This window comes from Leopardus geoffroyi, chromosome C2, assembly GCF_018350155.1.
Source record: "Leopardus geoffroyi isolate Oge1 chromosome C2, O.geoffroyi_Oge1_pat1.0, whole genome shotgun sequence".
NCBI lineage: Eukaryota > Metazoa > Chordata > Mammalia > Carnivora > Felidae > Leopardus > Leopardus geoffroyi.
The window spans coordinates 140,306,965-140,379,053 of NC_059333.1; the positions used below are offsets into that span (position 1 = coordinate 140,306,965).

Here is a 72,089-nt window from a genome sequence, read left to right on the forward strand (position 1 = left end):
AGGAGAGGGAGACACAGAATCCAAAGCAGGCTCCAGGCTCTGAGCTGTCTGTCAGCCCAGAGCCTGACGTGGGCATCAGACTCCCAAACCACAAGATCCTGACCTGAGGTGAAGTCAGATGCTTACCCAACTGAGCCACCCAGGAGCCCCACTACATACCAATTTAAAAAAGCTCTTAAATCAGGACGCCTGGATGGCTCAGCTGGCAAAGTGTTGGAATCTTGGTTTTGGCTCAGGCGATGATCTCACCGTTCATGGGTTCGAGCCCCTCATTGGGCTCTGTACTGTTGGAGCCTGCTTGGGTTTCTCTGTTTCCCGCTCTGCCCCTTGCCTGCTTGTGTTCTCATTTTCTCTCTCTCTCTCTCTTTCTCTCTCTGAAAATAAACTGAAAAAAAAAATTTTTTAAAAAAAGCTCTTAAAGCTGCGATGCTTAGGTGGGTAGGTGGTGACAGCCTGGTACCATGAACACCTCTGGGTGCACGGCCCGGTTTTTTGTTTTTTTTTTTTTAATTCTGATTTTTATTTTTTTGAGACAGAGAGAGACAGAGCATGAATGGGGGAGGGTCAGAGAGAGGGAGACACAGAATCCGAAACAGGCTCCAGGCTCTGAGCTGTCAGCACAGAGCCCGACGCGGGGCTCGAACTCACGGAGTGCGAGATCGTGACCTGAGCCGAAGTCGGCCACTCAACCGACTGAGCCACCCAGGCGCCCCCCGGTTTTAATTAATGTATAAAACCAATTGGGCTACAGCTGAGGACAGACGCTGTTGTGCTATGCTCTTCCAGGTGAAACACTGAGCAGCGAGGGGTCAGAGAAGGGCTCTAGAGCCGGGCATACCTTACTTTGAGCAAAAAGAGGTGTCCAATAATGATCATGTCAACCTGTAAACAGAGAATGGAGTTTCCTGGGACTGGGGACACTTTGCCCAGTGAGCATGAAGGCACCACGAAGGAAGTGAGAAGTTCTGAAGGGCCACGGAGGAAATGTGTGGGATCATTAGGTGTGTGAGGAAACGCCCTGAGGTAGGCCATGAGATGGGGTGTACCATGGACAGTTGAGGACCACCCCTTGTTTAAGTCAACATGGTAACTTTCTTGGCTTCCCTGGAGTTTGTGTGTGTGTTTTCCCCTCCATTTCCCCTCTTTCACCCTAACTTTAGAAATGATTTCAAATTTTCAGAGAGGCTGCAAGAATAGTACCCAGGTTCACCAGTTGTTAGGGTTTTGCCACATTTGCATTACCGATCTAAGTACCTATGTTTTCTTTCTACATTATGTGAGAGCAAGTTGCAGGCCTCCTGTCTGCTTTACCCTTACGTATTTCCACATATTCATCCAGAGATAAAAAATTGTTTTACATAACTATATTATACGGATCAAAATTAGGAAATTTAATATGGACACATGTTACCAAGTACATACCTTGTATTCAAATTTTGACGATTGTCCCAATATGTCCTATATATTTAGCACTGTCTGATGGAACCTTCTGCCATGATGGAACCTTCCGCCATGATGGAAAAGGCTGCTGGGTGCTTAAAATGGGCTTAGTGTGACTGAGGAAGTCAAATTTTAATTATATTAATAATTAATTATATACAATTTAAATTCGTTTTCATTAAAATAGCCACACGTCCCAGTGGCTAGTGGTTAACATGCAGGTTCCATCGTCCTGGCTTTTAAATGTATAATTCTGAAACCTGAGCACTATCAAGAGAGTTCCCCTTTCTCGGAGGTCACAGACTGGGGGTCCACCAGCTGAGTAAGGCCGTCAGATGTGTTTTGTTTAGCCAGCACAGTGCTTTCTTAAAAAAGAAGTTGAATGAGTTGCCTACATTTAAAAGCTCTGCAGTTGCAAAAAAAAAAAAAAAAAAAAGGTTCTGTAATTGCATACGACATTTGGAATGCCTGGCTTCGCATGAAAAATCAGAAGGTCTAGCGACACGGCACCTCCTTCCTACAGGCCTGCTCCTTTCCGTGGGCCTGTGGGCCTCAAGGTGCTTCCCAGGCCCACCCCAGCAGAGTATCTAGATCCACCTCCCTGGGGTGTGATCCACAGGTGCCTTCGCTGGGACCTCATTGCTCTCCCCAGGGTCCCACCTCAGGGATGAAGGTGGGGGAAGGCTCTGCCAGCCGGACAGAAAACGCTTCTCCGTGGGTGGTACCATTTTCCCCCAGATCTGTTGCATGATAGGGACAACGTCGGGTTCCAAAATTCTTTTCTCTGAGGAGTTTCTTCTCCCTAGGGTGAAATTCCAAGGATTCCCTGCTGCATGGGTTTGCCCATTGGAAATGGATGAGAAGTCATGGCTTGACACCTTGAACAGATGAGAGTAGAACTTCTTTTCTGAACCACTGTGAGGTGGTCTGAATTCCACCCCCACAGACTCTGCTCAGATCCTCAGCTACTCCAGGTGTTGGCCTGGTGGGCCTGCAAGTTTCCCCTCTGAAACACAAGCCCATGCTCTGGAGAGGTGTGTGTGTGTGTGTGTCATTGTAATGAACTTTTAATTTTTTTAAATGTTTAATTTTGAGAGAGCGTGAGCAGGGGAAGGGCAGAGAGACAGATGGGGACAGAGGATCCAAAGCAGAGGCTCCTCGCTGACAGCAGTTGGGTCGATATGGGGCTCGAATTCACGAACAGTGAGATTACGACCTGAGCTGAAGTCAGAAGCTTAACCGACCGAGATGCCCAGGCGCCCCTGAACTTTTAATTTTAAATCATCTAGAACTATTGTGACAGTAGTACAGAGAATTTCCACATACCTGGCACCAATATCCCCCTCAACGTTTTACCTCAGCAGGGTGCAGTGATCACAATTAATATTGATACGTTATTATTATCAAAAGTTCACACTTGACTCAGATTTCCTTTATTTTTATCTACTTACCTTCTTCCGTCCCAGGATTCCATTCCGGATACCATGTTACTTTCAGTTGTCTGTTTAGGCTTCTCTTGGAAGCGATGATTTCTTAGACTTCGTTTTTTGATAGATTTGAGGAGGGCTGGTCAGGGATCCTGCAGAATATCCCTCGATTGGGATTTGCCTGACGTTTTTCCCACGATTGTACTGGGGTTCTGTGTTGAGGGGATGAAGACCTCAGAGGTGAAGGGCCGTTTTCTCACATCCTATCAAGGTTGTACTGTCAACATGACCTTATTTTGTCATCGTGGCGCCCGGCTTGAGGCAGTGTTTGTCGGGTTCCCCCAACAGTAACGGTAGAGTTACCTTTTCCCCTCCTTTCCATACTATACTTTTTGGAAAGCGGCCACTCTGTGCAGCCCATACTTAAGGAATGGGAGGCTATGCTCCAGACCTTCAGGGTAGAGTATTGACATAAAATGGTTGAAATTCCTCCTCATGAAAGATTCTCTATTCTCCCCCATTTATTTATTTATTCAGTCATTTATTTGTACCAGTATAGACTCATGGGTATGTAACTTATGTTTTGGGCAATAAGCCAATAATACTATCGTATTTTCTTAAATTGTTTCAGCTTTGGCCAGTGGGAGCTCTTTCAGTTGGCTCCTGTGTTCATTTGACATATCCTTCTCCTCACGGGATTGTTTTGTTTTGGGTTAGCACTTCCTTACTTTCTGGCCTTCTAGATGTTCCAAGATCATCTTGTATATTTTCGGCCCCAGTCCTAGAAGAACCAAAGGGCTCTAGTTCCTTTTATTGGAGAATAATACTAGAAACCATGATTTGGTGGGGGTGGGGGGGGGCACCTGGGTGTCTGGAGGTTCATAAGTTCAAGCACCGTCTGCTATCAGGACAGAACCCACTTCGGATCCTCTGTCCCCCTCTCTCTCCCTCTCTGCCCCTCCCCAGCTCACTCTCTCAAAAATACTCAAATAAATCAACTTTAAAAAATGGGAGTGATAAACCATGTAGTCTGTTGAAACTGGCTTTTTTCATTTAACAACATGTACTTAAAAGTCATGCATGCATTCTTGTGGCTTGGTAGCTCGTTATTTATCACTGAGCAATATACGTATACCACAGTTTGTCCATCCGTTCTCGTATTGAAGGACATCCTGCTTGTTTCCAATTCCTGGGAATTAAGAGTAAAGCATCTGTAAACATTCACAGGCAGGTGATTATGCAGACTGGAGTTTTCAGATCCCTTTGGGTAAATTGCTAGAAGCATGATTGCTGGATTACACGGTAAGCCTGTGTGTAGCCTTGTAAGAAACTATCGCTGTCTTCCAAAGTGGCTGTGACATTGTGCAATCCCACCAGTAACAAATGAGAGTTCCATTGCTTCACATCCTTGCCCGCAATTGGTACTGTCCATTTTTTTTTTTTTTATTTTGGTCACTTGTAGGTTACTTTTTTCATCATTATAAGTGTACTTTTTAATCCCCATCCCCTATTTCACCATCCCCTCACCCACCTCCCTGCTGGTAACTATCCATGTGTTCACTATATTTAACAGTCTGTTTATGGGGCGACTGGGTGGCACAGTCGGTTAAGCGTCCGACTTCAGCCAGGTCACGATCTCGCGGTCCGTGAGTTCGAGCCCCGCGTCAGGCTCTGGGCTGATGGCTCAGAGCCTGGAGCCTGTTTCCGATTCTGTGTCTCCCTCTCTCTCTGCCCCTCCCCCGTTCATGCTCTGTCTCTCTCTGTCCCAAAATAAATAAACGTTGAAAAAAAAAAATTAAAAAAAAAAACAAAACAGTCTGTTTCTTGGTTTGTCTCTCTCGCTCTTTTTTTCCTTTGCTCATTGGTTGCTTAGATTCCATATATGAGTGAAATCCAATGTATTTGTGTTTCTCTGACTGACTTATTTCACTTAGCACTGTTCTCTCCAGCTCCATCCATGTCCTTGCAAATGGCAAGACCTCATTCTTTTTTTATGGCCTAATATTCCATTGTGTATATATGCCACACCTTTATCCATTCATTTACCGATGGACACTTGGACTGCTTCCATAGTTTGGCTATTGTGAATAATGCTGCTATAAACATAGGGATGCATGCGTCCCTTTGAGTTAGTGGTTTTGCATTTCTGGGGTACATAGTAGTATGATTGCTGTATCGCAGGGCAGTTCTATTTTTAACTTTTTGAGGAACCTCCATACTGTTGTCCACAGTGGCTGCACCAGTTTGCATTTCCACCAGCAGTTCAAGAGGCTTCCTTTTCCTCCTTCTTGCCAACACTTGTTTCTTGTGTTTTTTATTTTAGGCCCTGTGACAGGCACGAGGTGATATTTCATTATACTTTTGATTTGTATTTCCCTGATGATAAGTGATGTTGAGGGGCACCTGGGTGGCTCAGTCAGTTAAGCATCTGACATCAGCTCAGGTCATAATCTCACAGTTTTTGTGAGTTTAAACCCTGCACTGGGCTCTGTGCTGACAGCTCACAGCTTGGAGCCTGCTTCTGATTCTGTGTCTCCCTCTTTCTATGCTCCTCCCCGGCTCACTCACTCTCTGTCTCTGTTTCTCTCTAATATAAATAAACATTAGAAAAGTGATGTTGGTCATTTTTTCTTGTAGACACAAGATGTTGGCCATCTGTAGGCCTTCTTTGGAGATAAGTCTGTTCATGTCTTCTGCCCTTTCTTAAATTGGATTATTTGTTTTGTGGGTGTTGTATCAGTTCTTTACATATTTTGGATACTAACCCCTTTATTGGATATGTCATTTGCAAATACCTTTTCCTATTCAGCAAGTTGCCATTTGGTTCTGTTGATTGTTTCCTTCACCGTGCAGAAACTTATAATTTTGAAGTAATACCAATAGCTAATGTTTGCATCTCTTTCTCTTGCCTCCAGAGACCTATCTAGAAAAATCTTGGTACAACCAATGTCAGAGACTTCAGTGCCTGTGCTCTCTTCAAGGATTTTTATGATTTCGGGTCTTACATTTAGGTCTTTAATCCATTTTGAGTTTGTTTTTGTGTATGGTCAGTTTCACTCTTTTGTATGCAGCTGTCCAGTTTTCCCAACACTATTTGTTGAAAAGCCTGTCTTTTTCCCATTGCATATTCTTACCTCCTTTGTGGAAGATTAATTAACCATATAATCATGGGTTTATTTCTGGGTTTTCTATTCTGTTCTATTCATCTATGTATCTGTTTTTGTGCCAGTATTATATTATTTTGATAACTAAAACTTGTGTATCTTAAAATCTGGGATTCTGATACTTTGTTTTGTTCTTCCTTTTTCAAGGTTGCTTTGGCTATTTGGGGTTGCTTGCGGCTCCTTAGAACTTTTAGGATTACTCTAGTTTTGTGAAACATGCTGTTGGTATTTTGATAGGGATTGCATTAAATGTGCAGATTGCTTTGGGCAATATGGTCATTTTAATAATATTCTTCAGTCCATGAGCATGGAATGTCTTTCCATTTCTTTGTGTCACCTTCAGTTTCTTTCATCAGTGTTTTATAGTTATCAGACTATTGGTCTTTTACCTCTTTGGTTAAGTTTATTCCTAGATATTTTATTGGTTTTGGCCAATTGTAAATGGGATTGTTTTCTTAATCTCTCTTTCTGCTGCTTCATTATTATTGTATTGGAATATACAAATTTCTGTACCCTAATTTTGTATCGGTGACTTTGTATCCTGATAAACTGATTTATTTATTAATACTAGTAGTTTTTTTGGTGGGGTCTTTAGGATTTTCTATATATAGTATCGTGTCATCTGCAACTAGAGTTTTACTTCCTCCTTACCAATTTGGATGCCTTTTATTTCTTTTTGTTGTCTGACTGCTGCACTAGGGCTTCCAATACTGTGTTGAATAAAAGTAGTCAGGGCCACCTAGGTGGCTCAGTTGGTTAAGCATCTGACTTCGGCTCAGGTCATGATCTTGCGGTTCGTGAGTTCAAGCACCACATTGGGCTTTCGCTGTCAGCACAAAGCCTGCTTCGGATCCTCTGTCGCCTCTCTCTCCACCCCTCCCCTGCTTGCATGCTCTGTCTCTCTCAAAATAAACTTACACAAAAATTGTTTTTTAAACTAGTGAGAGTGGACAATCTTGTCTTGTTCCTGACCTTATGGGAAGAGCTTTCAGTTTTTCCCCATTGAATATGTTAGCTGTCAGGTTTTCCATATAAAGCCTTTATTATGTTGAGATATGTTCTGTTAAGACCTACTTAGCAGAGGGTTTTTATCGTGAATGATGTATGTTGTACCTTGTTGAATGCTTTTTCTTGCATCTATTAAAATGGTTGTATGGTTTTTATCATTTCTCCTATTGATGTGATGTATCACGTGGGTTGATTTATGAATATAGAACCACCCTTGCATCCTGGGAAGAAAGTCCACTTGATTTTGCTGTATGATTTTTTACTGTATCGTTGGATTCAGTTTGCTAATATTGTGGTGAGAATTTTTGCATCTCTATTCATGAGAGATATTGGCCTATAGTCCTCTTTTTGTGGTGTCTTATCTGGTTTGGTATCAGCATGATACTGGCCTCATGGAATGAATTTAGACGTTTTCCTTTCTCTTCTATTTTTAGAATAGTTCGAGAAGAGTAGATATTAAATCTTGCTTAAATGTTTGGCAGAAAACAAATAAATGATTGGTAGAATTTGCCTGTGAAGCTATCTGGTCCTGGACTTCTGTTTTTTGGGAGTTTTTTGATTACTGATTCAATGTCATTGCTGGTAATCGGTCTGTTCAAATTTTCTATTTCTTCCTGCTTCAGTTTTGGTGGAGCTATATGTTTCTAGGACTTTTTCCATTTATCCTAAGTTGTCTAATCTGTTGACATATAATTTTTCATAATATTCTAAGTGTATGTCTGGGGTATTGGTTGTTAGTTTTCCTCTTTCATTAGTGATTTTATTGATCTCTCTCTCTCTCTCTCTCTCTCTCTCTCTCTCTCTCTCTCTTTTGATGAGTCTGGCTAAAGGTGTATCAATTTTGTTGATCTTTTCAAAGAACCAGCTCCTGGTTTCACTGATCTGTTCTACTGGTGTTTTTAGTTTCTATATCATTTATTTCTGCTCTAATCATGATCCTTTCCCTCCTTTGATAGATTTGGGTTTTGTTCTTCTGACTTGTTTAGTGTAAGGTTAGGTTGTTTGAGATTTTTCTTGCTTCTTGAGGTAGATCTGTATAGCTATAAATTTCCCTTTTGGGACCACTTTTGCTGCATCCCAAAGATTTGGACCATTGTGTATTCATTCTCATTTGTTTGCATGTAATTTGTAATTTATTCTTTGATTTCTTGGTTGACCTATACATTGTGTAGTAGTATGTTATTTAACCTCCATATATTTGTGCTCTTTCCAGATTCTTTCTTGTGGTTGATTTCTACTTTCATAACATTGTGGTCAGAAAAGATGCAAATTTTAGTCTCCTAATAGGTGTATAGTGGTAACTTGTTTTAATTGGAGTAATTTTTAAAATGTAGTCCTGTATGCCAAAAAAGGGAGGGAGAGATGGCTCATGATATTAAATCCTATGAAAATAGGTTATAAAAATAATAAGAAAGCAAGTTAAAATGAACAAAAAAACAGGCATTGCCAAGTAGCTGGAGTAGTTTATTTTCTTAAAAAAATTTTTAATGTTTATTTTTGGGAGACAAAGAGAGAGTGCAAGTGGGGAAGGGACAGAGAAAGAGGGAGACACAGAATCCAAAGCAGGCTCTGAGCTGTCAGCACAGAGCCCAATGCAGGGCTCAAACTCATGAACTGTGAGATCATGACCTGAGCTGAAGTCAGACACGAGCCACCCAGGCACCCCTGGAGTAGTTTATTATTGTGCTTCTATAGTAAATTTAGCTTTATATTGCAAACAGTTTCTTTTATACATGAAAAGCAAGCATACACGACTGCTTAGAAAGACAAAATTTTTCCTGCCTCCAAATTTAAGTAGAAATTTGTCTTGTGAGTTTTGCATAGGCATTGGATACCATAAAAGACAGTGTTGGCAACGAGTTTTACAACTGTAGCAACTTGCTCCCAGCAGAATTGCCTTATATCTTCCTCCGGGGGAAGCTGAATTCCATCACCCACCTCTTCCAAGAATTACAGTTTGCTGAAATGCATGACCGAGAGCATCATCTGCCGTTCTCTAAAGAATTTTACAACAACAGACGTGGTGATACAGGCATATTAAAGCCTGCTAAAAACTTGTGAATTAAATGGAATGAAGACAGTGTAGACACCATCCTATCTGGTGATAGGGGGTTGGTCTGTTGGGTTTCTCCTAGTGGTTCCCAAACCTGGGATGATTCTCCTCTAGTGGCCAATATGAGAATTTAAAAAAACAACAACAACGACCGTACCCTAACCCTGGAAGGTTTCTCTCCATTCCAGCCCTGACTTGGAATTTCTTATTGTTCATTTTGCTATTTTTTAGATAAGAGTCTTTCAGTACCTTTTCTTAAAGTGTAGTCGTGTTCTTCCACTGGATGGACACACCTAGATTGGAAGGAATCTCTGAAATCGTGATCTCCTCACAGTGGTTTTATTTTGCAAGGGCTGTGTGTGCAAGAGTTATTGCTAAGCAATTACTATTCATCTGACAACTGTGGAATGGAGTCAGGTATTTTAAATGGATCAGTACATTGAGGCATAACTCCTTGACCCGGAATTAAAAGGAGCAAAAAAGGTTCTTGATAATATTTCAAGTTAATTTTCCACAGTATCCCTTGAAGGCAAAGCAGCGGAAGGAAATGCAGCGGTCTGTCAGCCCATTTGTTTATCTCAGCTTCGAGATGCAGAGAAGCAGGTGAACTAATACCGCCCCTCACTCTGTTTTTATAAAGCCACTGTGCAGAGTATACTGTCCAAAAAGAAAAAAAAATGGGAAGAACAAAGAGTGTCAGTAGCTGTTTAGACAGAAAGACAATAATGCTCTTTCTAGAGTGTCCATTAATGCCAATTTGCTGTGAAACTTTCCAAAGCTAATGAGATATTAAATGTGTTTTGTCAAGGGAAGAAGCTGATTAGTCTTTGGTTTGATTTTTTAAATGTAATTGGCAAGGAAAAGTACATGGCTTAAATTTTGGAAGTAACTTTCATTCAGAGCCCTGTCGAAATATGACTGGACTTGTGAAGGAAATGAAGACCCCTTAGCTGAGAACTTGACAGCAGTTATGAAGCTGGATGGGGTTCTCCTCTGGATGGGGTTGATCATAGGACTTTTCTTGGTATTTGTAGGGATCCCTGAGCCCCTTGTGTAGATGCCTGAACATCATATCTTCCACACATCACTGTCATGGCTTTCAAAGACCGTTTCATTCTGAGAAGGGTTTTTAGAACTTAGGGCTTTCCAGATAACCCTTCACACATGGATGAACCCGGTAATCAATAGTCAACCTGTTACAAAACCTACAGATAGCTAATATGGAACACCATGTTGTATAACACACAGATAATGCTCTACTTGGTGTAAGGCATTTGGTATTATGGAAGCAGGAAATCTTGGAACTGATGAATTGTTCATTTTTTAAATGTTTATTTATTTTGAGAGCAAGCGTGGAGAAGGGGCAGAGAGAGAGGGCGAGAGAGAATCCCAAGCAGGTTCTGGGCTGTCAGCATAGAGCCAGATGCAGGGCTCGATATCATGAGATCATGACCTACCCTGAAATCAAGAGTCCGACAGTCAACTGACTGAGCCACCCGGGTGCCCCCTGAGTTGTTTATCTTTAAACTGCATCAAACCGAACTCTTATTCTCCTTGGGTGAACTCTTGCTCTCCCTTGGGTGGGGAGACAGTTTGAAGAGTCCAAGCTTGGTTCCACCTGGGTGGGCTTGAAAAGACAACTCCACAAGCTTAAAGAGTACTTTCACACCAGTTTCCCAATATCCAGCCGTATTTAAGATTGTTGTATAAGGTATGATAACCTTAAAAATAAAACTCAGTTCTTTCACTGGCAAAAACAGGTTTGTTTGGGAATAGCAGAGAGCTGCAATTTGAGACATGCAAGCTATGACAAAACCATAGGCAAATCTGGAAAGGAAAGGAATATTCTTTTATAGAAAAAAAGGAGGTATTGGGAGAGCCTCTTAAGTCCACTGGAATAAACTGGGAGTACTAAGTTTCATGGCTTTTCATTGGCTGAGCTGTGACGGTCTCTCTCATTGGCTGGGCTGTTGCCAGGCAAGGAGAAAATCTTTGTTTCTCCTGGTGGGGTAGTGAAGTGTAGATGTGCTTCTTCCTGTGGGGAATGCAAGGTCCTTCTCTTCCTGTTTCAGCACGTGAGGACTTGTGGTGGGGTGTGAGGGCTCCCCCTTCTGGCCTGCTGACTCCACTTTAAATGAGGTTTCCTTTTATTCATTTTCACAGGCTAAGTATCTTTGTATGTAAAAGTCCCACTTGTGTGGGACAGTAGCTACTTAATCCACACATAGGCTAGGGGCGCCTGGGTGGCTCAGTTGGTTGAGCCTCTACCTCTTGATTTGGACTCAGGTCCTGATCTCACATTCGTGAGATGGCGCCCCGTGTCAGGCTCTGCAACTGACAGTGCGGGGCCAGCTTGGGATTCTCTCTCTGCCCTTCCCTTCCTTGTGTGTGCGCTCGCTTGCTCTCTCTCTCCTCTCTCTCTCAAAATAAACTTAAAAAAAACCGGCTAGATATTCCCCAAGTTCCTGTCTTGTCCTTTAAAATGTAGCTGGAGAGGTAGATTGTTATATAACAGATTAATCAGGTAAAAATAGCCACTGCATCTGTGAGAAAATTAAAATACTTTCTAACCAGTGAACATATCTACAAATCCGGAGTGGTTGTAGCTATAGTGATAATTACAAATTATCGAATTCAGGTGGAAATACGTAGTGCTTCACATTCAACAAGATCTTGAAGTGGTTAAAGCGGAGAAAAACAGGAAAAGATGTTAAACTCTGGCATTCGAATGCAGGAGAGACCGAGGCAAACATCAGATGCACTCTGGAGTGAAACATAAATGTATAAAGTAACAGCGTGAGGAAATAGGAATTAGAATGGGCTAGAAGGGGCTGGCTCAGTGGGTAGAAGGTGAGACTCTTGATCTCAGAATTGTAAGTTCGAGTCCCACGTTGGGTGTGGAGATCACCTAAAAGATAAAATGTAAAAACCTTGGCAAAAATTAAAAAAAAAAAAAAAAAAAATCACTTCCCAAGACTCCTCTACGGGGTGGGTGAGGTCCATGAGCCGCCAGCTGAGACTTTGGGAATAGAGGTATAGGCAGTGAAGTCAAATGATCGGGTGAGGAGTAAAGCCCTGTAGGCCTGTGTTCAAATACTAGTTGTGCCACTCCCTGGCCAAGCCACCAAGAGCAAATTACAGGTCTAACAGCGACCCGTCTATAATTGTGGCTAATACTGATAGCCAAATGATAGTCATTGTGAGGATTCCTTGAGAGAACACAGACGAAGCATTTAGGTTCATATCCACAAAAACCAAACTTAGTTGGTGATGTGGAAAAATAAAACTTTATTTTACTCTCTGGTAAAATTCTTCAAGCAGACCGAAGGTGAGGTTTTAAAAAGAGGCTGAAAATCTCCGCACATCGATGACCTGAAGGCTGTGAGGGAGAGCTGGAAGCAGAGGATAGCACGTGCTACCCAGGAGTAAACAGACGAAACTTTCCTTCCCTGTCGAAACGGAAGGAAACTCTGAGGCATCCTGAGGCATCTTCCTACTGTTTAGTTTTCAACCAAGGCCTAAGGGTTTACAGCAAACATGTCTCCGGGCTAATTAGCACACCCAGACCTGGCTGGTGCCTCATCGAACCACTTAAAATGTTGCTGATTCAGAAACAAGAGGACCGTTTGTTTGTTTAGTGACAGACGAAAGTTGCAAAGGCTTTGTTTTAATATTCATTAAAGTGAAGTTCAGCTAAAACAGGCATCAGAGTTTTTATCAAAAGTCCACCTTTTCGATATTGTTGAGGCAGGTAAGTTCTATGAGGTTTTGAGCCCCTAAATGATTGTACTTTTATGGTTTTTAAACGATGATTTCTGGAGAATGGTAAAGGGGTCCTTAAATAGGGGGTACCATTTTACCTAAAAAAGTTGATACGCTGCGTTGTAGGTTAAACTGTGGTGCCCCAAAAAGATACGTTCGAGTCCTAACCACTGGGGCTTGTGAATGTGATCTTGTTTGGAAGTTGGGTCTTTGCAGATGTAATCAAATTGAGATGATGAAGTAGGGTGAACCCTAATCTAGTATGACTGGTGTCCGTCTAAGTACAGAAAAGATACAGATACACAGGGAGAATACCATCTAAGAACAATGGTAGAGATTGGAGTGACATGTACACCAGCTAAGGAATACAAAGGATTGCCAGCAATTCCAGAAACTAAAAAAAATGGATTAGATTCTTCTCTGGAGCATGGCCCTGCCAATAGGATTTCTATGTTCCAGTCTTCAGACAGAGTTTGCTCTGGAGAAGGAAACCTCAGTTTTTGCTTGTAAGGCCTTCAACTGATTGAACGAGGCCCACCTGTTTTATGGAGGGTAATTTGCTTTACCCTGATTTTAAATGTTAGTCACGCCTAAAATTCTGTCACAGCATCTAGACTGAGGGTCTAGCATCACACAACCGGCCACCCTAGCCTAACCAAGTTGACATATAAAATTAACCAATATGCTTCCACACTTCATGCATTCTCCCCGCTCAGCCTTTCTCTCTGTCTCTGGCACCTTAAAGCCTACGCTTACTCTATTCCCTTTGCCTGCGAGGCTTTCCACCTCTCTCTTCACATGGTGTCCCAGCATATGCAGAAAAGCCCTCTCTGATTCTTCCAACTTAGGACTCTTTAACTGGTATGATCCCACCCAACTTCCTATATTTTCTTTCCCATTTTTTGGTGTGTGTGTGTGTGTGTGTGTGTGTGTGTGTGTGTGTGTGTTGCATCTATGTAATTAATCGCTACATGTCTTCCCTCTTGGCATTCCTTGTGGGATACTTACTGTTCCCACAGTGCTAGGTATAGAGTAGATATTGATGAAAACCTTGTAGACTCTCTGATCGATGTAGAGAACTGGAGGGTACTCAGAGAGCTTGGTGTACAGGTGAGGCATCTGATGCCCAGAAAGGTTAAGACTCTTACTAGGGTAAACAGGATTTAGACCCAGGTCGTCTTCTGATGCTGAGTCAAATCTTCTTTGCACTTGAACCCGCGGCTTCCCATTTCAAGGCAGAACACCAAGTGTCTCATTCTGAGCTGGCTGACTTCTTCGGTGTTTACTAAGAAAGTCTGCCTCTCTGACTGTGGTTTGCAAATTCGTAAATGAAATCCATGGGAAGAGGATGCTTCTTCTCACGAGTTAATATGGAGAGACCAGTGGGTTGAAGATGGATCCCAAGAGCAGCAATCTCATGCCCCATTAGCCCCGACTCCTCCCTGTCTGCTTCTTGGTTTTATGGGAAACTTGGAAGTGTAGATAATAACGAAGGCAACTATGTATGAAATGCTTACTGTAGACCCTGTTCTGTGTGCTTCACGTCCATGTTCTCAGTCAAGTTTTCCCCACCTTTATGCTAGTATTAGTCCCATCCTAGACATGTGGAAAACAAAACACGGGTAGTCTCTGTGACTTAACCAGGTCTTGCAGCCAGATAAGGGCAGATCAGGGATTTCAGCCTAAGCAGTCAGGGTCCAGAGCCCATGTTCTCAATCACTCTGCCTTAGGAGAGATGAGACTTGAATGTGTCTAAAGTAGTGCTTCCAAGGAAACGAAACGTGAACCACAGACAAGAGTCACATGTGTACTTGGAGTCACCTTTCTAGTAGTCACATTACAGGTCTGAAGCATCTCACTGTTGTCCTGAGTCACTGAGCTACCTGGCCATGCTCTTATTTCCTGTGCATTAAAGTCCCCCTGCCCCAATCAGGAACAGCCAAGTTACACCCACTTGAGAATGCCAGTTGGTTATTGGAATGCATGGGCCTCCCTCTCAACTCAGCCTTCAGGAATAGGAAGGTTACCACCAGCCTCATAAACTGCACGCATCTTTTGCCCTGTAGACAAAAATTCCGATTCCGCAGTCCTTGTCCAGATTGGGTTTGCCTCTGGCTGGGCGGGCCATTCTGTGGGCTCACCCTGAGCCTCTCACTCTGTCTCTACCTGGAGAGGGTCCAGGTTGGTGAGTCAGGGCATGAGTTATGAGTAACCCAGAAGGCCTTGGAACAATTGTCTTCCTGACTAGCTTTTGAATCACCCGATCCTCTCTGGGATCAGATCAAGTTGGGAAAATTGGTTCTGCCCAACCAACCAGGGCTCCCTGCCAAGATTTCTCACATCTGGTCCCTCCTTTCCTTCTTGGCTCCCAGACAGTCCAGGCATTTGGCAGAGAAAGCTTGAATTTTCTGGAATTGCTTTTGCAGGGAATTTGGCATAAGCTAATCAGCCCCTTCACGGGGCTTCCAGTCTCTCAACGTTTACTTTATTGGGTCCCCACCCCCTGTCCCCGCCCCCTTTCATTAAAAAAAACAAAACAAAACAAAAAACCCTTAGCCATTAAAAACATAAGCTAACTCAGGAAGCTGAAGGAGTGGTTTCAACAGGATGAAAAATCGAAAGAAGATTCTGGTTATGGTGTATTAGCAACTTCTCACTTGACTGAAACCAGTCTCCATCCAAATCTTGCCCAGAAAATCCTGCTGCAGGTTCTACTTCCAGGCCCCTCGGCCCGGAGATGCTGGCAGAGACTTTTGGACACAGGAGCAAGATTTAAAATTTTCCAATCCTAGAGGGACTCTAATGTTGAAAACAAAATATAACAATGCAGCTAATTAGCATTGCATGGCTCACAAACCCCCCTCCAGGGGCTGCTCCTCGGATTTAAATCAGGGCTGTGCGAGATGGAACAGCTCCCACAGAGAGACCCCTTCTACCAACAGTCCTGCCCGCTGTTTTTCATCCTTCTCCTTTGGCTCTGGGAGGAGTAACAGCTGAGCCTGGATCAGTGGGCAGCATTTACCAGCTGCATGCTAATAGTGCCCGGCCCCAGCTCCTGCCTTGCCTTCCCCTCCACCCTTTGCTTCTGAATTCAGACCTTAACCCTTTACGTTCACAGTTAGCCCAGGCCCCAAGAGGCTTCAGGCATTTCCCTGGCAGCCTGTAGGAGAGCTGGGACCAAAAAAAGTCCCAGCTCTCCTCTCTCCTAGCCAAAGGAAGGGCATTTCCTGACTGACCCTGGCATTCTTTCGCTCTGATGATGAACTAGATGCTTCATAGATTCCCTGCATGCTCACAACAACCCCACTGGTAGGTATTACAATCCCCATGTTTGCAAAGGAGGAAGCAGACTCCAAGAGATTGCTGTTAATAGGGCTGAACCAGTATATAGGGTAGACCGGAGATTCCAACCCAGGTGTGTCTTGCTCCAAAGCCCTATGCCGGGAATACTGTTCCTCGTCTCTCCCCGGGACCCCAGTGGTGGGGATGTCATGCTAATGATGACAGTAATGGTAAAAGAGGAGTACAAATACTTGGTGACTGACTGCATCTTGCAAAGATGGACAACAATAAAAATATAATACAGAAGGTGGTGGTGGAAGGAGCTGCTCTGTGGGAGCTGTTTTGTCTCACACCCAGACCCTGATTGCGATCTGAAGAGTTCTTCAGGGGGTTCAGAGCCACACAGTGATATGTTCATGTGTATGTATGTACACATGTTGATACATAAATATACATATACATATACACACATGTGCGTATCTCATCCCGAATATTCTTACAATGAGACTGACATTCCTTCCACTGAGACGGTGGACTCTGTTTTCCCTCCCCTTGACCCGGGTGGCTTCCCACTGCTCCAAACAGAGGAACCCCAGTGGAAGTGATGCGGTGTGGCTCTTGAGTTTTGGTCACACAAAGGACTCCGGCTCTCACACAAGGCTACAGACACCTGCAGGCTTGACTGGAGAAGGGCCCTGGCCCAGCGCACCTATATACCTCAGGACCTTGCTGTTGGCCAGAGACCTCAGTTCCTTGCCCCATGGGCCTCCCACGGGACCACTCACAACTGGAAAGTTGCTTTCCTCACAGGGGCTCTGAGGCAGAGAGAGATGGAAGTCACAGTGGTCTTGTAACCTTATCTCAGAAGTGACATCCCGTTGCTTTGTCACTTTCTATTCGCTAGAAGCTGGTCACCAGCTCCCGCCCACGCCCACGTACAAAGGGAGCAAACAGGGCCTGAACACCAACAGGGAGATCCCCCTGGGGCCGTTTTAGAGGCTGGCTGCCACATCCTCCTTTGTTGATCTTTTGCTGTCGTGGGCACTGCAGGCACGCACACACTTAGGCACACGAGGCTGAGTGCCTTGAATGGGGTTGCACAGGGCTAGCATATTTCCAACTGAATATTCTGGCTGCTCTTGCTTGTCAGGAATTTCAGTTCCAGGACTGACAGGCTGAAAAGAACACAGAATCCCATTCAAGTATTTTAAACTCTGAATAACTTTTCCAAATTAACTTTGCATTTAGTTATAAGGGTCTGTGTTTATAGAGTCCTGAGCCCCACCGTCCTCTCCTCGTTTTGAGGCCATGAAGAACGCTGATAGAATTTCTGAACTTGGTACCGCTCCTCCTCCCCGTCTGCACTTGAGAATGCTCTGCGGAGGTTTAAAAAGTCCAGTTGCCCAGCCCACACTCCAAGCCTATCACATCAGAATTGCTAGCGGTGGGCCCCAGGTGCTGAGACGGTCTCTTGAAAGCTCCCCAGATGATTCCGGTACGCAGTCACCCAGGGATCTTGGGAGAATATGGATTCTGATTCAGCAGGTCCGAAGTGGGACCACGTTTTTAACCAGCCCCCAGGTGACGATTCTGGTCCACGGGCCACACTTTGACCATCACCGGGTTAGGGCAGTGGTTCTCAAGCCTGGCTGCACGTCGGCCTAGTGGAAGCCTGAAAAAGGCCGATGGCTGGCTCTGTCCCAGAAATGTTTGGTCGGGCTGGGCCGAGGTGCGAGCATCCCGCACCCCCCGAGTGAGACCAGTGTGCAGCAGGTTGCCTGCTGCCCTGACACTCCCGGGGTCTTCTTCCGAGCTTCTCTGTCCCCAGCCCCCCCACCCCCCACTCCTAACCGATGTCCTCCCCACCCCCTTTCCTCACTGATGTTCTTCCTCGTGGAGAGGCTGCCTCCAGTGTGGTTTCAGCCACAGGGAAGGCATCCAGGCTGCCAGACCTGTCTCTGGGTGCACCGGGTTCCGCCATCAGGGACTCCTCCCTGTGTGTGGAGCACCACTCTCGCCTTGGAGGTCTTTTAAAAATACAGCATTCATGGGAGTGGTAGCACATTAAATCTCTAATAAATCTCTACTAAATCTCTCCTGGACTTCCTTTTTTTTTTTTTTTTTTTTATTTATTTAGAAAGGGAGGACAGGAGTGGGGGAGGGGCAGAGAGATGAGGCCAGAGAGAGAATCCCAAGCAGGCTCTGCACTGTCAGCACAGAGCCGGATGTGGGACTCAAACTCATAAACTGTGAGATCATGACCTGAGCTGAAACCAAGAGTCAAATGCTTAACTGTCTGAGCCACCCAGGCACCCCTGGACTTCCTCCTCCTAAATGGCTTCTCTCCTTTGCAGTCTCCCAAAACACCCGCAAGCAGAAGGCTCTTTCTTTCTTTCTTTTTTTTTTTTTTTTTAAGTTCATTTATTTTGAGAGAGCAGGCACAGGAGGGGCAGAGAGAAGGGGGGAGAGAGAATCCCAAGCAGGCTCTGCAGTGTCAGCACAGAGCCCGTTGCAGGGCTCACACTCCCGAACCACGAGATCATGACCTGAGCTAAAGTCAAGAGTGGGACACTCAACCAACTGAGCCACCCAGGTGCCCCCAGAAGGCTCTTTCTAAAATGCAAAATCACATTCTACCCTTGGGTACGCTCTCCCATCCTTCCCACTGCTTCCTCTAGGATCCCGTGCCTTTACCAGCTACGTTTCTGCTACTGGATTCTCTGCAGTTCCCGAACCTTCCCAGCTCCCCCGGCCTGTGCCCCTGCTCCTCCCTCTGCAGTGCTCAGCTAGTCGGCTCCTCCTGACCCAGCAGTCAAGTGAGAGCACCCCAGGTGACAGTTCTGTGTTCCCCATGAATCTGACCCAGCACCTAGCTGTGCCCACAGCACCTGTGACATAACTACTCACAAAATAGGAAGGAAATAACCTGGGCTCTTGAATGGGTTGGGGGTGGAAGGGCAAGAAATGCCTAAAGGAAGAGAAGAAAAGGGGATGGGGCCCTCTGCCCTATATATACCTTAGGGTGTAGGGTCACAAGTTTATAGGGTCATTTTATTCTGGGTCTTCAAGGTGACAGTAGCCAGTAGCTGTGGCCGGGGCTCCAGGTGTCATTGAAGGATCACTAGAAAGTGGACACGTGATTGAACAGGCTTTCTTGACCAAACACATCCTTTCCGTTTGGTAACTCTCAAAAGACCCTAGTGCTAATTCAAAAACAATGACTGAGTTTCATAAAGATTGGAAAGGGGTGCCTGGCTGGCTCAGTCGATGGAGCACACGACTTTTGATCTTAGGGATTGTGAGTTCCAGCTCCATGTTGGGCAGGTAGCCTACTTGAAAAAAGGCGGCGGGGAGGGGGGTTGGTGGGGGGGGGGGGGAGTGCGCCTGGGCGGCTCAACTGGTTAAGCTTCCAACTCATGATTTCAGCTCAGGTCATGATCTCACGGTTCCTGAGTTCAAGCCCCCACACTGGGCTCTGTGCTGACAGGGCGGAGCCTGCTTGGGATTTTCTCTCTCTCCCTCTCACTCTGCCACGCCCCTGCTCCCTTAGCTGCTCTCAAAAATAAACTGGAAAAAAACAAAAGCTTGGAAACCCTTTTCACTGGACACAAACATGCATGTATCCCACTGGGATGGGGAGACCATTGAACCCCGACTTAGGAAGGCTATGTCTCTAAAAGGTGGTCTTCCTGTCAATCGGGAGTTAAATCCCAAAGGAAGATGAAGCCAACACGATTTCTACTGTGACCTTTCTCTCTCCCCTCCTCCTCTCCACTCCCCTTTTCCTCTCCATTCTGCTGGCTGCTTTTCAAAGTGTCTTGGTGTAACTTGACTAAATTGGAGCCCTAGCCCTGTTTTTACACACGACCACAGGTCCAGCTTTGGGAGCCCCCGCCTGGAACACACCCTCGTCCTTTCTAGGTCAGCTTGGTTTTGGCCTGTTTTTCTGCCCAAACCACCGAGATGGAGGAGAGTCTTTATCTTGCCCCCCCACCAGCACGCTCAAGGCTGTGGGCTGATCCTTGTGAGCCTGCTGTCATGCAAGTGAGTGAGAGCAACATTAAAGACCCTCAAATACACACAAAACAAGCCAGGCTTTTGACAACCACGATGTTTTGATTCTCATTAATAATAAACAACTTGTTGCAATAAAAAAAAATGAATCAAAATGCATCCATGTCGGGGCCCCTGGATGCAATTAAGTCTGACTTCGGCACAGGTCATGATCTCCCGAGTTCCTGAGTTCGAGCCCTGCATCGGGCTCTCTGCTGTCAACGAGGAGCTGGCTTCGGCTTCTCCGTCCACCCCCCTCTGTCCCCCCCCCTTGCATGTGGCACGCGTCTGTGTGCGTGTGTCTCTCTCAAAAATGTTTATTTTTTTTTTTAAGGAAACGTTTTTAAAAAATTCATTCACATATTCTAAACCAGAGGCCTCTTAAACTTTAACATGCATACGAAACACCTTTGAAAATGTACTTTAAAAAATTTTTTTTTCAACGTTTATTTATTTTTGGGACAGAGAGAGACAGAGCATGAACGGGGGAGGGGCAGAGAGAGAGGGAGACACAGAATCGGAAACAGGCTCCAGGCTCTGAGCCATCAGCCCAGAGCCCGACGCGGGGCTTGAACTCATGGACCGCGAGATCGTGACCCGGCTGAAGTCGGACGCTTAACCGACTGCGCCACCCAGGCGCCCCTGAAAACGTACTTTAATTCTGAACTTCCTTTGGTGAAGAGGATGTTCAGGGACTTAGTGGGGAGAGACATGGCTTTAAAATACAAACATTTTCAAGGTTTTAGTACAAGGTAGGTGGGGGATGTGCTTCCTTATTGCAGAGAATAGTAAGGATTTATAGTAAGGAGAATAGTAAGGATTTATTTAATAGAACACCTGATGAAGTGAAAGCAGCAGGGGGCATTTTCCCCAGCTGTCACACATCATTGTCGTCTGTTGGGTTCTTGTCTTACCTGTGAGCTCCTTAGAAGGCGGTATAGTGCCTGACACACAGTAGGGGCTCAATAAATGTTTATTGAACTGAATTCCTTGTCTGATGGCTGCGTCAGTGAAGCAGATGTAAAAAGAAATTGCCCAGCTCTGAAAACTCCCTTTGGATTTTAGCCAAAACTCTATTTCAGCAAATACTATTAGGATTAAAGATACACTTATTCACAGGAAAAAATAAAATGGGAAGTCACTCTCTTTTTTTCTCATCATGTTAAAAAAAGATCTTTTGAAATCATCCTCTGCCATTTCTTATCCATCAGAATTACATTAACATGATATGTTGCTGTGAAAACGCTTCCCTTAAACACATCAAATGGATTAATGCTGGCACTTTATCAGGTACAATTTCTGTTTCCATAAAACATCTTTAGACACATAAAAACTACTTGAATGAGAAGGAGAAAATCCTTGCCTTCTCACATCATCCAGTCGGCTCTGTGGAAAAAGCTGACATTTCTAGAGGCCCGGCTTTGTTCCCTCCTGCGGGAGCTGTTGCTTTGTGAAGGGGCCAGCCTCTCCCTGGGAACCTGCCTTCTCCTTAAGCCTGTAACAGCCTGGGGAGCCCAGCTGGCTGACTACGGGCTGCAGCCAGCACAGACCAGGTGGAGGAGGGGACCTAGACGGCGAAGAAGGGCACAGGCGCTGAACGAGGTTGACTTCTTGCAAAGCGCAGGGAAAATCTTCATCCTGTCCCTTGGGGAACAGTGGAGACATAGGACATAGACTTGGGGTCATCATGCTGGACATCTCAGAATGCAGCCCAGGACGTCTATGAAAGCCATTGTTGCCCGGAGCCTTCCCTCCCGCCCCTACCCCTCCCTTTCTTAATTTTTATCTTCTGAGGCACTAGGCTTGTGGTTCTCAACCTGTGGCCCCCTCATCCTCGACCAGCAGCATCACCTGGGAACTTGTTGGAAACGCTCATCCTTGGTCTAAGACCTACTGACTCTGCCCTCTGGGTATCAATAAGCCAGCCGGGGAATTCAGACGCATGTTCAAGTTTGAGAATCACTACATTTGGCAAGCCCTGGAAAGGAATCTTTCTCTTTTTCAGCTGGCAAGGATTCCCATCAGTCCTCCAAATTCCCTTCTAAGGTTCCCACCAGCTGAGGCCTAAACTCATCCCTTGTTAGAATTCTGAAGGGTCTTCAAGAGGACGGAAAGAAAATAGCTTTTATTGAGTGCCTGCTATGTGCGGACACCGTCACAAACCTGTCAGGTGCCTTGTTTCTTTAATCTTCAAAGCAATCCTTTCAAGTTGAGGTTACACCATTATAGGCTGAATCATGTCCCACCCAAATTCACATGCTGAAGTCCTAGCCCTCCGTACCTCGGAAGGTGACTGCATTTGGAGATAGGGTCTTTAGAGGAAAAACAAAAAACAAAAAACAAAACGATTAGTTAAAACAATTCCTTTAGGCTGGGCCCTACGCCAGTCTGATTGGTGTCTTTATAAGAGGGGGAGATGACGACCCACAGACCCCAGAGATGTGTGCACACAGAGGAAAGACCACGTGAGGAGAAGGTCACCATGGATAGGCCTCAGAAGAAATCAAACCTGCCAATACCTTGATCTTGGACTTCCAGTCTCCAGACCATGAAAAATGAATTTCTGTTGTTTAAGCCACCCAGTCTCACCATGCAGTCTGTGGTATTTTGTTAGCCCAAACAAACCTCTAAAATGGGTCACAAAGCGTTTCTCCGGAGAGCCCTGACTGATACAAGCATTAAGAACACCATCCGGACGATAAAGATGGCCGCACCTGTTACCCCGTACGAGTAGGTACACCGCAGTAGCTCCTTTCCTTTTTACAGCGTCCTCCTGTACGGCCCGTCCAAAGCCCCATTCTGCAGATGAGGCACTGACACAAGTGATTTGCCCAAGGTGGCCCAGCTGCTGAATGGCAGAGGCAGGTTCTGAAACCAAGCATTTAGACCCTCGGGTTTATGTGTTAACCACCACTCTCCACAGCCTCCCTGCTCCAGGCCCTGTGGGGAGTGTTTCAAGTTCATTGAAGCCTCACTGGAACGCATATTATCCCATTCTTTCGGGTGAGAAAACTGAGGCTTACTGAGGATAAAGAGGAATGCCTAGGGCCATACAGCTGGCCACTTGCAGAGAGGAATTTCAGCCTACGGCTTTGTTCCCTTCAGGGAACTCACTCCCATCAAGGAGGCTTTCTTTTTCCCCAGGCGTTTTTGTGTTTCCATTGGAGACCTCCCCACCCCCACCCCCCCAAGCCTTTAAAACTCCAGAGAATGCACCTCTGATGGAGAATTTTAACAAGAAGCAGAAAATGGCTCTCAGGAATAAAACAAGAACATTGATTATAATGTGTCTTGTGTCTTCTGTGTGCCCATCCTGCTAGAGCCGGGTTCTCTCCCACGATGTTACTTAGACACAAAACAAGCCACTCTCGCAATCTCTACAGCGGTAGAGAGGGGCAGTTAATGATACAAAGGAGCTCAGCTACCAGGCAAATGCTGGCTTCCTGGCTCACTAGCTGGAAGACCTTGGACAAGTTGTCCAGCCTCCATATGCCTCCGTTTTTTATCTGTAAGATGGTTGTGACAGTAACAGCTCCCAGGCTTGTCGTAAGGAGCAGCTGAGTTAATACAGGTAAAGCGCTTAGAGTCATGCCTGGCGTGTGGCAAAAGCTTTTGCAAGTGTTTCCTGGTATTATTATAAAAAAGACTGAAGAAATGCCCTTAGTCCCTTATTGGACAAGTTCTCAGGAGTCTTCATGTCAGCCTTGGGTTGTCTAGGAGAACTGTTTGGTCGCTAAGGATGAGCTTTATGAAAGTCTGTGTAAGTTCATTTCTAAGTACCGGGGGAGGGGAACTGTAGAGAAATGGGCTTCATGACCTACATGGTGTGTCCATGAGTATTTCTTGCCAAACCCAGCCTCGACAATTAGTAAATAGTGTTCTATCGAAATGAAGCCACAAATATCCCCATTTTTTCCCTGCTGCTTTCCTGCCAAGCCACTGTCCTCATGCTCAGTCTCAATAACAGTAGCAATAATAATAATAATCATGTATATTGCCCAATATGTGTTAAAACCCTAGGCCAAAACAACAGAACAGTGTGGAGGTACGTTTTGCGAGCATCGTGCGTGTGTTGGGTTGTGAGAGATGTTATGGACGTAACTGAGGAACAGATCCAATCTCCCAGGAAAGGGGGACAAGAAGAGAAACTTCAGAGAAATATTTGGCCATGCGCCTAAGTCCAAGGGTATTCATTATCATGGGAGCACTGTCAGCGACCTAAATGCCCAGCAATCTAGGAGTAAATAAAATCACGGTACATCCATACAGTGGAATGAGATGCAGTCAGAGAAAAGAACAGGATGGATGTGATCATGCTGACATGGAACTGAGATAAATGATACATAAGAAAGCAAGGCATGCTTTAAAGGGGTGAATTGTATGGTACGTGAAATACCTCAAGAGAGGTGTTGTATATTTTTTTTTTAAAGGCGTAGGAGCACATTGTGTGCTACCATTTGCCTTTTTAATTTTTTTTTATTTTTTTTTTAATTTTTTTTTTCAACGTTTATTTATTTTTGGGACAGAGAGAGACAGAGCATGAACGGGGGAGGGGCAGAGAGAGAGGGAGACACAGAATCGGAAACAGGCTCCAGGCTCTGACAGAGCCTGACGCGGGGCTCGAACTCGCGGACCGCGAGATCGTGACCTGGCTGAAGTCGGACGCTTAACCGACTGCGCCACCCACGCGCCCCCCATTTGCCTTTTTTAAAGTGCACACAAATACAAATGTGTGCCTCTGTTGACCATCTGGATGGATGCCCATGACACTGTCATTCTTGGAGAGGGGAATGACGGGTAGCAATCAGAGGGAGGGTTTCTTTTCCCTGTAATCCATGCCACGCGTGAGTTTAATTTTGTTAAAAATCACGTTCCTGGGGCACCTGGGTGGTTCAGTGTGAGACTTCGGCTCAGGTCATAATCTCGCGGTTGATGAATTCGAGCCCCACAGCGGGCTCTGTGCTCACAGCTCAGAGCCTGGAGCCTGCGTCAGATTCTGTGGCTTTCTGCTCCTTCCCTGCTCACACTGTGTCTCTCTCAGAAATAAATAAAACATTCAATAAATATCACGTTCATGTATTTCCTACTCAATCACTGAAAACAAACTTTTATAAAACAGAGGAAGGGAAAAGGGAGAAACAAGTATTTTTTGAATGATACCGTGTGCCAGGCACTGTTCCAAGATATCAGTCCTCATTCTACACTCACGAGACACATACTGTTATTATTCCCATTTCACAGAGGGGTTAAGGACCTTCCCCAAGCTCTCACAGGAAGGGGGTTTGACCAGGGAAGTCTGCTCTGCTGAGCTTCACTAGCCCCCTTCCCCAGCTTCCTTGGATTTCTGAAAGCTTAGAATTTGAGATTTCCCAGGGGAGCCCTGCAGGAGCTTTGTCAAGATCAAACAGGCTGAAGTATTTTAAAACGTAAAAACAGCTCACAAACAATTCTAAAGCCCCGGGCAAAAAGGTGACCCATCTGCCCGAAACTGGGTTTGCCCAGGAGATGGCGCTCCTGGCCCCAAGAGGTCATCCTCACAGGCTGGGTCTCCCCAGAGCCCCAGGAACTTTGGTTGGGGTGGTGGGGGGGGGGGGGGGCTGACTCTTCAGAGGAATCTCGTCAGGCCCACAAAGAAGTTTCCTTGAAAATTGATGGCAGTGATGTGCAGCTAGCCCGGGCTTTCCCCAGGGCTATAAACGGGTGTTTAATTACAAAGCAGGTGGAAAAACTTCAGAATAAGGGGTCAGGCATTCCACTGTTTGTTTAACTTCTTTACATGAGGACCATGAGATTACACCTCAGATTGGCTGCTCGTCGCGCAATTTACATTTCCTCTGCTAGAGTTCGGTTGCCACAAGGTTGAGAAAGAAGGGACCAGTTTGCTTTTTTTTTTCTTTTTCTCTTGAAAAGGAAAAAGAGGAAATACCATGGGCCAGAGCTGGCAGTAATTCTGAGAAAGTAGTTTATCACTCAGTGGTAATGTTTAGAAATTTCTGAAGGAAAAGTATGTACTGAGCTGGGATTATGGAGTTTTAGGGTAATTTTTAGAACAGACGTTCACGTAGGACTTACTATATGTCAAGCGCTTTATATAGAAGTTAGGTCACGGGGAGGCCGGGCGGCTCAGTCGGTTAAGCGTCCCACTCTTGGTTTCCATTCAAGTCATGACCTTGAGGTGTGTGAGTTCGAGCCCTGCATCGGGCCCTGCACTACCAGTGCGGCGGAGTTTGCTTGGGATCTCTCTCACCCTCTCTGCCTCAACCCCGCTCGCTCGCTCTGTCTCTCTCAAATGAACTTCAAACAATTTTGTACTAAAAATATAAGTTATGTCATTTGATCCTCATACTTGTAGGGAAGTGTTAAGGAAATTGCTGCTTTCTTCAGATAAACCGCCTGGGAGTTCCCAGGTTGATTCAGGACAGAGGGGGCACTGCCGTCAGGATTCCTGGCTCATTAGCTATTGTCACCGGTGTCCTAGTATCTTCAGAGGTAGGGGTTCCTCTAACCCTCGACCTTTATTACCCCGTGGCACTGCGGAGACACGGTTGGAATGTTTAAAAAGAATGACGAAGGCTTTGGGGACGACAAAAGGAAAACAGAACAACATGAACACAGAAAACGTGGCTCCCAGGGTGCAGTCTATTTCCTGGAGCTCTTCAGTCCCCTCCCTCCACGGAAGATGCCAGGAAAAGTGATCCCCGTTATATTCCCTTCTGTTTCCCTCTTGGGTGTCCATCTATTCATTCGTGCATTCATTTATTCACTAGAGACTTATTAAAGAGCCAAAATGTGCCAGGCACCGAAAATACAGCCTTGAATAACTCAAGGAAGCTCCTGCTCTCCTCGAGCTTTCATTCTGGTGGGGGGATAAGGGTATAAATGTATACATAAAATAATGTCTCATGGTGAGAGGTGGTACAGAAAATACAGTAAATAAGGAATTCGCGAAAAGGCTTTATTAGCCACTTAAAGCGATGTCCTCATAAGTATATATAATTATACCCATTTTATACATGAGGAAATCGACATGTAGGCTAAATGACTTGGCCAAAGTCACAGCGGTAAGGCTGGATTCATGGGCTCTCTCTAGAGCCTACTTTTTCTCACTACATCCTCCTGTAGAGATTGTCTTGTCAAGGGTGCATTTGGACTCCTCCAGCTCTGTGGAACACATAGGCTGGATTAGCATATGGTATCTGGTTCATCTATTGTCTTCGTCTATAACCAAATATCACAGACTGGTATTCACAACTATTCTATGACATTCTGCTCCAAGTCACATTCTTTTGGCACGTGAAATACATTCATTCCGTCCAAACGGCCCCAAAAGCCTTAACTTGTTCCAGTATCAACTCCAAAGTCCAAGTCCAAAGTCTCAGCTAAATATCATCTCAACCAGATTCAGCCTTAACTCCCAATTTGTCCTGAGGCAATTCCTCTCCAGCTGTGCAGCTATGAAATCAAACAAGTTATGTGCTTCCAAAATACAATGGTGGGCAGATACAGGAGAGACATCCCTGTTCCAAAGGGAGAAATAGGAAAGAAGAAAGGAATGACAGGTTCTGAACAAGTCCAAAAACCAATGAAGCAAACAGCATTAAATCCTAAGGCATGAGAGTAATCTTCTGTGGCTTGATGCTCTGCCCTCCATGCCCACTGGGGCAGAAGTCTCCCCTTCTGGACCTACTAGGGTAAAGCCCCCCTCCCTGCATCTTTTTCAGGCAGGACTTGGCCCCCATGACTTAACCTGATGGCCCCTCCCCCAGCTCTGTGCCTGGGCATCCTTTGAAATCTGGGTGTCAGTAGCCATGCCCCCACAGCTCACGCATTCTGCAGAAAGTGCCATAGAGACACTGACAAAGTTTGCGGGTTCCTTCTGGAGGGGTGACCACAGTGCCCTAAGTCCACAGGAGCCACGCTCGGGGCAACTCAGAAAGACTAGCACCCCGCCCCCCCACCATACCCCCACCTAATTGTGGGAAGCAGAGCTGGTGATCTGAAGCAGCCCCAGCAGCAAGACAGACGTAACTCGAACAGCAGAAGCCGCCTGGTGACCTGTGAGTTCCCTCAGGTGGTGGTTCTTCCATGTCTCGGATAATAGCTCTAGGCTTCTGTTGAGGTGGCTGATTCATAGTCTCCTTATCAGCTGTGGTTAGGCCACATCCGCAGTGTTCTCTGCCCATCACCCTGCGTCATTTTTTAAAAAATTAATAGGCTGAGAATTTTCCAAATCTTTAACTTCTGCTTCCTCTTTGGTGAACGAGTCCATCTTCAAGTCATTTCTCTCTTCTAGAATTTAATTAGAAGCAGTCAGGGGAACGCAGACCTTTCCTTCAACATTTTGCTTAGAAATAGCTTCAGCTAAATATCCAAGTCACCACATGCAGATTCTAACTTCCAGAAAACACTAGAACCTGAGCACAAATCAGCCAAATTCTTTGCCACTTGATAACAAGAATGGCCTTTCCTCCACTGTTCAGTAACATGTTCCTCATCAGAGACCTCACTGGGATGACCTTTAGCCTGCATATTTCTGTGACATTCTGTTCAAGATCACTCAAGTATTCTCTAGCAAGATTGAGGCTTCCTCTCTGGCTCTCTTTTTCTTTCTGACCTGTCACTAGAATTGCCCTTCAAGCTTCATTCACAGCGGTGTAGGCTTTCTCTAGCACAAGCCTCCAATCTCCTCCAGCCTCTGCCCAATACCCAGTTCCAAAGCCACCTTCACATTCGAGGGGCACCCCACTCCTCAATACAAATCTCTGTCTGTGTGTTTGGGCCGTTATAACACAATACCGTAGACTAAGTGACTTAGAAACAGCAGAAATGTATCTCCCCCAGCCCTGGAGGCTGGGAAGTCCAAGATCAAGGTCATGACAGACTCATTATTGTTTGGTGAGCCCCATTCTTGGCTCATTGAGGTCGCCCTCCCATGTGTCCTCACGTCACCGGAGGGGTGAGGGAACTCTCCGGGGCCTCTTCTGTAAGGTCACTAATCACCTCCCAGAGGCCCCACTTCCTAATACCATCACACTTGAGATTTGGTTTCAACATATAAATTTGGAGGAGGCACAAATACTCAATCCGTAGCACCTCGGCACAGTGACATAAAGTCTCTTGACGGTGGCAACACTTGCCGGAAGCGTGTGCTATCCAAACACTGAAAAGACTGGCAGCGAGACTGAAAAAGACCCACAGACACAGTAACACAGCTCAATCCAGAGCCTTACCCACAACCCAGGTTCGGTCAAAATGGTCATGTTGGTATGTTCCCTACCGACAGCCATCCACCTCGTCCCTCCTGCCTCCTAATAACAAAATAACAGATTGTGCTTTCTTGTTCTTACCCTGAGCCCATCACTGGCACCTACAGTGACGTTCAAGGGCAGAAACCCAACCCAGCCTGACATGCCAGATGCTCTCTCCTAGGAATCTGAAATGTGAGTGGTAGTGTCCAAATTTCTATAGTGGCTGGAATTGTGGGAGGACTGAGAAGTCCTATAGGGTAGGAGGCGGGGTATCCATCATTCTTGTCCTTGCAGAGGCTGGGGTGGGGGGGGAGGGGGTGGGCAGTGTTTTTTTTTTTTTTTTTTTTTTTGAATCATACAAGCTACTCCTCTTTTTATAGTTTAATCAAGGCAGAGAGGTTTTCTGTTGCTTGCAACCAAAAGAGTGCTGAATAATATATAAAGCTATATTCTAGTGGCCCAGCAAGCAGAGAAATCAATATATAATTACAGAATGCGATAAAGTGCCAAAAAAGGGAAGAGCGGAAGCTGGGGGAGACTGACACTGGAGGCCAACTTTAGCCTCGGGGGTCAGAGACAGGAGCTTTTGGGAAATTGTATTTAAGTTGGAACCTTAAGGATGGACTCAGCCATATGAAGAGTGGAGGAAAGACTATTTCAGGCAGAAGGAAAACTTGTGGAAATGCCTGAGAGCAGGGAAGAGCTTAGCACATTCCAGAGACTTAAAGGAAATTAGGGAGGCTGGAGCAAGTGGGAAGAGATGAGCTTTATTCTCTGAGTTAAGTCCAGTGCAGTTTTCTTCTTCTTGGTTAGAGTGGTGAATATCTGTAGTTTCTCCCTCTTGAAAATGGGCAAAATACGAGGTAACATTTAGCTCTACCATTGTGTGTGTGTGTGTGTGTGTGTGTGTGTGTGTGTGTGTGTGTGCGTGCCATAAAGGGGATTCCATTTGGAATTGGCAAGTTTATTCTGTTTCACATGATTTTAGCACCTGCCTACAGGATCTCCTAGGCTAAGAACTTGATTCCTTCAGGATTAACTTGGATAGATCAGATCATAGAAAGTGTACCCTGGGCTTTGGTAGATCCTTTTTTTGTTTGTTTTTTAAAGATTTATTTCTTTTAAGAGAGAGAGAGAGCAGGGGAGGGGCAGAGAAAGAGGAAGAGAGAGAGAGAATCCCAAGCAGGTTCCATGGTGTCAGCACTGAGACCAGTGTGGCGCTTGAACCCACGTAGCATGAGATCATGACCTGAGCCGAAATCAAGAGCTCATTGCTCAACTGACTGAGCCACCCAGGAGCCCCTAGGCTTTGGTGCGTGTGCTTTCTCTCACTCTCTCTCTCTCTCTCTCAGAATAAATAAATAAACTAAAATTAAAAAAAAAAACAAAAACAAAAGAATCTTTCCTTACGGCTGGCTGCAGGAGTAGGTCTCCATTTTCCCTTGCTGTCACATGGGAACCACTCTCAGCTGCACGAGCCCACCCTCTCTGGCCAGTGCTCACATCGTGGATGTTTGCTTTCTTCCAGGCCAGTAGAGTCCATCTCGATGATGTTCTCTTCTGCTGACACTCTGCAGTCACAGGGATCATGTGACTAGGTTAGAGCCGCAGGGACAATCTGTTCTAAAACCAATTGATTAGTAGCCTTAACTACAGCTGCAAAATCTCTATGCCCTTTGAAGTAATGGCCACAGGAGAAACACCAGGGAGTGGAGATCATGGCCATCTTAGAGTGCTGCCTGCCACAGGATATCATTGCTGTTTGCCAGCTCGCGGACTCTTTGCACAATGACAGAAGGTTCTGGCCTCCTTGAGTATGCAGTTAAAAAATAATTTCCTTCTGTCTCCTCCAGCCCATCCGAGATGCCAGAAGGAAAGAAGGCTAAGGGGAAGAAGGTGGCCCTGGCCCCTGCTCTCGTGAAGCAGTAGGAGGCCGGGGCGCCTGGGTGGCTCAGTCGGTTAAGCGTCCGACTTCAGCCCAGGCTGTGATCTCACGGTCTGTGAGTTCGAGCCCCGCATCGGGCTCTGTGCTGACAGCTCAGAGCCTGGAGCCCATTTCAGATTCTGTGTCTCCCTCTCTCTCTGCCCCTCCCCTGTTCATGCTCTGTCTCTCTCTGTCTCAAAAATAAATAAACATTAAAAAAAATTAAAAAAAAAAAAAAAAGAAGAAGAAGTAGGAGGCCAAGGAAGTGTCAATCTGCTGTTTGAGAAAAGACCCAAGCACTTGGCATCAGATCGGACATCCAGATCCCATAGGACGTCACCTGCTTTGTCAAATGGCCCCACTATATCCAGCTGCAGCAGCAAAGAGCCATTCTTTATAAATGTCTAAAAGTGCCTCCTGCTATTAACCAGTCCACCTGGCCTTGGATCGCCAACAGCTACTCAACTGCTTATGCTGGCCCACAAATACAGACCAGAGTCGAAGCGAGAGAAGAAGCCGAGATCGTTGGTCCCAGGCTGAGGAGAAAGATGCCAGCAAAGGGGATGTCCCCACGAAGCGGCCGCCTGTCCTTCCAGCTGGGGTTAATACTGTCACCACCTTAGTGGAAAACAAGAAGGCTCAGCTGGGCGTGTTTGCACGTGCTGTGGATCCCACTGAGCCGGCTGTCTTCCTGGCTGCCCTGTGTCGTAACATGGGGTTCCCTCCTGCATCATCAAGGGGAAGGCCAGGCTGGGGCGTCTCGTCCACAGAAAGACCTGCACCACTGTCACCTTCACACAGGTTAACTTGGAAGACAAAGGGGCTCTGGCTGAGCTGGTGGAAGCCATCGGAACCAATGGCAATGACAGATATGATGAGATCCGCCATCACTGGGGAGGCAGTGTCCTGGGTCCAAAGGCAAAGGCTAAAAAACCGGCCACCAAACTGGGCTAAGTGTATGCTGTTGAATTTTCTGTACATAAAAGTACCAAAACATTCTCTTTCTAGTAGTAATAATAATAATAACAATGATAATGATGGATGAGACCCTTCCACTTTTGAGTGTTCTTTTTGAAGTGTAAAAACAGAATTAGCTACAGGTCTCACCTGCCCTTCTTTTCCCCTTTGATACTTTCCTATCTAAAATAATAATAATAGTAATAATAATAATAAGGGATGGGACCCTTCTGCTTTTTTTTTTTTTAATGTTTATTTTTGAGAGAGAGAGTGCAAGCAAGGGAGGGGCAGAGAAAGAGAGAGATGCAGAATCTGAAGCAGGCTCCAGGCTCTGAGCTGTCAGCACAGAACCCGATGTGGGGCTCGAACTCACGGACTGCGAGATCATGACCTGAGCCGGAGTCAGACACTTGACCGACTGAGTCACCTGGGCACCCAGATCCTTCTGCCTTTGAGTGTTCTTTTTGAAATGCAAAAAGAGTTAGCTATAGGTCTCTCTTGCCTCTTTTTTTTCCCTTTGATATTTGACTATCTAAAAGAGTTATTATTATTATTATTATTATTATTATTATTATTATTAGGTGTCAGTAGAGTCACATTTCCTACTCAGACTTTATGGAAGTTCCTTGCCTCACCTGGTGGCGACAAATGTTTCTTAGCTCCTGGCGGCATTACTCTGGTCTCTGCCTTTGTTTTCTTAGTTATCTCTTCATCTGTGTGTCGGTCTGGGTCAGAACTTCTGTCTCACTGTTGGAAGGACACACATGCTTGCATTTAGAGCCCTCCTAGATAATCCAAGGTAGATTCCTCCTCCTTAACTTAATCACATCTTTTGCTGTATAAAATAATATTCACAGGTCTGGGGATTCGCTTGTGGACAAATCTTTGTGAGACCGCTTTTCAACCAATCACACCTTCTGTCTCCATTCCCATGACCTGGGTACCAAGTATCCAATCGTCAGATGACAGGTGTTTCTGACATCTTCACCCACTGCTCACACTGGGATGTTAAAGGTGATTTGTTTCAGACTTTGCCACGGACAAAATAAAACATTTAGTACCAGATGTGAGGTGTATGCTCATGGCTACAACCATCTCATCTCGCTGGCGGTTCTGAAGACCACTGAGCTCAGGTTCTAGGTTCTCTGCCTCTAGAGGCTTCGTGAAACCTCCGTCACCTCTATGGCAGGTTTATACCTGGACAGCAAACCAGGTGGACCATGCAAGGGCTTTTCGAGGTGCCTACATCCCACAGGGAGACTGGGGGATGGGATGCTTCTGCTTTTGAGCCTTCTTTTTGAAATGCAAAACCAGAGTTAGCTATAAGGTGTCTCCTGCCCCCCCTTTTTTTTTTCCTTTGATACTTTCCTATGTAAAGTATCCATTGTGGTTTATGTTTCTTCTGTTTTCAAATTTTTATTTAAATTCTATTTATATTCATAGAATATATTGTGTTTTAATTTAAAAGCTCTTTCTTAAGAATAAAAAAGCCCTGGGACACCTGGGTGGCTCCATTGGTTGGTTGATCAGTTGATCTTGATCTGTTGATAAGTTGAGCCTGGGACTTTGGCTGCAGTCATGACCTCCTGGCTCATTAGTTGGAGCCCTATATCGGGCTCACTGCTGTCAGTCTGTCAGCTCAGAGCCAGCTTCAGACCTCTGTCCCCTTCTCTCTGCCCCTCCCCCACTTGTGCTCTCCTAAAAATAAATATATTTTGAAAAAGAATAAAAAAGCCCTAAAATTCAAACGATGCATACAGATTACTTTCCAATTCATCTTACAATATGTGAGTTGTAAGCACTCTTAAAATGTGATGATTCCTGGTTAAATTTGGGATCTGATTATCTTTACCTACAGCTAGAAAGTTTCTGTATAAAGAACTGTTGGAATAATGAGAGAAATGAACCCACATTGATTAATCATCGTGCTCTGTAAAAGCAACAGACCCTCTTTATAAAAGGGATCACTGCAAGGAATTCTGGAAAGGATGCAGGTATTGTGTGAAATAAGGACAGGGTGGTCTTTAGAAAGAATGTTCTCCGTCAGTAGCAACTGCCTGTCCGTTCACCTGACATGGTATCATTTTCAAAGCTCAAGACATATTTATTTTTATTACAGGCTTGAAAATATTGTTTGAGAAACATACAAAAAGAGTGTATATAATGTATATTGTGCAGCTTAAGATTAATAATAAAATGAACGTAAAGCATTCTTTTCAAAGAAAGTAGCAGTACGCATAGAAAGGCTGAGTATCGCCAGGGTATGAAATATTTGACATTCTATTGTGGAAATGCCAACACACAAATTACCCTTGTTCGTTTTTTATTGCCGTAGTTCTATATTTCCCCATATAATGCTGTGCAAACATTTTATCAGAAACGGTGGAGGAGAGAAAACCCATTGTTAACCACCGCCAATAAAGTAATTTGGCTGCTGATATTACAGCCTGTGCAGTTGGATGGTTATGTTGTTTTCTACATTCAACAAGGGGCAAGAATAACATATCGAGGGTGGTTATAAAGAAGCAAAGTGGAAGTTAAAGAGGCAATGTGCCATAATATTTTCACCTCCCTGGCTTCTTCCATTTGAAGCCCATTATGAAAATATTACAGCGGCACAGCCCACGGCTGATCGGCGACTCGAACGCAGTCCGCGAGGCTCCGGGATCCCGCGGCGCTGGAGTGGGCCGGTCACACAGGGAGGCCGCAGACAGGGTTTGGCCCAAGTGCAAATCAGATCCTGAAGCCTCGCTCCTTGCAACCTGAGGCAGTGTGGGGAAATAAGAGAGCGGGACTAGCTGGCCGTGAAGCCCCACTCTCTGCCCCACGGGGCTCTGTGAACGTGGGAGCATCCTCACCCCTCCTCGGGCCTCGGTTTTTTCACTTGCGGCAAGAGGGGAATAATGAGAGGAGCCTACCTTTGTTGTGAGGATAAAATGAGTTAGATTACGTAAAGCCCCTGAGAGTATCTGGGCCCCAGAGATGCCAGGTCGCTGGATGAATATTGTTGCAGGATCCTAGCTCCTTACCGCGGCCTGAGGGACATACCCGCCTGGCCCGAGTGGGCCTCCTGACTTTATTTCCTGCTCTGCTCCCCCGCTCACTGCACTCCTCCTCCTCTTCCTCAGATGCGTGTGCCAACTTTGTCCCTGTTCCCTCGATCTGCAACAGACCTCCCTGGCTCCTGGGGCCTGGGTTCAGAGTGGCCCCTTCCACCTGCTGTCAGCAGAAGCCTCCTCCCAGCCCCCAGCCCCCAGCCCCCACTCAACTGGTATCACATCAGCCTGGTTATTTCCTTCACTCCATTTATCACTATTTGAACTTGAGGTGTTTATTTGTGTACTTGTGAATGGTCCGTCCCCCTGCGTGGGTGACCAACGTGTCCCAATCTGATCAGGCCCTTCCCGATTTTAGCTCTGAAAGCCCCACACCCTGGGAAGCCCTGTGAGGGCAGGGACTCTGCCCTGCACCTCCGTCTCTGGCCCCTACACTGCGCCTGGCACGTGGCAGGCCCTCGGTACCTATTTGTGGCGTAAGCGAACGAGTCACCCAGTACCCGGGTGCAGAGGAAGCAGAGTGGCAGAGCCCCACTACAGAGCTACGGTCACCTCGCTGGAGAAAAGAGAGGCCTGGGAATCCTGCTTTCATCATTTACAACACATCTCGACAGAGCCAAATCGGCCCGCCAGTGCTTTCCTCCTCAGACAGGCGCCCGCTCCCTGACATCCTCATCGATGTTTATGTTCCTGTCTCCATAGTTACCGAGACGCCTCAAAGGCCAGCAGCTGTTTTGCATCCCAAGATCAACACACACAAGTGTCTGGAGACCCTGGGTGATCAAGGCCAGGTGGAAGTTTTGGAAGCTGACACGGCTGCACATGTCACTTCCTCACGGACTGAATCCCTGGAGGCGGCTTGTCACAGAATGAGACTTAGCTTGTCGGGGCTCTGAGCTCTCCCTCAGCCTGTAAGCTGCAGATTCAGAAAGAACTTCCAGAATCGTTCTAAAGAGCAAGAGAGATTGGAAGGAATAGTCCTGAAGGGAAGAAAACGGAGGCTACCGGGTATTTAGCGGGGGGATTGCAAAACTAGATTTCTCTTTCCCTATCATGATAAAGAAGTCCCAGCATTTGGCTTTCTGGCTAAGAGAAATACACATACAGGGATGCAAAGGAAGCCTGGAATTCATCCTCTAGCTAAGGAAACCGTGCGAGGATGATCCTGTTGGGATGATCTGGGGAACACATTCTTAGGCTAGGAGTATTTCTCTTGAGTAACTGTGAAAACTGTACTCCATTTCCTCCATTTATTAAGTGGGAATGGTCATTTCTACCTTGACTTCCTCAAGAAGATGTTACATTATTATGTGATAATCAGCCTGATCCTATGGGTTGAATGAAGTAAACTGCTCCCTCTCAGGGGATGTGTTAAGTGGCTGGGGTCATTCCAGTTGAGCGAATAAATCGATTTCAGGTTTATTATTCCAGTTGACAGGTTGGTTTGCCGCTGCTCCAAAAGTTTTTGCAATGGGGAGAATTTACGTTATCAACAGAGACAGGTGGAGCTCACGACGAAACTACTTGAGATCTTCTAAAGAAACAGCCTAAGGAATCGTGACTGTAATTTAACATCGGTATACGCAAGATTCATCCTTGAAGCTATTGGGGTAAACTGTTTTAGAATCTAGCTTTCCAAATAAGAAAGGAAGGGATGGGCTTCAGGCTATGCCCTGGGAGTCAGAGACCCCACCACGATCTGGGGTCCAGCTGGGGACACAGACCAAGATCTGAGTGTTCCTCTGAGGGAGAGCTTCTGAGGTTCTGAGTCCTGTTACAAACCCTCCCTCCACAGCTTTGTTCCTCCTGGTGCGTAGACTTTGCTGACCTCCCAGAGGTCATTACTGAAGCCCTTTATGGCCCAGCTCCAATGCTGCCTCCTCCATGAGACACCCCCCTCCCCCAGCCTTTCCTGCCAAGGAACATCTCTCCACATCCCCTGTTCCAGTCGCGGCTACTACTATGCAGGTCCTTATTGGTCTCTTCCCACATTGCAACAATTTGTAGATCTCCTTTCCTTGCAAACAGCAGACTCACTGAAGCTAGACCCTGCGCACTATTAATTATTGTATTCCTCTGGAGCCTAGCATGGTATGATGAGCACCATAGGGGCTTGATACTTGTTAACTGAATTGAGTCCAAGCGGGAGGGAGTCTATGAAATCTACAAGCAACATGTGAGTTTTGGGAGAGAGTCTGTGAAATCTACAAGCAACATGTGAGTGGGAGCCTGGGTCTGCAGAAAGCTGAGAAGCCCTACTGTCAGCGTTCAGGGGCAGCATTATCAGTGGTTACGTCAACCTTGGTCCTCAGATGAGTGAACTGTGGTCAAGGCTGTTCTGCACTGATGACCGCATTATGCGTGTTTGGTTTTCATGATGTCATTTATCAGGGGATGCAAAATTTTAGCTGGCCAGCGTCCCTTTCAGAAATCTGTCTTTGACCAAGGCCACGCGTGGGTGAGCCTGGTGCCTGTGTCCCAACCAGTGCTCTGGAGCAAGGCCTGCTGTTTCAGTGTCAGGGGAAAGGGAACCAGGAATGAAAGTAAAGAGCCATAAGGATTTGCTTAATCATGAGAAATCAAATGGAGAAAAAGTCTCACATCTCCATGGAAAAACTGACACACTTCTCCAGCCAGCTGTGAGTGGAGGAGTGATGGGGAAATTTGTAATAATTTGCAAGTTTGCCCAGAGGATGAAGTTGTTTCATTTTTCCTGCAACAGTCTGTGTTGCTGGCTGACAGCATGGAACTCCTTCCTGGATTGAGTTGGTGATTATTCACAAAGATGGCCAATTAGGCTGTGCAAAGCCCAAAACGGTGACTGGCCCCAATCTGCTAAACAGAGATGGAGGTGGAGGGTGGACTGAGTCCCCCCAGGCGGCTTTTCTGCACTCTGGCCTCTTTAGTGTTCGATTTCTTCTTTCTGATTCATCCAGCCCTGCTGGCTTCACTGGTTGCTCCCTACTTGCCTGACCTCTTCACAAACAGTCCTTGGACAGTCCCTTCCTGGGCCTGGGCTGCAGCCCTTCTCTCCCTGCCCCCCCCCCCCCCCCCCCCCGCAGCGCCTTTCCCTCGCAGGCACCTTGGAGACAGATGGTACAGTAACCCAGGAAACGCGTCCTGGATCCAGCAAAAGGGATGCAGGTTTCAGGTTGGGAGGGATGCTTGCTGTCGTATCATAGACCGCTGGAACCAGCCCTCCCCATGAACCCCCAGTTTGAGAGTGGTTGAATAGCAAGGCTGAAAGAGACTTTCCCCCAACCGCTGGCAAGCCCACCCTTTCCTAGTGTTTCAGGCAGCTTTTTGTCTGACTCCGTCCCTTTAGGAAAGGCTACGTGAGAGACTTAAAATCTGCCATGTACATGTTGCCTAATGGAGATGGGAGGAGGTGACTTCTTATTTTCAACTCTCTTTTTTTTTTTTCAATGTTTGTTTTTGAGAGAGACCATGCGGGCCAGGGAGGGGCAGAGAGACAGGGAGACAGAGGATCCCAAGCAGGCTCCACACTGGCAAACTCATGAACCACGAGATCGTGACCTGAAACCCAAGTCAGATGCTCAACCGACTGAGGCACCCAGGCATTTTTTGTAGCTCAGGCCCATTTTTACACACAAGTGTTTTCTACGTGATGTGACTCTTGCAAATGTGCCAGAACAGGGTTGCCAGATAAACTATAGGAAGCCTAGCTAAATGTGTCATTTAAATAAACAATGAACAATTTTTTTAATGTAAGTATTTCCTAAATATTGCATGGGACATACCTATACTAAAAAATTATTTGATGTCCATCTGAAATTTAAATTTATCGAGGGGGATGACACGGACGCAGAGTAAATGAATGAATAACCTTTATTTGCTAAATCTGGCGACCCTAGCCAGGCAGACCATGAGCCTTTTCCTTACTCCCAGCTGTCAGTCATCCATTTATTTATCTGGATGGCAGGCATTTTTAGCGCATGGTATACAGTTCGTTAATGCTGCAAAAACTGCATAACCAACACCTCAAAATTCAGTGGCTTAAAATAACAATCATTTATTCATCTGGATTCTGTGGGTCGGCTGGAGGACAGCTGACCTAGGCTGGGGCATCTCTGCCCCATGTGTCTCCCATCCTGTTCTTGAGAACTGTGGGCTGGTTTAGGCTTGTCCCCATTGTTGTGATGGCAGAGGTGCGTGAGATCAAGACCCAAGTCGTAGGTACTTTCACGACTTTGGCCACATCACGCATGCAAATGGTCCATTAGCCAAAGTAGCCATGGTCAAATGCCGTAAGAGGACGTGGAAGGGTAAAGAGTGTGGACACAAGGAGAGGTGAGGAATTGGATCAAGCAATCTCTCACACTGAGAAAAGGCACAGTCGAAGGCCAGGTTGGCCTAGGGCCTGACCTCACTTTGCCACCTACTAACTATGAGACCTTGGAAAAGTCTCCGAACTGTTGTTTCCTTTTTAAGACAGGCCTGTGGCGCAGGTTGGGGTGATGTGATTGATCACTAGGTGGTAGCTATCGCTGTGGTCACGAACGGCCATGGTTTCCAGTTTCCAGACGCTGACCCCTCAACTCCGGATTCTGCTCCAGAGTTTCCTTAAGGGGCTGCCCTGAGGAACTGTGGCACACAGATCCACGGTGCAGTGAGCCAGGCCCTGTGCCGCGTCCTCTGCCCCTCAGCCCTGGAACCCCCTCTCCGTTAGGGCACGTACTGCAGACAGGCTCATCCCTTACCTCCAGCTCTACCCTGCTCACTTTCTCACCGTTCAATCTGCATCTGAAATCAGCGTTCTTTCCTCCTCTAGAGAGGGAACTGATTACGGGGACTGACGCCTTCTTTTCCAAGAGCTCTGGCTCTGGGTTCGACTCTAGACTTTTCCGTTTACCAGCTGTGCCTTGGAGACATTATTTAACGCCTCCATGAAACAGAGTAATAGAACCTACCTCCTGGGATGGTCATTTGGAGGACTCAGTGAGTTAATACATACACAGTCCTATTTAGAAGAGGGCCTGTCACATTGTACAGACTTAGTAAATATTGGGGTGGGGGGCAAGGGAATAGTGTCATTTTGTTGTCATAATATATCCTAGTCTTCTTTCATGGTTGTGATATCTTACTTTTTCCCTCTGAAGACTTAATTCTTTTTTAATTCCCTTCTGTTTCCTATTGTTTTGTTTTTTTTTCTGAGTTCTTTCTTTTTGTTTTGGTCTCTTTTTCTTTTTAAAAATATTTATTTTTGAAAAAGAGAGAGAGAAAGTGGGGGAGGGGCAGAGAGAGAGGGAGACACAGAATCCAAAGCAGGCTTCAGGCTCTGAGCTGTCAGCACAGGGCCCGACGCGGGGCTTGAACCCACAAACCTTGAGATCATGATCTGAGCCGAAGCCGGACGCTTGACTGACTGAGCCACCCAGGTGCCCCTTTTTGGTCTCTCTTTCAAGTGAAAAGTTTTCCTGGTGATCATCATCTCTATGTTCATATTAAAAAGTGAGACGTTTAAAGAGATGAAGGAGATTTAGTGGTCGGCCTTCAAGATGACACCCTGTGGTTCTCACTGCCTGGTATTTGCAACGCCTATGTAGTCCCCTCCTGTATGGAGTAGGGGAACCCGAATCACCAAGATAATACTGCAGAAATGGTGGAGTGTGACTTCCGAGGCGAGGTCATAAAAGACATTATAGCTTCCACCTGCTGTCTGGGACCACTTGCTCTGGGTAAAGCCAGCAGCCATGTTGTGAGGTTACACAAACAGCTCAGTGGAGAAGTCCATGTGGTGAAAGACTGCAGCTCCTTGCCCACAAACACAAACTTGCCAGGCATGGGAGTGCGCCATCCCTATAGGAGGTGGATCCTCCAACACCAGTCAAGTCTTTAGGTGGCCACGGTTCCCACCAGCATCTTGACTGCAACCTCATGAGAGACCCTGAGCCAGAGCCACCCAGCTAAGCCATTCCAGGATTCTTGACTTACAGAAACGGTGAGGTAATAAGTGTTTATTTTTGCCTTAGGCCCCCAAATCATGAGGTATTTCATTATGTAGCAACAGATAACTAATACAGCAAGGGTATTGGGCTGACTGGGTTAGGGAAGGGAATCTGGGTCTAACTGCTCCTCAGTTCAACTTTCAGTCAATTCCTGGGGTTAGCCCCACCCTTTACTCAGTGCGTAGAGGTCCTCCAAATCCTGTGTTCAGCCAAGCAAATATGCCTCCTGATTTATAAGAAATAGGTTTCAATTTCTTTGTTCTGTGAAGGCAGTTATCATCTTTCCATCTGCTTTCACTTTTCTAAGGTTTTATTGATATTGCTCATCTGCTGCCAACTCCTCTTTTGTTCCCTTTTTCTTGTGGCTTTATATTGTTGTTTTTAATTTACTGTCGTTTAATAGGATGTGGAGAAAGGGCAGAGTTAATGTGGTTGTTCAATCTGCCACATTTAGTCAGAAGTCAGAGGTGATCTTTCATTACTTGGAAAACCTCCTTGCCTGCCTCTCATAGCTGGAGACCACAGCTATGGCCACTCCACTTTTCAAAGGTTGGTTGTATGGGCAAATCGAGCTGGGAAAGTGTTTGACGGACGGAGCAGATCCCAGGAACTTCTGCAGATCCTTGGAGCTATGATAGTGTAGATGATGGCTTGGGGAGGGGAGAGGGGAGGAGGGGGTCTCTGCCAGCCCTTTGAGGAGGAGTCATGTAAGACAACTGAAAGGAAAAGCCTGGGCAGATGCTAAGAACAAAGACCATGTAATCAGAGACGGGTTGAAGTGTGCCGTAGAGTATGTGGAATGAGGGTGTGCATGTGATCAAACTCCCATCGATCCCATCCTCAGGATGTTAAATACAAATCAGACCGCACCAGCCTCTACTTCTACAGAAGATAAGGAAGAAAAATGAACTACATATGACATTTTAAGAGTACAGTATTGAAAAGGAGTGATGAGAGGAAGCACGCTTGCCTTGTTCTTTTTTAACGTTTATTTTATTTTTGAGAGAGAGCGAGAGAGAGAGAGAGAGCATGCGCTCGCACCTGGGGGAGGGACAGAGAGAGAGGGAGACACAGAGTCTGAAGTGGGCTCCAGGCTCCAAGCTGTCAGCACAGAGCCCGACGCAGGCTTGAAGTCAGAAGAACCGGGAGATCATGACCTGAGCTGAAGTCAGATGTTTAACGGACCGAGCCACCCAGGCTGCCTTGTTCTTGATCTTAGCAGGAAAGCTTCTAATTTCTCACCATTAAGTGTGATATTTGTGATATGGTTTTTGTAGATGTTCTTTATCAAGTTAAGTTCCCTCTCTATTCCTAGTTTACTGAGAGTTTTTATCATGCATGGGTCTTGGACTTTGTCAAATGTTTTTTCTGCATCTATTGATATGATCTTGTGATCTTTCTTCTTTAGCCTGTTGATGTGATGGATTACATTAATTGATTTTCTAATGTTGAACCGGCCCTGCATATGTGGAATAAATCCCACATGGTTGTGGTGTATAATTCGTTTTATACATTCTTGGATATGATTTGCTTTAATTTAATTATTTCTGCTCTAATTCTTACTATTTCTTTTCCTCTGCTTACTCTGGATTTGATTTTTTTTTTGGCTCTTCTTTTTCCAGTTTCCTGAAATGGAAGCTTAGGTGACTGATTTTAGATCTTTTTTTCTTTTTAATGTACCCATCGAATGCTATAAATTTCCCTGTAAGCACTGCTTTTGCTGGATTTTTGAGAAATCTTGAGAAGTTGTATTTTCCTTTAACTCACAATATTTTGAAATTTCTCTTAACATTTTTTCTTTGACCTCTGTATTATTTGGAAGTATGTTGTTTAATCTCCAAGTATTTGGGGATTTTTCTTGCTCCCTTTCTGTTATTGATTTCTATTTAATTTCTTTGTGGTCTGAAAACATACATTGTATGCTTTCCATTCTTTGAAATTTCTTGAGGTGTATTTTGTAGCCCAGAATGTGGTCTATCTTGTATATTCCATGTGAGCTTAAGTAGAATTTGTATTCTGATGTTTTCTTTTTTTAAATTTTTTTTTTTTCAACGTTTATTTATTTTTGGGACAGAGTGAGACAGAGCATGAACGGGGGAGGGGCAGAGAGAGAGGGAGACACAGAATCGGAAACAGGCTCCAGGCTCTGAGCCATCAGCCCAGAGCCCGACGCGGGGCTCGAACTCACGGACCGCGAGATTGTGACCTGGCTGAAGTCGGACGCTTAACCGACTGCGCCACCCAGGCGCCCCTGTATTCTGATGTTTTCGAGGAAATCATCTATAGATGTCAATTATATCCAGTTAATTGATGGTGCTATTGAGTTTAGATGTTTTAAATTTTTATAAAGAGAATATATTCGTGGATGGCATGTAATGTTTCCGTAAAGTAACAATGCAGCAAAACAAAAGCAATGCATGCAGGTTTTTTTTCAAAGCAGTAATACGCCAGGGCGGAAGGTGTTTGTGGGAGCAACTTTGTCGTCATTGCTGAGGGCTCATCTACTCATTCTGCCAGCCCTGCCAAGTCAGATGAGGGTGTGGCAACCATGGCAACCGAGGGTCTGGACCCGCTGCACTGACCACAGTCAGTGGCCCAGTCAGTGCCAAGGGATGGGCTTGGGCTGGGGAGAAGATGAGGTATCTCTGAACCCCTCCCAAACGCAAGCACAAACTGCTGGTGATAAATGACTGAAGTCCAGCCAAGCCTGTTCAACTGTGATTATAATAAAAGGCATGAAGTTTATGTTCAGGCTCTAGGCTTGTTTATTTGATGAAGCAATTGGAGACTTATGTCATATTTGCCTTCTGTTTTGGGCTGGGCGTGAAGCATGCCAGTTCATAGAAGCAGAGGCACCGACCAGAGAAAAGGAAGGCATCGCAGATGAAATTACAGTTCCAGCCTTTTCTTAGGCAACTGTCACTGAACACGTTACACTTCTTTGTTACACCACTCCTTCTTTCGTAATGGACATGAACCATAGGGAATCTCAAGTTCAAAAAGAAACCACAGCAACCAAAAAACGTCTAGTAAGCGAATTTGGAGACTTGAATGTAAATAACTAATGTTGCTGCAAGTAATTCTGCCAAAAGTTCTCTCCTTTGTCCCTTTCTTTATGGCAACTCTCATTCTTCAAACGGAAGAAGTCCTCTTCTAAGGAAAGGCTCAGTGCCCTATGAAATCACAGAGCGGGGTGCTGGAGAAGTATGCGGTGCTATTTTCCAGTTGTTAATATGTTCATCGGATTTTATCAAGGTATTCAAAATTAGTTTCTGGATATCAACCACAGAGAAACTTGGTTTTATAAATATAGCAATTGTGACAGGTTAGCTTTAAAACAAACATATGGGACAGGAGGCAAGGATATAGGCACACTTAGCTAAAAAATCATGATAAAAGTTCCATTGTCTTAGTCACAGGTAGTTAGAAGTACTGTAAATTTCACAGTATTTCTGGATAATTAATTTTTTGTGTGTTTGTGGGTTTTTTCAAAAGTTTATTGGAATATAAGATTAGGAAGTAAGAATAGGAGGAAAGCTCTCTTTACAGAGAGGGGGCATGCGAAAGTGAATGCCCCCGATAATTAATTTTTTTAAGTTAGAATAACCTAAAATACTCTCTAAAACCTTTTTAGCCCAATATCAACCTGACTGTGTGAGAAAGAGCAAGTGATTGTGTACATGTGTGCATATATGCACGTGTGTATATGTGTATCTTTTTGGAAATATGTTAGTTTACTATGAAGATAACGATATCATTGGTAAGGACAAAGCTATAAAGAGAAACTTTAATTTATATAACTGTCTGTGGAACAAACGGTTGAGCATCCAACTCTTGATTTTGGCTGAGGTCATGATCCCAGGGTCATGGGATTGAGCCCAGCGTCAGGCTTTATGCCCACTGTGGAGATTCTGTCTCTCTCTCTCTTTCTCTCTCTGCCCCTCTCCCCAACTTGTGCTCTGTTTCTCTCTCTCTCAAAAACAAAAAAATAAAAATAAAATTATGTACCTTTTTGCAATAAACTCATGGTTCATGGGAAGCAAGAAAAGTTTCAAAAATCAGTCTGCCCACCTGTTATGTACAAGTTACAGTATTTGGAGGAACAATGGATTTTATTATAGTTGTATGACACTTCTCAGTGAATAAATTTCTCTAATCACTTATAAATGTTAGAGCTTTCAACTTCTAAATTCAAAAGCAATTTCTTTATAGATTCTGTAAAAAAAAAAAAAAAAGTCAGTGGTTTTAAGAGAAGAGTTCAAACTTCTATGTAATTATTCTGGAGAAGACCAACTTTTTTTTTTTTAATGGTAGGATATGAGGAATAGTTGTTTTGTGAACCTGCATATAATTTATAGCCTTTCCAAACACATGTTTGCCTGGATCTTAGAAGTAACAGATTCACTTTTTTTTTTTAATGCTTATTTGTTTATTTTTGAGAGCAAGAGTGGGAGCAGGGAAGGTGCAGAGAGGGAGGAGAGAGAGAATCCGAAGCAGGCTCCACACTGTCAGGGCAGAGCCCAATGCAGGCCTCCAACCCACAGACCATGAGGTCATGACCTAAGCCAAAGTCAGACGCTCAACCCACTGAGCCACCCAGGCGCCCCAGTAACAGGTTAGCTTTTATTGTTCTTCTCATGACACGTGGCTGCCCAAAGCCAGAGGATGCACTGGGTACATTCCTCAGAGTCCCTGCCTGTATCTAGGTCTACACAGAAGAGTTACAAGACTCCAAATTGTACTTCAACCAGTGCCATGATGCTTCTTTTGGGTAACACACTGTGTTTTCTGGTATCCTTTTATAAGTCCAAATACGCCTGTGGGAATGTGTAACCAGACTGCTGGCCTCCTAGCCTGCTTTCCTCAATGACTTCTGGGATGAGGGTGGATAAGGGAAGGTGGCTTCGTGGATAATTGTCAGTGAAAGAAGGAGAAGAGGGAAACTGTAGATTATGTATCAGTCGGGATTAGACTTAGCTGTGTGAAACAGAAAAATCAAAGAATGGCTTAAACGGGATAGAAGCCTATTTCTTCCTTCTACAAAGAAAGTGCAAAGGCAAGCGTCCAAGGATGATGGGAGCTAGACTCTGTATTACTGGGGCTCCATCCTGTTTTATAGCTTCTGTCCTCCAAGTGACCTCAGGGCCCAAGATCAGCTGCTGGGGCTGCAAGCCAGGAGAAGAGAAGTAAAGGCAAGAAGGGGCTCCGCCCTGCTGAGTCAGCTCCCTTCACGCTGCCTTGCTGGGCGTCCCGCACAATTTATCTTACTGGTCAGAAGCAAGTCACATAGACACATCTAAAGGCATAGGAGGCTAGGAAATCAGTGTTTTTCTCTCGGTCACAATGTGCCCAGCTAAAAATAGGGGCAAGTAAAGAGGAAGCAAGGAGTAAAGCACAGAAGGAATCCTGGGGGTGGCAACTAGCCATTTCTGCATTTGGCAAGATGTGAAGGTCACGACTGGCCTTGGAACGACGTCTGGGCGGACGTTGTTGTAGGCTCTTAAGAGAATGCCTGTTTTGTCTACACTTGCCTGCTTCATCTAGGCTTTTCCTGGATGGGGGACAAGCCTAAGGGCTGGAGTAGCCTAGTCCTGGCAAGTTTGTGTGCCCGGAGGCTTCAGGCCTAAAATCAACACAAATGCAAAGAGATTCACTGACTACACTCCAAGTGGCCACACTGATGCAGGAGTAACGCCGGGGATGGGGGGCAGATGGTGTGCTGCCCTTCCCCGAGTGGCTTGTCAGATGCGAAGGCAGCTCAGGATACTGCTTCTGAAAGTGCTTCCCCCATGTGTAGCAGACCAACGTGCGGTCTTACTTGATGACCACAGGAGTTCAACAATACCCAACACAGGCCATTCCTTGTTGGAAACGACCAGTCCTCTGATCACACACTTGAAAGTCACCCTGTCAACTTGCCATAAAAGTGCTCTACATGTTTATTCTGGTTCAGGGATGGGAGCTCATCCTGCCGACGCAGCCAACCCACTGAGGCAAGCTGCCTTCTGAGCCTCCTGACTTCGTGCCCTCTTTCCCCCACCTCTGGGATTCCATCAATTCCAATATCTCCCCTTCTTGTTTACTTTAGGCAGACTTGGTTTGCATGCTTGCCAACAAGGCCAGTACTGATGCTGTGGGTATTATCCCCATCGTACAGATAAGGAAACCAAGGCCTGGGTTCAGTGACTCTCCTGGGGTTATGGCAGAATGAGGATTAGAACCCAGTCTCAGGGCACCTAGGTGGCTCAGTTGGTTAAGCGGCCGACTTTGGCTCAGGTCATGTGAGTTCGAGCCCCGCGTCAGGCTCTGGGCTGATGGCTCAGAGCCTGGAGCCTGCTTCAGATTCTGTCTCCCTCTCTCTCTGCCCTTCCCCTGCTCATGCTCTGTCTCTCCCTGTCTCAAAAATAAATAAAAACATTTAAAAAATTAAAAAAAAAAAACCCTCAGTCTCAATCCATGCAAAGGGAGAGACAACGTCAAGCCTGATTTTGGTAACACCAGCATCACTCTTACCCTGTGACTTTGTCTCCCTCCTTGCAGCCAGGGGGCTACATGGCCGCGCTGTCATGAGGAGAAATGCACAGGTCCCTTCCACAGCCCTCTGCTTCCCTTGACAGCATCAACAGGCAGCTTGAGATTGTTGCATCTCAAACCTCTGGCATCTCTGACCTGCCAAACCCTATGTCTACCTCACTCACTTAACCGTTCCTTCAGATCAGAAATGAAAACCCATCCCAGAACGCAGTCCAGTCTTGCGTGCTTTTCTGTGGCTTAGTTGAGCATTGCCTTTAAACCCTGGTTCTGATCTTTGTTTCGTGTTTACAGAAGTGGGTTCCTTTTATTCCTTTACCCGCCCCCCCCCCCCGTGGGAATAATCCCTTGGGAATTTAAGCTTTTAAAGAGCAGTTCCTTGGATTACATGAAGGCAGCCCTCCTCCTCCTGCAAAGAGGGGTGCTGAGGCTGGCCCGGGGCTGCATGGGGACACACACCTTGAGGCAGCATCGCAGCATGGGGAGGGGCCAGCCCAGGCAACTGGAAGGAAAGGAGTTCTGGCTCTCTGCTCAGATCTGGCCTCTCCCTTCCTCCGGCTTCCCCTCCATTCCATGCCAGTCAGCACCAAGAGCAATCTCGAAAAAGAGGAGGGAGGGACAGAGTGGGTGGAAGAAAATGACGCGGAAGTCACCCGCAGCCAGAGAGGGGAAGGACTGTGCCATAGTCAGCACACCCAGGGCAGGGCCTCTGTTTCTCAGGATTCCCGGGGCCTTGAAACGTGAAGACGGCTGAGAGGACTCACCGCCTCCGGCTCCCTCTGCTGTCGCTCAGCTGTTAGGAGGAGGACTGTCAGTGGACAGCCTCGGCTGTCAGCCCCTTCAGGGGTCACCTAGACCAGGGTCACTCCTCCAGAGGTGGTCCACATCCGGTGACCGAGGGCGGCGGATGGTCTAAGGGCCTGGTTGTGTCGGCTCAAATCAGGATAATGCTGAAAGGCGTGGGGTCACCAAGGCTGCTGTTGGGTTGCATCTCAGCTGCCACTTCTCGATGCCCTTTGCTCCCTTCCACAGTCGGTGGTCCCCGGGGTGATCCCTGATAAACATCCCGCTCACAAACTCTCTCTGAGCCCACGTGGTTCCCAGGGAGCCCAGCCCAGGACGCAGAGACTGTTGACATGCAAGTTAATGTCCCCAACACACGAAAATACTTTGCACCTAGCGCTGACGTCGGCAGCATATATGCTAAAACTGGAACAGTACAGACAAGCTTCTCCTGGTCCCTGTGCAAATTCATGAAGAGTTCCATATTTTTACAAACCCAACTGCACCACAGTTTTACTTTCGCAGGACGACTGTAAAATCAATCGTTAAAAATGTTGATTCACTGCTTACGGCATCAGTGAATTCCATCAGGCCTCGGTGTGCATCTTTGTGTACATTATGTGGAGATAAAAAGTCCTATGAGGTAGTTGCTATTATTATCCCACTTTACAGATGAGGCAGGCAAGGATCAGAGAGGACCAACAATTTGCCCAACGTGGCATAACTCAAGGCAGAACCAGAACTTGAACCAAGCAGGCTGGTTCCAGAATCTGTGCTCTCGGGCACCACATTCACTTTCCTCTCAGTACGTTGTCTGTCTCTGGACTATTTCTTCCTATAGGGTTGGGGCATGAGGTCAAGGATCGTGTTTCAATCTCAAAACCTGTCAGGGTCAGGAGGGTAATAATAATAATAATAATAATAATAATAATAATAAGTGTAAGAATACAAGAGAAAAGAATAGCACAAGCTTGGATATAAATGACAAATCTCAAAGTAAAATTTTTTAAACTTCAAAATATGATTCTTGGTGTACCTGGGTGGCTCAGTCGGTTAAGCATCCAACTTCAGTTCAGGTCATAATCTCGCGGTTCGTGGGTTCAAGCCCACGTCGGGCTCCGGGCTAACAGGGCGGACACTGCTTGGGATTCCCTCTCTCCCTCTCTCTCTGCCCCTCCCCTGATCACTCTCTCTGTCTCTCTCAATGATAAATAAACTTAAAAAATATATATGATTCTCATAGAAATGTAAAATGAGCATATGCCAAATGTTTGTCGAACTGATCGTATCAGTGTCTTAAGGCTGCTGTAACAAATTACCACACACCAGATGGCTTAACACAACAGAAGTTTGTTTTTCGCACAGTTCCAGGGGCCAGAAGCCCCCATATCACGAGGTCACCAGGGCTACGTGCCCTCAAAGGCTCTAAGGGAGACTCCTTCCTTGCCTCTCAGCTTCTAGTGACTTTGGCATTTTCATAGCCTCCTTGACTTGTGGCCACAAGTCTCTGCTCTCTGCCTCCGTCTTCATTCTGCTGCCTCCTCCTTCTTTTCTGTCTCCTGTAAGGACACTTAAGGCTCACACAGGGGATCCAGGACGATCTCATCTCAAGACCCTTGATTTAATCATACCTGCAAGGACCCTTTTGCCAAATAAGATGACATACACAAAATCAGGGATTTGGGCCTCACCTGTGTTTTTTTTTTTTTTTTTTTTTTCAACGTTTATTTATTTTTTTTTTTGGGACAGAGAGAGACAGAGATGAACAGGGGAGGGGCAGAGAGAGAGGGAGACACAGAATCGGAAACAGGCTCCAGGCTCTGAGCCATCAGCCCAGAGCCCGACGTGGGGCTCAAACTCACGGACCGCGAGATCGTGACCTGGCTGAAGTCGGACGCTTAACCGACTGCGCCACCCAGGCGCCCCCTCACCTGTGTTTTCGAGAGCCTCCGTTCAATGCACTACATGCACTAATGAGGGAACCAGCTTCTCTGGTCAGTCAGTCAAGGCATGCCAAGATAACTTCGCTAAGTTAGAGCGAAAAAAATTGAACAGTTCATGTCTCACAGGGCAATGAAACCGTAACTGTAACCTGGTGTTATCTTTTCCCACCGAAATCTATTTGGACAAAATCTATAAGTTAGCACATGACTTTATAAGTTCACTAATTGATTATAAATGGTAAATTAAGCCAAGTATATCTCTGAGACCAGCACTCTCTTGACAGAACTTTCTACAGTGATGGAATATTCTTTATCGGGGCTGTCTAATCCAGGAGCCACTAGACACCTGTGGCTAAGGGGCCCCTGAAATGTGGCTAGTGTGGCTGAGAAGCTGAATTTGGAAACTTATTTAATTATAATTAAAGCTTAAATAGCCACAGGTGGCTAGAGGCCACAGTATCGGACAGTAACGCCCTAGAGAACTAAACCCCTGGCAGGGCCTGAGAGGTCATCTTCTCCTGCAACACTGAACGGATATGCTATGACCTTATTTCCAACTTTTCGTAGTTTCTCTTAAGACATTAACAGTCGAGCTTAGACTGAGCAGACTATGGAGAATGGTGGGGACTGGAAAACTGCCCGTTGCATGTCTGTGTAATCAGGAAAGCACATCTATTTAAAGTCCCAATCACGGGGCGCCTGGGTGCATACATCAGTCATTTGAGCGTCTGACTTCGGCTCAAGTCACGATCTCACGGTTTGTGAGTTCAAGCCCTGCATTGGGCTTTCTGCTGACAGCACAGAGCCTGCTTCGGATCCTCTGTCACACACACACACCCCCCCCCCAAATAAATAAACATTTAAAAAAGTAAAGTTCCAATTAATCACTGTCCTGTTGCAAGAACTATTCCTCTTTAAGGAGAGGCCAGGCATGTGGGTTTTTATGCAAAATCACAGATCAACAAATATTTATAGAGCACCTACTGCATACCAGGGACTGACCGGGAAACAGGTCAGTATAAGTGAGTAAGACACTGCCCTTGCTCTCACAGGCTCCTCGTCTGACGGGGACATGGCACAAAGTGCTTTATAAAGTGCATCGTTGGAGGCGAGCATTGGGTATCCCAGGAGTCAGGGCACACCTGGCTCCAAGTGGGCAGTTAAGGGAGAAGAAGATGGCCACCCAGCTGAACCTTAGGTAGGAGTTGACCAGGTGAGGGGAGATGGAAGGGACATCTTGGGCAGAGGCATCAGCAGGATGAGAAGCAAGAAAACGTGGTCCTGGGCACAGTGTGGCATGTGAGGGAAACAGAGCAGTCAGAATCATTAGAGCTTAAAATCTGAGGCCAGAAGTGTCAGGAAGTAAAAGGATGGAGGAAACAAGGGTCAGATCATAGAAGGTATTACAGTCTGTGAAGTGAAGGGCATTTTGACATTGACTTATCAAGACCATGGGATGGACGAGTGGATGAATACCATCATTTAGCAAATAGTCTCCAGTAGTTGGCGCTGAAGACACTGGGGATATAGGTAACTAAAATAATGGGGTCTGTCTGCTCATGGGGTTTACATTCTATCTGGGTAAAGCAAATGGTAATAAGGGAATACATACATAAATAAGATAGAATTCTAGATAGAATTTTGGCCTGGAAAAGAGGAAGCAGAATATGGGGGCGAATGACTGGAAACTGGGTAAGGGCGTAATTAGGTGGCTTCTCTAAGAATCACTTGGTAACATTTTTGGTAGTCAAAGTTTTTAAAGAATCTAAATAGGAAAACAAATGGCATTTGAGAAAAGAAGAGAGAAAAATCTCTTGTAATCATAGTACCTTAACGTCCCCTCTTTTTTTGGTTAGAGTGAATTTCATTCAATCTGGACCCACATACATATGTATTTAATATGATTGATCATGATCAAATGTATACACAATTTTGCAGTCAGCTCTTTTTACTTAACTTTGTAAACAATTTCTGTGATAACTATAGTTCTGACCATTATAATTTTCAACTTCTGCATTATTGTCTGTCCAGTGGGCCTCACGTGCAGTATTTGTCCTTTACACATTTAGGTTGTTTTATAAATTTTCATGTTTATGAGCATAAGCATCTTTACACATACATATTTTTCCTTTTCTTTTTTCGAATAACTTCCCTAGGGCAAATTTCCTAAAGTGAGAGATTCCTATGTCAGAGGAATCTTAGTCTTAGCCTTAGAGCTTATGATAAAAGTGGCCAAATTGTTGTCCAAAAGGAGTAAGAAGGGAGATAGTGATGGGGAAATGTGCGTGCATGCACGTGACAACGTGAGCCGTCATACTCTGTGAGGGTAGCAGCCTGCTTGGCTTGTGACTGGTACACAGTAAGAGCTCAATAATGGGATGAATGACTGACTTCCAAGCTCAGGTTTTGCAGCTCAGGGTTTGCGGCTGAATCTGTCATTGTGCTCCGAAGGATAGAAATGTCCCTGTCGGGAATGGATATTTCGCATCGCCCTGCTTTCTGTAGCTTTGGCTTTTGATTAACAAAACGAAAACTGGATAGATGTTTATGGAGATTGAGCTACAAAGGCAGACTGAGGACAAGTGTCAGCTTCCCCTTCCAAATTTCTGGAATAGACTTAAAAGATACATATGCCTTATGTTAGATACCCATTTGCGTGCGCACGCGCGTGTGTGTTTACATGTCCCATTCAGGCCCTCCCTGTCCCTGGACCCAGCTGTGGTGAACTACAAGATTCACAGAGAGCCCCACACAGCCTCCATGGGAAGACAGGCACAGTCTTCCGCTGGGTTCTTGTTAACAGCTTCTGAGACAAAGATTTGCAGGAAGCTGATTTATAAGGAAATATTCCCAGGAAGAATGGAGGGGAGAGTGGGGAAGTGGGACCAGGAGGGCAGAGTGGGGAAGTGGCACCAGGAGCGGAGAAGGCCATCCATGGGTGTCGTAGCAAACAAGAGGCCCTCAGGGGATAACTTTGGCTTAATGCAGGGAGCTCTGGAGACAGCACGGGTCAGAACTCAGAGTCGTCCCCATCAAGGAGCGAGGGGCCTGGAGGATGTATCTCTCCTGTACCCATCCGTACAGAAACTGTCCCCAGGGACATTAACTCCCAGGCATTTCTGGCTCTTGGTATGCACTAGCAAAGTGTGGTCCAGCAGGCTGCAGCCTGGCCAGCAACAGAGATGCAGGTGCCGGCTCCTGGGGGTGAAAGCACACAGGAGCCCGTGTAGACAAAAATGGTCAAGAGACCCGAGAGCAGGTGGATGGAGCCCTGCCAGGTCCTGCTTCCAGCTCACAACCGTAATCACCATGAAAAACAACCCCATGAAAGCAGACATCAAATTTAACAACTAAAAGAGCAAACAGAAGGTGACGTTAATCAAAAAAGACAGAAGAGGGCTCTAGAATAAGTTTAATCAGTATCTTCATGGACACAGAAGCGGACAGTGCATCTGCTATATTAAATGGAGGTCCTGAAAATTAACTTTTTGATCACTGACATTAAAAAAAAGTAGACGGGGTGCTTGGGTGGCTCAGTAGGCTAAGCATCTGATTCTTGATTGCAGTTCAGGTCATGATCTCACGATTCGTGGGATCGAGTCCCGCACGGGGTTGTGCGCTAACAGCACAGAGCCTGCTTGGGATTTTCTCTCTCTGCCCCTCTTCCACTTGTGTGCGCACATGTGCACTCTGTCTCTCTCAAAATAAATAAACGTTAAAAAAAAAGTGGATGTATAAAATAGCAGAATGGGAACAGAAGAGGAACAAGTCAGTGGGCTGGAAGATTGAGGATATCCCTGAAAAGAGATGAAAAGTATGAAAAACAGTTAGGAACATGGGAAAGAATTCCATAATTATCCACATCTAGCTAATAACATTTTCAGAGTAAGAGGACAAAGAGGAGGGATGGGTGAAAATGCTGAAATGATAATAGAAGAAAATTGCCAAAGTTAATAAAATACATGAGTCCTCAGAACAAAAGTACCCACCAAGACCCAAGCAGGAAAAATGAAAAATACCACAGGTATAGTGCTGACATCATCGTAAAATTTCAGAACACCAAGGATGAAGAGAAAGTCCTAAATCTTCCTGAGAGAAAAGCAGATTATGCACAGGATTAAAAACAAGAAGAATATCACACTGACCTCATACTTCACATCAGCAGTAGGTGATGGAATGGGGGGGGGGGGGGCAGGGAAGCTAGAGCTTTAAAATCCTGATGATGGAAAAAGGTTGTGAACATAGACTCAAGTGAAAATATCATTCACGTGGGGAACACATCTAGGTAGTTCAGATAAGCAAGAAGATGAAAATGTACCATTCACAAACCCTGTTTGAAAGGATTGCCAGAGAATGTAGTCGACAAAGCAACAGAAATTAATTTTTTTCATTTTTTAATAAGAAATTTATTGTCAAATTGGTTTCCAGACAACACCCAGTGCTCATCCCAACAGGTAACAGAAATTAATTTAAGAAGAGCAGCAGAGAAGCAATAATAAACTAATGAGAAAATAAACTGGTAAAATGTACTGTTAAGAATATTTTATTGAACATTTATTGTGCAAACACTTATAACGTGGGCCACACCATGCGACTTTGCTTGTGATCATCTTCAAAGGAAGTGTCAGGCAACCAACATTTCCAGACTAATAGTCTCTGTAACATCATAATGAACCTCACTGAAAATCGGTAAATGCAAGGAGACAGGGCCACCACGGCCATGACCTGAAGACTCAGTTTATATGGGGGTGTGAAACGAAGGTCTGGACGGATCCTCTTACCTGGGTATTTGTCAACTAGACCAACAGTCTTTGTCCATTGAAAGGGCATCCTGGATGGGGCGCCGGTGGCTCAGTCGGTTGAGCGACCGACTTCGGCTCAGGTCATGATCTCACGGTTTGTGAGTGTGAGCCCCATGTCAGGCTCTGTGCTGACAGCTCGGAGCCTGGAGCCTGTTTCAGATTCTGTGTCTCCCTCTCTCTCTGCCCCTCTGCCACTCATGCTCTGTCTCTCTGCCTCAAAAATAAATAAACATTAAAAAAAAATTAAAAAATAAAATTTTGAAAGGGCATCCTGGATAATACACACTCCCCGCTGGTTTGTATTCTCTCTTCTCAAACCACAGGTTCTCAAAATGAATTTGTATAATTTGCCCTTCTGTTCTTTCTATTAGAGCGCTTAAATTATTCCACTGAAACCTGCCAAAAGCTTTCAAACCTGTAGCATTGACTAGGGGGTGAAATTGAGTAACAAACGAGCTCAAGTCATCCCGGGAGCTCTTGTGCAAAAAGAAAGGACGGAGCTGCCCTTAAATGGTTTTGCTTCAGACCCCCTCATTTATAACACCTCTTAGAAGCTGAGAACTATTTGCTTTTCTTTGATCGACTTGATCCTTTTGGAGTTCTCTCCCTCTTGCAGAGCAGGCTGTGACATGAGGGTGGCTGCCTTTGTTTCATGAGTCCTGTCCACTGGTCCAGACGCTGCATTTTGTTTCCATATCAGGAACTTCGGCAATCTCGCTCTCCTAAGGGATTAGAGATTGTTAATTACTTTCTGTGAAAGAGGGAGCTGGCAGCACTTCAGCTTGGCAGGTTTGCTAAAAATAGAGGCTATAGGTTATTTTTAAAAACCCTCATCGAGAGATCATGACCATGAGTCACATTTATCTCCAGAGTTTGCCGGCTGAAGGAAAACCACATGGCTCTGTAGACATTTAAAACCCTCCCTAAAACACTGCCACCTCGGCAGAGCAAACACTCACACCGACCCACCCAGGAGGAAATGGAGAGGAACTTGTCCACGTGGAATTTTAAGACCCAGTTTAGTCTAAAATAGATATTCCATGCCCCAAGGATGAACACTATTTTCTCAGCACTAACTCTTAACTAATGTGTGCCATGCTGCGGTACAGCTCTTTCCACTCCTTGTTAGCTTTTTTTCTTTTCCTTTCCAAGGAATGTTCATAATCTAATGAAGAAATATTCGCTGCAGAGGAGTTCCATGGCATGGGAGGTATCAGTCTTCTCTGAGACATCAATTTCACTTGCTTACAGAACATTAAAAAGAAATTTTAAGTGATAAATGCATTAATCTACAGCTACTTATGATTAGGCTGTTCGGGCTAAGACGGAATACATTATCTGTAAGACATCTTTCATACTCCCAAGGCACTTTAAAATAATGAAAACATATAAAATAATATCTAAGTAATTAAAGTAATGGCAAATAAAAACTTAGCGTTATATGGAATTGCCTATTGGAGTAATATATCTCTTTTTATCAGCCCTTTGTGATATTGCTATTAATTTTTAAGTAACAAAATATTGCTTTTGAACCAAAAATGGGATATTAACTAACACACACACTATTAATTGCTTTGCAAATGCAAAGTGCTGAATTCTCATTTATAAAAACGAACCTTTGAGGTTATCTAATAAAATCCACACACAGTGCCCACTTCTGAACCATGAAGGGGCAGAGGAGACTCTGCATATGGAAAGCATAGAAATTGCTTCCTGAGACCCTGTATCTCTTCTGCCACTGATCCGTGCACATCCCAAAGCCTTGTATTACCCCCCCTTTCTTCCCATCTCACACTGTCATTCTGCCTCTTAGCCTAGTGCCTTCCCTGATGACTCAGGCATTATTTTCCCAACCCCTTTCAGCTAATGGGTTTTCTGAGCCACAAGTAGGACACTTCTTAAAACAATGTCAATTCTTGGGGTGCCTGGCTGGCTCAGTCAGTGGAGCGTGCAACTCTCGATCTCGGGGTTGTAGGTTCGAGCCTCATATTGTGTATAGAGAGAACTTTAAAAAAAATAACAAAATTCTTAAAAAAAAAACCAAAAAACAAAAAACGATGTCAGTTCTTATAGATGATATTCTGTCCCTAGACCTGCCTCTTCTCTTGGCAACCTCCTGCCATCATGATGTCTCTAGTGCCACATGTCCCGTGGAATTGGACTGATGACCCGTTCTGTCTTTATTGACCACAGTGTGATTGATTCAGGCAACATGTTCTGAGTTACCCCATCCCAGCGGACTCATTTCTCTGGGGACCACACTCCGTGCCCCACTGTACCTACCACTCATCCCAGGGACAGGGGCAGGAGCTTGGGCTGCATGACTTAAGGAGACACTTACCCTTGGATTCAGGTAAGTGCGGGCTCAGCATGTAACAACCCCAAGAGTGAGTGCCTCCTTCAGTTGCGCCCGAGTGCCTCACTGCTCACCAGAGCCCTGACTTATTCACAGTCCAGCTTTTCCAGCCCCCGAGGTCCAAGTAGGATTCACTGGAAATAGCAAGCAGCAGCAGAGAGGGGAGGAAGTGGAAGATCATTTAACACTGGATACAAGTCCCCCTTTTCCTCAACTTCCCATGCTTCCCAGCTCTCTGCAAGAAACAGTGTGTCCCTGGAACCAAGAGAATGGGCTTCTCAGCTTGTAAAACAGACGATTTCTCGCCAGCACCTTCCATAAACACTTAGAGGGAAAACAAATGCTCTGTATGCATAAAATCATGACACTTCCCACCATTTTTCAAAGTTTATTTATTTATTTTGAGCGTGAGAGAGAGAGAGAGAGAGAGAGAGAAAATCCCAAGCAGGCTCCACACTGTCAGCACGGAGCCTGATACAGGAATGAACTGAACAGAAACCAAGAGACAGAACCTTAACCGACTGAGTCACCCAGGCACCCCAGAGTGCAGAGGCACCCCAGGTTCCCCCAGAACCTCATCTGGGGAGTGGGAGGCATCTGTTAGTATCATACAGAGCTCATGTTCTGAAACCATAATGAAGTAGATTATGCTTTGGATTTAATACAGGAGATGTGGATTCAAAGCCTGCTCAGGAGTAATGGTGAATGCTCTATTCACCCTGTCCCAGATCTGTAAATTGAGGGGGTGACCAGATGAACCTTTCTAGCTGCAAGACGCAAGTGTCTTACAGCTTATCACTTCCTGCCTTCACTGGTGACCACTGTCCCTTGCTGGGTCCCAGGGGAAGGATCTTTATATAAAATAGTGTGGGGCCCCAGATTGCCATTCTCAGGTGTAGCCGCTGTTCTCAACGAACAGCTTTGAGGTGGTATTTCAGGAGGATTCAGAAAAAAAGTCTCAACCAGCAAATTTGCTCCCCTTAAATGTGTCAGAAACACTTAGGTAAAATGTAACAATGGGGTCACTGAGTAGGGCCATCCCCTCAGCTTTTTCATAGGCTGAGAAGAAACCCAGTGCCAAACAAAAAATACCAAGATTACCAATAACTGCAACTTCCTAACCCTTTCGATAATTAAAAAAAAATTTTTTTTCAATGTCTACTTATTTTTGAGAGACAGTGAGCGAGCAGGGGAGGGGCAGAGAGAGAGGGAGACACAGAATCCGAAGTGGGCTCCAGGCTCTGAGCTGTCAGCACACAGCCTGACCCGGGGCTCAAACTCACGAACGATGAGATCATGACCTGAGCTGAAGTCGGACACTGAACCGACTGAGCCACCCAGGAGCTCCTACCCTTTCAATAATTTTTGATAGGTTCCAGGGTTTCAATTCTGCATCAGAGTTTAGGGACTTCAGCTAATGCCAGCTTCAAGCTGACTTTGGATGTTAACACTGATTAATTGCCACCCTAATCTTTATTCAAATATATCAATATTTTTAAGACCAACATAAAAACGCAAATATTTGCCCCTTTACTAAAGTAACCAACTTTTAAATAATAAATAGACTTTGCTTGAATCACTAATAACTGTTCTTTATCAATTTCCCCCCACAGTTTTGAGAGATCTTGTATAGCAAACTATATTTACCAAGTAATTGATTTGTTTTCCCTTAAAAAATTAATCCAAAACACATATCACTTGGCTGTCTTCCCAGCCCAAAGCAAAGACACTTGTTATAGGAGTCATATTTATTTGTTCAGCTTTAAAATTTGTGTTGATTTTGTCTTGCCGTAGTTTATGTTTTAAGTAAATGTACGGAAATTCTGTGATTCTATTTAACAAAATACCTAATGAATAGGAGCAAATGCTTGCAGTGCCTGAGTGGCTGCTGACAGGGGCTTTATAGAATGGAGTTCAAGCACATTTTAATTCACCCACTCACTTGCTTCTCAGTGTACAACTGTGGGACCTTTCCTCAGGAGAGCTCGTGTCCCACTGAAATTTCTTATCCTCGATGTAATAAACCTGTCACCAAGATCATAAAAAATTGGTAGGGAGCGCTTATTAAATGCAGATCCGTGGTGCTCGGTGATAACCCTACCCCCAGCACTCCTCGTGCTCGGGGGCGGCGGGGTGGGGGACGGGGGTTCTCCAGGCTCTGCACACAGCATTGCAGACCCCATCCCTGTCTTTCAACTCCCCAGAGGTGAGGGCCCCCCCCTTTCCCTAAGGCAGTGGGGTACAGTTTTGACCTCTTGGGGATTCAGGGTTTCCTTTATAAAGAACAGATTCTAATGCATCTGGTTTACTTTGTCCTAGAACTCACTAAGGATACGTGCAAAGATAAGGAGGCTTAGTCCCTCTTTCCTAGGTGCCCTGCCTTGGAGAAATGAATTTCAGTACCATCAGATTGCGTTAATATTTCTGGGCTAGCAATCTTTATCCTCCTCCCAGTCTTGTTTTCTGCCCACCCCACCCTTTCCCTGGACCAATTCAAGCCTGTTGAGCAGCTGTGAGCTTATTATCCCAGGGGGTGGATGTTCCTGGGCAGAGCAGAAATAAAGAAAGCTTCACTGTTTGATCTCCAGGAGGCCAGAAGCCAGCCAAACATTTGTAGAAGCAAAATGTTAGAGCGAATTGATGTTCGAGGAAAGAGTTCCCAGGGCTAGAGGGAGGAAAGACCGGGGTGCGTCTGGGGAGAGAAGCCGTTTGTCCTCCCTCCTAGCAGAACCCCAGGTAGGCAGCAAAACCGGAAGGAGGTTTGTTAAGACCTGAGGGCTGGGGGTTCTGCTTCCGCTCAAGCCCCACAAAGGTGGCAGAACCCGGCACAGGAAATGGGATTTCTGCTCCATGGGAAGACACAGGAACAGCAGAATGAGGCCTCTGGACCAGCACAGGACCCAGTGCGGCAATTTGGTGTCTTGGAGTGACCCAAGCGAGGGATGACCAAGAAATCAATGATCCCCTCTGATGCGTTGACGATGCATGAGTCGCAAGAAGAGAGATGAACACTTGATTTAGGTTAACCTTCCGCCACCTCAGGAAGAATGGAAACTTAAAAATTAGTGACTTGTTTTAAAAATTGTGTTTCTTTTCTTTTTTTCTAATGTTTATTTATTTAATTTTTTTTTTTAATTTTTTTTTTCAACGTTTATTTATTTTTGGGACAGAGAGAGACAGAGCATGAACGGGGGAGGTGCAGAGAGAGAGGGAGACACAGAATCGGAAACAGGCTCCAGGCTCTGAGCCATCAGCCCAGAGCCCGACGCGGGGCTCGAACTCACGGACCACGAGATCGTGACCTGGTTGAAGTCGGACGCTCAACCGACTGCGCCACCCAGGCGCCCCAAATGTTTATTTATTTTAGAGAGAGAGAGAGAGAGAGAGTGCAAAGGGGAGGGGCAGAGAGAGGGAGAAAGAGAATCCCAAGCAGGCTCCCCACTATCAGCACAGAGCCCCAGGCTTGGCTTCATCTCATGGTTTGTGAGATCATGACCTGAACTGACATCAAGAGTCTGATGCTTGACTGACTGAGCCACTCAGGCACCAAACCGTGTTTTCTATCAGAGTTCTGGGCTGAGATTTCTATCCACCTCCTGTCCTGAGGAGTAAGGGAAAAGTGACCTAGCCCTTCAAGCACAGGCCCCCTGTTCTGAGTTTCCTGCTCTCTTCTCCCCACCCCTCCCACCCACCCCCTCAGCAGTCTTCCCAACTTGGTGAAGACTCTTGCTCTCTGAGAAGCCAAATGCTTCCTTCTCCAGAAGGCAGGAACCTATCCCGCAAGGGATCAGAGTGAACATCAACCTGAGGCTTAGGAAGAAGGCAGGATAGTCCGACACCAAGGACTAAATTCTAAAGACCATTGGTAAATTGACCGCGAAGGAGACCAACAGGGAGGGGTTCTCCAAGCCTGGAGTAAGCTGTTTGGATGTGAGTGTACAAAGGGATAACTGAAGGTGAGGACAGGTGAATGGGGGAGCCTGCCTTTTCCCATTTGCCCAGATTCCTAGTCTTTTTTTCTTTTCTTCAAGTTTCCCGTGGCAACAAATTGAAGGTAACCAAAGAAGAAAGGTTTAATTTGTCCCATCTTTGAACACATTATCCCCCTCACACACACACACACATTTCCCCTACAAAGATAATAAAAATTATGCACACACACCTACACCCTAATAAAATTTCAAAGTCAAGGAGGCCGAGCTCATCTTTTTCCAGAAATGGAAAAATTAATACTATAATTTCACTAGAATCCAGTACTCAACAGGTCTGTTTTGGCAGACCACTTTTCTTTGGAGAGAAGAGAATGCTTTATAAAGCCCAGAGGTCTTAAATTTAAGATTTGGCCTGCATCGTTCCCTATTGGTTATAGAGCCCCTCCCTACAATCCTCTCTCTGTGAAACCCACCAATTCTTGAAAGAGTAAAGTGAAGACATGAAGAAAAATGGTGTAAAATTTGATAGCTCTGCTGCAAATCTGCCATAAATTGTCAAACTGACCCAACTCCTTGCAATAGAAGTTGACTAGGAGGACCCGATACCAATTCTTTTGGGGTTTTTATTGAATTACCATTAACGTACAATATTGTATTAGTTTCAGGTACACAACATAGTGATTCGATATTTTTATATATTACTAAACGATTACTCTGAAAGGTCTAGTTACCATCCGTCACTACACAAAGTTATTACGATATGATTGAGTATATTCCCTGTGACTTATCTATTCTATAACTGAAACTTTATACCTCTTGATCCCCTTCACTTGTTTCACTGGTGCCCCCCCCCACCCCACCCGGCAACCACCAGTTTGTTCTCTATATCTAAAGGTCTGTTTATATTTTGTTTTGTTTTTAATGTTTTTTTTTTTTTTACTTGGGGGGGGGGGGAATGCCAGAGAGAGAGGGAAAGAGAGAATCCCAAGCAGGCTACCAGTTGTCAGTGCAGAGCCTGACGCAGGGCTCCATCCCACAGTTCATGAGATCATGACCTGAGCTGAAATTAAGAGTCTGAAGCTTAACCAACTGAGCCATGCTGGTGCCCCAGTTCTTTTCTTTTCTTTCCTTTTCTTTCTTTTTTTTTTTTTTTGGGAGAGAGAGGGAGAGAGAGAGAGAGAGAGAGAGAGAGAGAACGCTTGCATGCAAGTGAGGGAGCGGTAGAGGGAGAGGAAGAGAATCTTAAGTAGGCTCCACACCCAGCACAGAGCCTGACTTGAAGCTCAATCCCACGACCGTGAGATCATGACCTGAGCCAAAATCAAGAGTTGGATGCTTAACTGACTGAGTCACCCAGGCACCCCTTGTTTGTTCATTTTTATTTACTTGTATATTGGTTTATTTATTTAGATTTCACATATGAGTGAAAACATACAGTATTTGTCTTTCTCTGTCTCATTTATTTCACTCAGCATAAAATCCTCAAGGTCTGTCTATGCTGTTGCAAATTGCAAGATTCCATTTATTCTGTGCGTGTACCTGAGTAATATTCCATTGTGTGTATAGCACATCTTCTTTATCTATTCATCTGTCCGTGGACACTTAGGTTACTTTCCATATCTTGGCTTCTGTAAATAATGCTGCAATAAACATAAGGGTGCACGTATCTTTTAGAATTAGTCTTTCCTTTTCCTTCAGATAACTACCGAGAAGTGGAATTGCTGGATTACATGGTATTTCTATTTTCATTTTTTGAGATACTTCCATACTGTTTTCCGTAGTGGCTGCACCAATGTACATTTTTCCCTACAGTGCATGAGGATTCCCTTTTCTCTACAACCTTGCCAACACTTGTTATTTCTTTAGCTTTTTTTGGCAGGGGTTGGGGCGGTGGGGGGGCAGATATTAGCCTTTCTGACAGGTGTGAGATGATATCTCATTGTGGTTTTGATTTGCATTTCCCTGATGATCAGCGAAGTTGAGTAACCCTTCATATGTCTGTTGGCCATCTATGTCTTCTTTGGGAAAATGTCGATTCAGATCCTCTGCCCGGTTTTTAATCAGGTTGTTTGTTTCTTTATTATTGAGTTTATGAGTTCTGTATGTATTTTGGATATTAACCTCTTATCAGATACTGTATATCACTTGTAAGTATCTTCTCCCATTCTGTAAGTTGCCTTTTCCCTTTGTTGATGGTTTCCCTCATTGTGCACCAACGTCAGTTCTGGTTCTCTGTCATTTCCAACCCTGACGTCAGCCTTCTCTTGTGTTCACCAGGTCCCACTTCCCTCAGGTCATTTAAAAAAGGAAAATTTTCTTCATAAGATCCAACTCTCAATAACCCACCTAGCCAATAAAAAAATGTGTATGTGGAAACCTGAGATAATGCAAATAACTAATTCTGGCCATTAATTTTAGCCTTCTCCCTCCCTAACTAGGAGACTCAAGAGCTGCTGAAACACCAAGAAATAAATTATTGAATTGAGTTTCACTTCTCACAGCTTACCATCTGGTGAAGGTGCTAATGAGCAATGATGTGCCCCACAGGAAGGAAGAAATTAGGGGAAGTAGGAGTGGGGCCCGAGTGCTACATGAGCTATAATCAAGTCCTTGGTGACTCAAGGTTGCCTGGACTTTTTTTTTTTTTTTTAATTTTTTTTTTTCAACGTTTATTTATTTTTTTGGGGGACAGAGAGAGACAGAGCATGAACGGGGGAGGGGCAGAGAGAGAGGGAGACACAGAATCGGAAACAGGCTCCAGGCTCTGAGCCATCAGTCCAGAGCCTGACGCGGGGCTCGAACTCACGGACCGCGAGATCGTGACCTGGCTGAAGTCGGACGCTTAACCGACTGCGCCACCCAGGCGCCCCAGGGTTGCCTGGACTTTTAAGCAAATATGGTTTGGGTTTTACTTCTCCAGGTTTTCTTCATCATTGGAAAGGAAAATTAGACCTCTCCAGAAAATATCTCCTGGCCTGCCAGCCTTCCAGCCTGCCTGCCTGCCTTCTTTCCTTCCTTCTTTCCTTCCTTCCTTCCTTCCTTCCTTCCTTCCTTCCTTCCTTCCTTCCTTCCTTCCTTCCTTCCTCCTCTCTCTTTTCCTTCCAGTTCAGCAGCATTGTTGAGTATTTATAGAGTGCCCATCATACAGCCAGTTTTACACTGGAATGCCAAGGGTCTGAAAGTGGAAATTGCCACCATTTTCATTACATATTAGAGCTCTGGGCTCAAACTAGATTTCTGGAGGAAAAGACAGCTCAAAACTGGCATAATTTACCTTTATTGGTAACTATTATTAATACACAGGTTTTAACAACCAGAAAGCCTATATTGTCTCCACTCAAATCTTGATCTTGTCTCTTTCAATATGGTCACTGAAGAACGAGCACAGTAGGACTGCTTTTTCAAAAAGATTTTTTTAAACTCTGTGCCCAGCATGGGACCCGAATTCATGAACCCCACATGGTCTACCACCTGAGCCAGCCAGGTGCCCACAATAAGTGTTTTCCTGAAAACAAAGGTCAGTGAGTGAGAGAGAGGACACTAAATGGAGATTTCTTCAGATGACACCAGTTGAAGGATTCTTAAACCTAAGTTAGGAAGTGCAGAATTATATAAGGCATATGATACAAGGGGCATTTGGCAATTTTGTTCCAGAGTTAATATGCAAGATAATGAGAGATTTGCCTTGCTGTAGAGAAAAAACCCATATACTGCGTTTCCAGCAATATTTTGATTTCCACCCTAGCATTTTATTATTAGCATCTGTAACTCTGAAAATGTGTTAGAGGCTTTTTTTTTTTTTTTTTTTTTTTGCTTAAATAGAATAAAAGCATTGCTTCACTAGAGCATGGGTATAAGAAAAATAAATAAATAATCCTGTCCAGTTTTATAAGCTGAAGCTGTATTAAAGTGATTGATTAATACTCTGCATGTCTTTTTCTGGGCCTCTTGTAACCCTAATAACATTTAAACCATTAACTATTAAGATAATTGCCTTCTGAAAGGAAAGGAAAATGTGAGGACTGTTTGCCTGTCTTATTCAATTCAGTGCCAAATAATAGTATTAGAACTAGGTTCTAGGAACTACAGCCCTGGAAATATAGAGCCAACGTTAGGTGAAACCAGGAAATGTGTTTCCTATCTCTCTCTCCTTCAAAAATAAATAAACATTAAAAAAAATTTTTTTTAATATTTGCAAGCTGGTTAAACCTATAAAAATTAGTTGAGGAAAAAAGAACATCAGGCAGCAGAGAAGAAAATCAGCTTCAGGAGTCCGTGAACCTGCATGAGAATCCTCGCTCTACATTTAAATAGCTGTGTGGCCTTGAACAGGCCCTCTAATTTCTCCGAGTCCAAATTATCCCATCTGGAAAATGGAATAGTATTATTTATCACATTGGGTTTGTGGTAAGAATTAAATAAGACAATGTCTTTTATGTAAGACGTGTGGTTCCTGCTCAGTAAGTGGTTTTCTCTGGTGAGCCCATGTAAGTTAAGGTTTAATAGTTCAATGTGTTGTCACTTTTCATATGTAATTTTTTTGCTTTCACATTTTTATAAGACTTTCTTAGGCATGAGCTCAAAAGAGGAAGCCCTGTGGGAATTTCCCCTGTTGTGGCAGATCAACTGGGAAAGACAGACTTGAGACATCAGGCCTTCGGGGAGTGTGCTTACGTGTGCCCAATTACGTCACCAAGATATTATAAGATATATTCCTATATGTGTCCAGGGCTCTACGGACCAAAGAACAACTGGTTTCTCTGTTTCTGTCAGTAATATCATTTGTGCTGTCATTTGGGCAAATGGTGGCCTGAGTCATGGCACTCAGAAATCTAGGGATGAGATGCCTCTGAGATCTAGGCCATGCCCTTCTTGTAACATTCTCACAAATAGGTCAGAGGGTTATGAATACTGGTCTAGGACAGTGCTAGTTCACCCCTGTTGTCCCTGAGTGATTATTAATAGCACCTCCTCCCTTTTTCACTCTTAAAACGATCCCAGTTTGGACGGCAAATTAGATGGCTACCTTAATCAGAGTGAAGTGTATCTGGATAAGAACAATAAATTACAAAAGGGAAAATGATGAGGTACTACACTAATTCATAGACTCTGAGAAGCCTAGACGGCATTAAAGTTTATTTATTTATTTTGAGAGAGAGAGAGTCTGCATGCGCGTGAGTTGGGGAGGGGCAGAGAGAGAGAGAGAGGGAGGGAGAGAATCTCAAGTAGGCTCCACACTGTCAGCACGGAGCTTGACATGGGGCTCGAACCCACAAACTGTGAGATCATGACCCTGGCCGAAATAAAGAGGCAGACGCTTACCTGAGTGAGCCACCCATGCGCCCCTAGATGACATCAGTTCAAGACACACTAACGTGTCGTGTACCATTAACAAAGAAAAAAAAGCCCACTGTGTTAGTTTTCTAGCACCACCATAACAAAGTACCACAGACTGGGAGGCTTAAACCACAGAGATTTATTGTCTCACCGAGCTGAAGCTAGAAGTTCAAAAATAAGGTGGCTGCTGGGTTGATTCCTTCTAGAAGCCACTCTCCTTGTTTTGTTTTGGTTTTTAAGTTTATTGATTTATTTGTTTGTTTATTTACTTATTTATTTAGGGCAGTTGGGAAGAGAGTGCAAACAGGGGAGGGGCAGAGAGAGAGGGAGAGAGAGAATCCCAAGCGGGCTCCATACTGTCAGCACACAGCCAGAAGTGGGGCTCAAGCCCACGAACTGTGAGATCATGAGCTGAGCCACAATGAAGGGTCAGTCGCTTAACCGACTGAGCCACCCAGGTGCCCCCACTCTCCTTGGTTTGCTGTTTTCTCTCTGTGTCTTCACAGAGCCTTGGTGGCTGTTTTCTCTCTGTGTCTTCACAAGCTCTTCTCTCTGTGCTTGTGTGTGTCCTAAGCTCCTCTTCTTCTAAGGACACCAATCAGATTGAATTAGGGCCCACGATGAAAATTCTGTTTAACCTCATCACCTCCCCAAAGGCCCTCTCTCCAGGGGTGGCTCCGTTGGTTAGGTGTCTGACGTCGCCTCAGGTCATGATCTCGCGGTTTGTGGGTTCGAGCCCCGCGTCGGGATCTGTGCTGGCAGCTCGGGGCCTGGAGCCTGCTTCAGATTCTGGGTCTCCCTCTCTCTCTGCCCCTCCCCAGGCACATTTTGTCTCTCTCTCAAAAATAAATAGATACACGCATACATACATACATACCTTATCTCCAAATACAGACACATTCTGAGGTACTGAAGTTAAGACTTCAACACAATTCAGCCCATCACACCCAGCAACCGAATTCTGGCATGCCATTAGTTGTTAGATGTATCTTGACGTCAGAGATACGAACATGTGAACAAGTGTGCGTGTCAGAACCACACGGTTCTAAAACGCGGTCAGTCGGGAAGGGGGACTAGAGGCATTCTGTGTGCTTCGGCTAGTGTGAGTGTGGAAATTTATAAACCTCGTCCTCTGAAACCATCGCTATCTCCCCTCCACCCTCCTGAGGGACCCGGGAGAGGAAGGGAGCGCGTAGCTACCCAGATTGTGATCTTGATTGCTTCCCCTCCCTGGTGCCTCACTTCCTGCCAGTTCTCCTTCTGTAACACTGTCCGTGACTGCCCCTTCCTTTCTCCCTGCCCACACCCGCATCAGCCCTTAGCTCATACCTGGACAGTTTCCACAGCTTCTGAACTGGCTCCCCGCCTCCCTCCCCTTCTTTTCTCTCCTAATCCACCCTGACACAAGCATTGGTCTGCAAGGTGACTCTCAAAACTGCAGCCTGGGTCATGCCACACCCCTGAGAGAAAGTCTCAACGGGCCCTTCGTTCCTAAAGAATAAAACCCAAATGTGCTGTAGCCGCATGCTTAGGTCAGGCCCTCCATGCCCAGTCTGGCCCCCAGCCTCCCATCCAGCTGCATCCTGTGACCCTCCACCGCGGCCAGCGTTCCCACCTCCTGGCATCTGTACGTTCCGTGCCCCTAGTCTGGCGGGCTCATGCTCTGGGCCTGTCTGAATGCCACCATGTAATTATTACACGTAGTTATTTATGTCTGACTCTCCAACTAATAGCCAGCCAAATTATCAAGACTGTAACGCACTCCATTAACCACATTGGTTGAGAAAGGATTTGTTTCTCCTTGGTTCCTCCAGAAAGAATGAAAAGTATTTCCCCCACCCCCTTCTGTCTCCCTCCCCTGAGAGAAGGTAGCTGGGCCTTTGTGTCCTGGAAGCCTGACTTCCCTCAGCCCCAGGGAGAGTTAACAGCCTTTTTGTGTGTTTTCTGTGGGAAAAAGGGAAGCGGCCTGGTGGGATGGCCTCCCCCTTTGTTTTCTGAGGTCTAGGCCACGGGTTAAAATCGGTGGCTTGGGATATCTTTTATTTGGCCTGGAAGTATTTTCACATGAATTTTAAATATGAGTTGCAATTTTCGAAAAGCAGCAGATTTCCCACGAAAACCTAAATTTCTGGGTTCTTTAAAGCAACGACAACCACCACCACCTCAGATTTAGCATCTCTGGGTCCCTATTTTTACTTGGCAAAAGTTGGCAGGATCCGAGTATTGCTGGTTCCTTTTCGACAGGTCGTGTACTTTCTAATTTACCACAATCGCCACCATTCCCCAAGATCTTACACGACTCACATCGTTCCTTTATGTACCTGCCTGTTTTTGTGAGCATCTGAGTTCTCGGCCCCTGCTTAGACCCAACAAGGGTATTCATCTGAAGCATTAAGGGAAAGGAGATGGTGACCATGAGCTTCAAAAGTGAGAGAGAGCACGGACATTCTGTAAGTCTTTAGAACCTATAGAACCTTTAGCCTCTGCTAACCTACCTTCCTTTTTAAAATTTGTATTACATTTTTAATGTTAATTCCAGTATAGTTATATTAATTTCAGGTGTACAATATAGTCATTCAACAATTCTATGCATGACTGAGTGCTCATCTTGGTAAGTGTGTTCTCAATTCCCACCATTTATTTCACCCATCCCCCCACCCACCCTAACATACTCTCTTGAAGGAGCAGGATGAGGGATAGAGTTGGCTGAGTGGGTGCCTCTGAGGACCGGGCTTTAAATGTTTTCACTTTGAGGGGGCATGGGTGGCCCAGTCGGTTAAACGCCTGACTCTTGATTCTGGCTCAGGTCATGATCTTATGGCCCGTGAAATGGAGCCCCACAAAGGGCTCTGTGCTGATAGCACAGCGTCTGCTTGGGATTTTCTCTCTCCTTCTCTCTCTGCCCCTCTCCTGCTGGCACTCTTTCTCAAAATAAATAAACTTAAAAAAAAAATTATTTTCACCTTGACAATGTCAAGACAACCTGCCAGGGCTGAGCTGGGCCTAGAGAAACCAGAGCTACCCTCACGCCCACAGAGATACCTGCCTTCAGTGGGCCTGCCCAAGAAGCAGCAGCATCAGGGAGCATATCAACCAAAGAGCTGATGTATCTCGATTTTCCTGCCTAGCATGATCGCCCACAGTTCTTGTGCAGCCTAAGTGGGGTGGGGTGGGGTGGGGTGGAGGGCGTTGCACTACATGACAACAACCCTTCATAACCCTACACGTTTTCTATGGAATAACTCCTCCTGTGGTTGTTCAGTGCACAACCTGAGCGAGTGTGTGTGTGTGTGTGTGTGTGTGTGTGTGGTGGGGGGTAGCCTCTCAAATTGACATTTGACTTGTCACCAGCCTTGACAGTGAGAGCCCAGAACTTTAATTTAATTTTTTATTGATTGATTATTTTTTTAAGTAATCCCTACACCCAACGTGGGGCTTGAACTCACAACCACAAGACCAAGAGTCAAATGCTCCACTGACTGAGCCAGCCAGGCATTCCTAATTTAATTTTTTAAACAAATGTAATATGTCTTACTCCTAAGTGTGGTTTAGTGATTGAATTTCGTTACAAAAAATAACTTTCTCAAGAACAGAAAGCATGCTTTGTTCTTCTATACCCCTCCCATAGTGTTTTGCAAAATAAATATCTGTTGACTCAAACTACAGTTCTTAGCACAGAATTTCTCTTCCTGGTAAAACTTAAGTTTCCCATTTTCCTGGGTCGTAGGCAAGACTTGTTTTTGTCACCCAAACTCGTTTGAAGCTAAAAGTCACTTCCATGATTTGCAGTGAAAATGTTTTTTTGTTTTGTTTTGATTTTTAATTAATTTATTTATTTTTGATAGCACACAGGAAGGCGGGGGGGGGGGGGCGGGTAGGAGGGAGAGGGAATCCCAGGCAGGCTCCACACTGTCATTGCAGAGCCTTATGCGGGGCTCACATTCATGAACAGTAAGATCACGAGCCGAGCCAAAATCAAGAGTCCAATGCCTAACCAACTGAGCCACCCAGGTGCCCCTGCAAGGAAGAATTTAAGCAGCATATGAGTTTCCCTTAATATACACCAGCCGGTGTGTAATCTGTCCAGGAGAGAATTCAAACACAGCTCTCTGCCATTAGTATTCTGTCCACAGCCTTAAAGTTTTGAGCCCCTCTGGTAAGAAATTTCACTTCTAGGAATTTATGGTAAGAAAAGAATCAGGAGATATGAGCCAAGACTTGGGTACGTAGATGTTTATTGTAATATATTAATTACAGTAGCAATAATGGGGAGCAAGCTCAATGTTCCCCCACTGGGGAGTGATGAAATGACATTCTGACATATTCATATGGTGGGGTACCAGGTAGCCTTTGAAAAGAAAGTTCTCGGGTATTAAAGGGAATGAGGAAATGGTTGGTTATATATATTCCTAAGACCTCTAAATACCTCTAAATAGGTTGTTAACATTTGGAAAAGGGTGTAACTATTAATAAAAAACACTAACTCTCTTCCCCAGCCCTTGACTGGGGTTCCTGTGAGATTTGTTGTAACTGCCGGGATATAAGCAGACGTGATCCTAGGGGAGGACTGAAAAGCAATTGTGTGATTTGGCTTGCTCTCTTGGGCCTCTCCCACTGCCATGAGAACATACTTAAGCTAGCCCACTGGTTCTAGAGAAGGATGACAGACGTGCACAGCCAAACCCAGCCGTTCCAGCTGGGTGCAGTCTGGTTCAGCCAACCCCAGTGAACCCTCGGATCCAAGAGAATGGAGTATGGAGAATCCACTGATGGGCGTTTTGTGGCAATCGTCGACTGATACAGGAAGAAGCTACAGTCCAATGCTAGAAAGCTCTTTTCTCTGGTGATAAAGCATACACAGACTTGCGCAGATAGTCCTCTACTTTTCTCTTCAAGTGCCCATTTGATCCATACTGGGTCCGCCCGGGTTCAAGGGGAAGGGACATAAACCTCAGTGGGAAGAATATCACATTATAAAAAGAACATGTAGGATGGGAAATAATTTATGGCCTTCTTCGGAAGATAGAATCTAACCATCTAAGATTCTCAGAACGTTGCTTTA

At 45.3% G+C, this 72,089-nt stretch overlaps 1 pseudogene; it reads left to right on the plus strand.

The window, feature by feature from the left end:
- The first annotated feature begins 17,444 nt into the window (after window positions 1-17,444).
- Window positions 17,445-32,363, plus strand: LOC123610413 (annotated as a pseudogene).
- The last annotated feature ends 39,726 nt before the right edge of the window (window positions 32,364-72,089 follow it).